Raw genomic sequence first — 72,089 nt, forward strand, 5'->3', positions numbered from 1 at the left:
TTGATCACAATCTTCTTACCCCAACTGAGATCGAAGCTTTCAAGATGATTGAGTTAGCTCATATACAAAACAAGTATCTCACACATGAAAATATTTTGTTGAAGGAGCATATCATCGCACTCAAGGGAATTATCCGCAAATTGGAGGACCTCCTACGCTCGATGTGCGACTATCCATCATCACCTCCATCTCCATCACCGGCAAGGGAGACATAGTCACATGGGTATGGCCACTCCCCTTGGCAACTGCCAAGCTTGGGGGAGGTGCCCCGGTATCGTATCACCACCACACCCCTATCTTTACCATTTTTCTTAGTTCAATCCTTTTAGTAATATCTTGATCTAGTAGAATAAAGTTTTAGTATGATTTAGTTTTGAGTTTTGCCTTATGATCCTTCTATGTAATCGAGTCAGTGAGCTATATATAATAAAAATTAGTGTTGAGTCAAGGGCTTGATTACTTTGCTTTGATCTTGAGGGAATAAAAAGAAAAGGGGGGAAAGAATAAATAGAAATAAAGAGATCATATTGATCTTATGGAGAGTAATGACTTCACATATAAAGAGTATGATGATTAAAAGTTGTCGAGAGTTGATAAACTTAGTTTTGGTCATCGTTGCAATTAGTAGGAAGTAATAAAGAAAGAGAGGTTTTCACACATAAATATGATTGTGAGCACTCATTAAAATATGACATGCTAAAGAGTTGATGTTGGACAAGGAAGACAACGTAATGGGTTATGTTTTCTTATATCTGAAATAAAGTATATTGTCATGGATCATCCAACATGTTGAGCTTGCCTTCCCCCCTCATGCTAGCCAAATTCTTTGCACCAAGTAGAGATACTACTTGTGCCTCCAAATACCCTTAAAACCAGTTTTGCCATGAGAGTACACCATATCTACCTATGGACTGAGTAAGATCCTTCAAGTAAGTTGTCATCGTTGCATGCAATAAAAATTGCTCTCTAAATATGTATGACTTATTAGTGTGGAGAAAATAAGTTTTATACGATCTTGTGATGTGGAAGAAATAAAAGCGACGGACTGCATAATAAAGGTCCACATCACAAGTGGCAATATAAAGTGACGTTATTTTGCATTAAGATTTCGTGCATCCAACCATAAAAGCACATGACAACCTCTGCTTCCCTCTGCGAAGGGCCTATCTTTTACTTTTGTCTTATTCCTTATGCAAGAGTCATGGTGATCTTCACCTCTCCTTTTTATATTTTATCGTTTGGCAAGCACATTGTGTTGGAAAGACCCTGATATATATATCCAATTGGATGTAAGTTAGCATGAATTATTATTGTTGACATTACCCTTGAGGTAAAAAGTTGGGAGGCAACACTATAAGCCCCTATCTTTCTCTGTGTCCGATTAAAACTCCTTACCCATAAGTATTGCGTGAGTGTTAGCAATTGTGAAAGACTAAATGATAGTTGAGTATGTGGACTTGCTGAAAAGCTCTTATATTGACTCTTTCCGATGCTATGATAAATTGCAATTGCTTCAATGACTGAGATTATAGTTTGTTGGTTCTCAATGAAGTTTCTGATTCATACTTGACATTGTGAATAGATTATCACTTGAGCATAAGAAATAATATGACAATATCCATATATGTTGTTGTTATAAGTATGATCATGATGCCCTCATGTCCGTATTTTATTTTATCGACACCTCTATCTCTAAACATGTGGACATATTTATCGTTATCGGCTTCCGCTTGAGGACAAGCGAGGTCTAAGCTTGGGGGAGTTGATACGTCCATTTTGCATCATGCTTTTATATCGATATTTATTGCATTATGGGCTGTTATTACACGTTATGCCACAATACTTATGCCTATTATCTCTTATTTTACAAGGTTTACATGAAGAGGGAGAATACCGGCAGCTGGAATTCTGGGCTGGAAAAGGAGCAAATATTAGAGACTTATTCCGCACAGCTCCAAAAGTCCCAAAACTTCACGGAAGTTATTTTTGGAATTAATAAAAAATACTAGCGAAAGAATCCACCAGAGGGGGCCCACACCCTGGCCACGAGGGTGGGGGCGCGCCCTACCCCCCTTGGCGCGCCCCTGCCTCATGGGCCCCTGGCAGGCCTCCGGTGCCATCTTCTGCTATATGAAGTCTTTCGTCCGAGGAAAAATCATAAGCAAGCTTTCGGGAAGAAACTCCGCCACCACGAGGCGGAACTTTGGCGGAACCAATCTAGGGCTCCGACAGAGCTGTACTGCCGGGGAAACTTCCCTCCGGGAGGGGGAAATCATCACCATCGTCATCACCAACGATTCTCTCGTCGGGAGGGGGTCAATCTCCATCAACATCTTCACCAGCACCATCTCCTCTCAACCCCTAGTTCATCTCTTGTATCCAATCTTTGTCCCAAAGCCTCAGATTGGTACCTGTGGGTTGCTAGTAGTGTTGATTACTCCTTGTAGTTGATGCTAGTTGGTTTATTTGGTGGAAGATCATTTGTTCAGATCCATTATGCATATTAATACCCCTCTGATTATTTGTGAGTAGTTACGTTTGTTCCTGAGGACATGGGAGAAGTCTTGCTATAAGTAGTCATGTGAATTTGGTATTCGTTTGATATTTTGATGAGATGTATGTTGTCTTTCCTCTAGTGGTGTTATATGAACATCGACTACATGACACTTCACCATTGTTTGGGCCTATAGGAAGGCATTGGGAAGTAATAAGTAGATGATGGGTTGCTAGAGTGACAGAAGCTTAAACCCTAGTTTATGAGTTGCTTCGTAAGGGGCTGATTTGATCCATATGTTTCATGCTATGGTTAGGTTTACCTTAATACTTCTTTTGTAGTTGCGGATGCTTGCAATAGGGGTTAATCATAAGTGGGATTCTTGTCCAAGAAAGGGCAGCACCCAAGCACCGGTCCACCCACATACCAAATTATCAAAGTAACGAACGCGAGTCATATGAACGTAATGAAAACTAGCTTGACGATAATTCCCATGTGTCCTCGGGAGCGCTTTTCTCTATATAAGAGTTTGTCCAGGCTTGTCCTTTGCTACAAAAAGGATTGGGCATCTTGCTGCACCTTGTTTACTTTCATTACTTGTTACCCGTTACAAATTACCTTATCATAAAACTATCTGTTACCGATAATTTCAGTGCTTGCAGAGAATACCTTACTGAAAACCGCTTGTCATTTCCTTCTGCTCCTCGTTGGGTTTGACACTCTTACTTATCGAAAGGACTACAATAGATCCCATACACTTGTGGGTCATCAGCTGTCACATACCAATTCCATGAACACATTTCTGGAACATAGAATTTGGTAGAGACCGGGTGAACAAATCAGTCGCATGATTTGACTTGCAAGATATGCAATAGAGTGATATTGCTTATTATGTAACCTGTTTGCATCCGGGCAACACAAGAAACATTATTTTGAGATAATGGTTGGTGGATGTAGCCATGAGGTCAGTTTAGAAAACTCTTCATGAGAGGGCTACCACACCTAGTAGGAAGACTAAGCTTGTCTACGATCTGACATAGTGGGGATCTGATCGATGTATTCAATGATATGGGTGTTCACATTTTTGTGAAACTAAAAAACCAGGACAAGATGTTTAATGCCTTGGAGATATCGAAAGATATTCTTGAGTACCAACCAGTTGTGTTTGGTGGATCCAATGGCATTATGGAACTTGAGTCCCAATATCTCATTTCCATCATCTCATGGTCTATATAGATCTTTCTCTATGTCTAGAGAATGAACTACCATGAGAGTTATGCATGGATAAGATTTGTCCACAATGAATTTCTCAGTATATTTTGGATATAGACAACGTAGTATACCATAATGTACGAATGAAGGTGCTCAAGTTGTAGTAACGAGCGGTATTTTGGTTTACCCAAATCCTTCATTTTAAACTCCGTCATTTAGATGATTACATGTGTCGTCATTGCAGACACGCAAACATGGATAATCATCATTGTAGGAGTAATCCTTGTGTATAAGGAACTCACTACGTCGGTTATACCAAATGTACCGACAACAATAAGGCATATGGTGACTTATTGATTTTACACAATGTATGTTGCATTATGTACTTCGATTCAGAATTGAGATTACATCGAAAATCAATCATATATGTATGAATCTAGTGAGCCACATGTGTATGTGATTACTACATCTATCAACTATAGAGATAGATGATTTTGTACTGCCAATGATATAAGTTATCGAAAAGAGATTCCACCTCTGGAGAATAGTTGGGTATCTACGTGAACCCTTGTGCTACAATACTTGCTCTATGTTTCACCACCTCATTGTTCTCAATTCTGTTTCAAGAAGACAACTGGTGTAGGTATTGCTTATGAATACCTTCCCATTATTGAACAAGATTATTTCTACCTAGATTATACCCTTTGCTTGAGTCCAGTCCGAGTGTTGTTCACACTTTGCCATGGCCATGGTCTTTGGATCTGAATCACTTGAAAGGTTTTGCAATCTAGTTGAGAAATGTATGTCGACAATTGTAGACTTTTGGTTATATGTTTCTCCAGAATCTATATATCAATATAGAGTTGATGGAAATATTGTTACCCATGGTGACTGCTCGCGATTTCCCAATGCGGCTTAGTCGGGTATTCCGATGTCCCGGTCATTGTGTGCACTATGACCTGGGTTGGTGGAGGTTTCCCATCCACTGGGTATACTACCCATCAGGTGTCTGTCAACGTGAAGTTGACCTGCATTTACTAATTCAGAGGCCTTGATATCCTTGCTTGCAAGAAGCTGAATCCTGATGTACTATTGTGGTACTTCTCCCCCTGTTGCTTTGAACGAGGAGTTGAGTGGTTTTAGTTGGTACCTCCACTATTTCCGACATATTTTTGCAGGATTGTAGGATTGCGTAACACCTTTATAGTTAGTAAATGAATCTGGCAGGTTATTTGCAATGTCTTGCAAATCTTCTAAGCGCATGGTTCAGATCTTTGAGTATGTGGATTTGAGGCAGAAATGTGTTGAACATTCCACTAATTTCCTGGCATTCTCTATGGTACTTGAAATCTCCCTCTAATGCCTGGAAATATTCCTCATTGAATTAGCATACTGGCCTTAAATAACTCCCCATGTGAGGGGCTTGAAGTATTGACGGTAATACAGTTATTCCTCACATAGATCCCAACTATATGTTGAGGGGCCAATGATGTATGCCGGGTGGTGATATCGGTATGCAACCGAATTACCGTAGATAGGAAATACTTGGTAGATATCCACATATCAAAGATAGAGGGGAATAATATTATGCAGTTCTGTCATGAGCGTGTAAAACTGCATGACTCCAACCTAAAGTTGGTAAGTTGCAATTCCAAAGTAAAGATAATGCAATGAGCTTAACTCTTTGGAGGATTCTACCAAACCATTTTGAGTCTAGACATTAGGACAAATTGCTAAACTTCAATCCAAAGGCCATAGAGAAGGCACTCAAGGAGAATTCTGCAATGTTATCCATTCGATTTGCTTGAAATCGATGTCAGGATAATGAGCCAATGGTTTTGTGCGAATAAAGCACAGACTTAAGACCATCATGTAGATATGTCTTTTAGAACCATGGAATACCTAAATAGTCTAGTCAATGGATGGGAAGAGCCACTTACCTCGACTTGATGCATTCAAGGCGTCTGAGTGGTTCAGCGTAGACTTTAAGGTGTGTGGGCCTTAAAATTAGCTTCCCTGTGTCACTTGTAGTGCACATAAAATCCAAATGTTGTTAGAATTTAGCATCATAATAATCATAAAATATTGGAATTGCTGATAGTTTCGGTTTCAACCCAATGTCTTGATGACCAAGGAGAGTATGCCAAGTTTGTCATGTACAAGACACCCTGGAAAACTATCTTGTACGCAACATGTGCTACAGGTTGTGTCGTATGTGTAGTACAATCCAGATGATACACAGAGAATGTGCTTCCCATATCCGTTGCATATGGTAAAGAGAAGTTATTTCTCTTTGTTGTCATCACAAGTTTCTCTATGGAAACTATTTTAACAGATACCTCCATAGTTTAGTAGGGTACGAGTTAAACCTGGGAAGCAATAAAGCATCCCAATGTTACTCGAGTACCCACATGGATAGTAAATATGACTCGAGTTGAGCCAGCAAATACCTCATCGCGTCTAGCAATTTTAAAATATCTCCTTTCTCTCAATGAGAGTGGAAACATTGGACTTCCCTGAGTATAGAGTTTGTGGTGCATATCTCCACAAGGCACATATCATTTTTCATCGGATTGCTCCCTTAGAAATCTATATATAGACATGAAGATTCTCAATATGAAAATCACTGTCAGATATATAGAATACATACAAATGTATTTGTATCAAAGTGCTGATACAATATACTGTCATATACAATATATAATGACAACAATACTCATGTTATTGTTACAACATCGTAAATGGACATTAATTATATTGACCACTCAGGAGATTGAAAGACTATTCATAGTCTCCAAACATGTCGGTTGAGGCATATTCAACCATCACATTCTCCATGCCCATAGGGTCCCATCACAGCTGGTGATGTCGGATTAAAGGTTGAAGTAAGATTCAAACCTTTCCCTTGAGGTTCATTGTATCCCAGGAATTGTTGATACAGAATAACTAGATGCTGAGATCTGAATCTAATGCCTTATGATATATAAGACACCATTTTTCTGTTACGGTGTGATCCTGACCAGAGGTGAATCCAGGATTCCACACATTATCCCACGGGACACAAGACCGATCATGATGTCCATGGCCCAGATAGGGCAGTGGTGGCCATTGAGGGCAAATGCCTCAAACTCTATAGCCATATGTTACCTCGATGGTTAAACCAGAGATAATTAATTTACAACCAGTAAATTAAAGACCATCATGGTTGATGTTGTAATGAACTTAGCAAAATCAATGGGTATTTCAAGAAGTTATCTTGAAACCATTAGTGTGAATCTCAAATTGCTAAATATGACACCTTGAAGATAATCTCCAAAATGGAGTAGATCTCGCAGCACTAGAGAGTATAATATGATGAAATCAGTACATACTCACTCGTAATGCCTTATGTCATGACTTAGTAAAATGTGTGGGGTAGCACTTTGTAAAGCAATTATAACGTCAAAATGACAAACTATAGGTTTTAACAGTAGTCATTGATAATCTGCGAAGGCAGTAGATCCATATGACTATGTGCCACACCACTGAAACCGCACATGGATCCCTGACTATCTTGCACGTGGTCCGAGCACCTAGCGTGGTTGCACACCTGTCCTAGAGAGAGAAATTAAGGAGATGCAACCACAAACTTCATCATAAAATTTGTTTCATCTTCACCACCAATGAGATCATCATGCTCGTAATTTCTTGTTCACACTCAAGAAGGTCTTGTTCACAACATTAATTTGTTGGATTATTGGCATCATAATTTTTAAAGAAAGAAATTGTCTATCCAAAAAAATATCATTCCCATTGCAATGTTATTCATTAAAAAATACGATCGTCAAGCTTTGGAGGGCTAATGGTACCTTTGCGTCTACCAATAACGAGCTACGGGGCATGGCGCGCACGTTCTACAGTGAGCTATACTCGGCGGAACAAATATGGAAGCAATTTTGCAACATCTTCAGGCCGCGGTGACACCAGAGATGAACGCAAGACTTATGGCTAGATGGACAAACGAAGAGATCGAGCATGCCCTCTTTCAGATGGGCCCGACAAAGGCGCCGGGTCCGGACGGCCTGTCGGCATTATTCTACCAAAGACACTGGTCTTTGGTGAAAGATGAAGTGTGCGCTGCAGTTATAGGATTCTTGGACGGAAAGGATTTACCAGACGACTTCAACAACACTGTATTGGTCCTGATCCCCAAGGTTACAGCACCGGAGCTGCTCTCACAATTTAGGCCCATCGGCCTATGCAATGTACTCTATAAGATAGCTGCAAAAGTTTTGGCAAACAGGCTGAAGACCATTCTACCGGTGTTGATTTCTGAGGAACAGAGTGCCTTTGTCCCCGGTCGGTTAATCACAGATAGTGTCCTTATAGCTTACGAGTGCACACACGCCATTCGAAAGAGGAAACGGGAAAAGGCATTTTGTGGAGTCAAGCTAGACATGATGAAGGCGTACGACAGGGTTGAATTGGTCTTCCTTGAGAAGATGATGGAGCGGATGGGCTTTTCTCTAAATTGGATTCACACTATTCCGCGTTGTGTTAAATCAATTAAATTCTCAGTCCGTCTTAATGGTGACACTTCTGAGTTGTTCTCGCCATCACGAGGTTTGCGGCAGGGGGATCCTCTATCCCCCTACCTCTTTCTCTTTTGTGTGGAAGGCTTCTCCACACTGTTGAAGAAAGCCCAAGAGGAACAATGGATTAAGGGGGTCGAGTTTGGGAGGGACGGTTCTCACATTACTCACCTTCTATTTGCGAATGACAATATTGTTTTTCTTGAGGCGACTGAGGATAGTTTGCTTGACCTCCACAGTATACTGAATGTTTATGAGTCCGCTGTCGGTGTCAAAACCAGCGGATCTCGGCTAGGGGGTCCCGAACTGTGCGTCTAGGATCGATGGTAACAGGAGATGGGGGACACGATGTTTACCCAGGTTCGGGCCCTCTCTATGGAGGTAATACCCTACTTCCTGCTTGATTGATCTTGATGAATACGAGTGTTACAAGAGTTGATCTACCACGAGATCGTAATGGCTAAACCCTAGAAGTCTAGCCTATGTGAATATGGTAATGAGTATCTCTCTATCCGGACTACGCTCTCCGGTTTATATAGACACCGAAGATATCTAGGGTTACATGGAGTCGGTTACATCAGAGGGAATCTACATAGTCGGTTGCCAAGCTTGCCTTCCACGCCAAGTCCAATCCGGACACGGGTACAGTTTTCGGCCTTCATATCTTCACAGCCCATCAGTCCGGCCCACTGATAATAGGCCAGATGCCCGAGGACCCCTTAGTCCAGGACTCCATCAGTAGCCCCCGAACCAGTCTTCAATAACGAAGTGTTTGGCACACAGATTGTCTTCGGCATTGCAAGGTGGGTTCCTCCTCCGATGACTTCCAAGTAATATATTCAGTTGTTGATTCAATGTCGCTCCCCTCGGCTTCTGTGTGTTAATAACTTTGTCTTCCACGTGTCAAGCAAATGCGGAAGGTCAGGGTCTTTTTGCAAATAACACCTTGTCCATGCAAGGCCGGGTGCCTATTTAAAGGGACTAGATCTTAGATCCATTTGACGCTACGCCGAGAAAATCCCCGGAGACTGCTAGGCGAGACCATTCCAAGATGGCTAGCATTCCCAGCTCCTCCTCCCGTTCCGACCCAGAGGAAGGCGGGTGGGTTAAGTGCTCTGTGTCCCACAATCAACCGACGAAGTTGCAAACGCAGGGATTTCTTCCTCCCGCGGATCTGGTCCCTGTCCGAGCAGGACTGGCCTCTTCTAATAGCAAGACTCAGGCGGAGGATTTCCCCAACCCATCTGGGGGAGAGCGAGTGTGTTTCGTCCCCTTCCTGCTAAGAGGCGTCGGATTTCCAATCCATCCGTTCCTCCGAGGGCTTTTGGAATATTATGGCCTCCAACTGCACAACTTCACCCCTGCCTCCCTTCTGCACATTGCGGGTTATGTCGCTTTATGCGAATTATTTCTGGGCGTCGAGACCCATTTTGAGCTATGGAGGAAGCTGCTCTGCCTTGTCCCGCGTAATCACGAGGGGTTAATATTTGAAGTAGGTGGAGCCGAAGTTTGGCGTGTTGCCGATACCGGATATCTGTCCGGTACACCAAGGAAGGCGTCTGACGAATGGCCTTCCGAATGGTTCTATATTGAGGACGTCGCACTTCCTGACCCAGTTCGAAAGGGTCTTCCCGAGTTTGCGAGCGTTCCGCTGAAGAAACGCCATAGTTGGCGTCCCCGGAGTCGCGAAGAGGATGACAGTGCGGAATTTCGTCAGCTCATGAGCAAGATAAAGATGCTCGCTCAGTCCGGACTCACAATAATCGAGGTAATGGCGACCTCCATAGTGCGAGGGGTTCGGCCGCTACAATACAGAGGGCTGCCAATGTGGCACTACAATGGGGAGGATGACGCCTCCCGCTGTGGCCGGAAAGGTCCGGATACTCCCACCGCTCTGGCTAAGATATTGGTCGGGCTATTTAAAGGGGAGGAAGAGGAATTTCTTCGCATTAAGCGCAGAGATGGGTATTCTATGTATGATCCTCCCAGTTGGGTAAGCTTCCATCCCTCTGTTTCATTCCTTCCCTTGCCGGATTCCTTTTGATAAATTTCAAATATGTTTGTTATGACAGCACTGGCGAAAGGCCACCGAAGGACTTCATAGTCCCGCCCCACAGCCGGAAAACCACAACCGGGAGCTTGATCCTGGGTTTGAGGAGGATCCGGATATATTCGTGGTGCTTGCCGAGGGAGTGTTTTACCAGGCGAGCTATGATGGCACAGAAGTGGCCATCATTGCCGACTATCATGGCCTTCTTCCTGCTTCACAGGTAAGTAATCAAGAGACACTTTCTAAAAGAGTGCTTTTATTCTGCCTCACCCACCGCACTGTCTCGCGCTCCATAGGGGAGGCGTTCAACGATTCCGAAGAGATCGGTTCCTGCGCCGGGCAGGCCTTCGAAGAGGAAGGCCGGTGAAGACGCAACCAGGCCTTCATCGAGGAGGTATGGGTAAATATGCTTTGTCAGCGGCCGCATCCAACTATGACCTGTGCGTTTGTTTGATTACAGGAAAAAGGTTCGCCGAACTGTGTCCGGGGGCCCGGCCGGTCGTGCTCCCGACAACCAGGATTTAGATCTAGTCGGAGAGACAGGGGCCACTGTGGGAACAATGCCGAACTGTCCATCGGCCGAGGGTTTCGGAAAATATGTCTGTTACCAACTCGGAGGTAGAGAGCGCCATGAATCATCGGCGCTGTAGGGCGGTCTTACGGGACCCCAAGTTCTCGGAGGAGGCATTTGATGCCTTTAGCTCGGGCGACGCATACATCCGAGCTGCTCGAGATGGGCTTAGAAGAGCCACGAAGCAATATTTGGCGGATGTGCGGGTAAGTTTTATTTGTCCAAAAAGGGATGATCATATGCCCGTAGCCCCCGAGACTGAAAGCAGTTGGCACAACTGATTTAAGGATCGTTGTACGACCAGGTCCTTACAGAGAAGAATGGCCTGCTAGCTCAAGAGCTGGAGCAGTGTCGGGCGCAGCTAAATGCTGCTACCGCTGAACTGGAAAACTTCAAGAAGCTGTCTTCTGGTAACCTTCCCCTCCATCGAGGAACAATAATTGTATACCAACTGTGCTAATACTGCCGCTAACCGCATAATAGGGTCGCCTGATCAACTTGAAATGAAGTTGAAGATCGCCCAAGAGGGAGAAAGAGAGGCAAAGAGGCAACACGCCGCAGGCGAGCGTGTGCTGACCTGCGTCAGGGACGAGAAAAACAAGCTGCAGGATTCCAACACTACGTTGGGTGAAGAGTTGAAAGATGTGCAGGCCCAGCTAGCCGACTTCGTGAAGGATAACAGGAAGCTGCGGGGCGGCATATTCAGTATGTTTTCGAACTTTTTTTTAAGTAGTTCAGAGATAAACGAAACTGATACAGCTATGTTTGTAGGTATATTGACGGGCCGTCCTGAAGAGGAGGTGTCCGGATCAGCAAGTGATCTGCTGCAAAGACCGTCGCAAGTGCACGAGCATGCTCGGCTGGCCATGCGGAGTGTTGCCAAGGCCTTATGGCCATCCGCCTCCCCTCCAGGAAGTATGGAGGAGCTTGTAGAGTTGTTCAAGAGAGCGCGGCGGCGTATCTGATTATGGAAGATATCGGCCTGCCGAGAGGGTGCGCGAGAGGCCTGGGCCATGGTGAAAACGCGATATACCAAGCTGAATCCTAATCACATGGCCCGGGTTGGACCGTTAGGGCCAAATGGGGAAGAAATTCCCGTTAGTTTAGTATATGACCAAGTAGAGGTGGCCGCCAAATATTCCCAACAGGATTGTAAGTTAGACTGCCTATTAGATGGTATAGAGGAGGAAGTGTTTGAGTCCAAGTGACTATGTACTTTCCTCACCATGTGGAATTCTAGCTGGATTGTATATCATTTGTCATAGCAGACCTTTTCGCTTCAACCTCCGGACCCGAAGGTGCGAAGTGTTTCTGAATACCGTCGCGGCCGAATAGGCCGGGGTATGCGTGGAAAACTAAGCGTAGGGGTCATAGTTGCTTGAACAGACAAGTTGTATCCAGCTAGTTATGTTATATTACATTGAGATTGTAAGAAACATCTTCCAGGGAGAATAGTTCTGTTAAGGGTTCCTTTTCCTGGGTGTGCATGCATTAGTAGACATGTCCGAATTGTGATGTGAAATCACAGTGTGTATAGCTTCTGGGGGTTCACAATAGAGTGAGTGCAAAAAACATTTTTCATCCACCGACCGAATATTCCATTAAGAACGCTAGCTTTCGGCTTCACCCAGTCTGAGGTACACATCCGGATGACCCGGCAGTAACAATCGCAGAGGTGCTCCCTTTACCACCTAGCCGAACAATTGGGAACGTAGGGGTAAGCACAGGAGCCAGGCAACCCAACTTGGCCAAAACTTAAGTCATATCGATGCATATAATGGTGAAGAAAAGACATACGGGGAAAAATGCGTATGTGTGATGAGCTTGACGCTCGGAAAATAATATTAACAAGCTTCTGTTAAAGAAGCCCCCAGGTATAATGGACATACATATGTAAAGATGTGTACGTCAGCGGTGTTCGGTCGAGCCGTATGAGAGCTTTAAAGCGAAAAAAAATAAAGGTGGAAAAGAGAGAAAAAGTAATGGAAACTACAGGGGAGAAGGGGACGAACAAAGAATTCGGCGCTAGGCATAAAACCTTCGTAGTCTGGCCGCGTTCCAGGGGTTCGGCTCTAGGCGATTGTCTGATGCATCACGAAGACGGTACGCTCCGCCGGTAAGAACTTCGTCGATTATGAAGGGACCCTCCCATTTGGGCTTGAGTTTGTCCTTTTTCTTCTCCGGCAAGCGTAGAACAAGTTCGCCAACGTTGTATGTCTTGGCCCATACTTCTCTGCTTTGATATCTTCGAGCCTGCTGTTGATAAAATGTTGAACGGGCTTTGGCGACGTCGCGCTCCTCCTCCAAGGCATCTAGGCTGTCCTGCCGATCCAACTCGGCCTCTTTCTCTTCGTACATACGCACTCGAGGTGAGTCATGTATAATATCGCAGGGCAACACAGCCTCTACACCATACACCATGAAGAAAGGTGTGTATCCGGTAGTACGGTTGGGCGTGGTCCGCAGCTCCCAGAGTACGGAGTCGAGCTCCTCAACCCAGTGCTTGTCTGATTCCTTCAAAGACCGCACTAGCCTGGGTTTGATGCCGCTCACAATAAGACCATTGGCTCGTTCGACTTAACGGTTTGTTTGCGGGTGGTAGATAGAGGCGTAATCGAGCTTAATGCCCAGATTAGCACACCAGGTTTTTACCTCATCGGCTGTGAAATTGGAACCGTTGTCGGTGATGATGCTGTGCGGGACACCATAACGGTGCACCACGTCGGATATAAATGCGATCACCGGTCCGGACTCGACCGTTTTAACTGGTCTAGCCTCTATCCACTTGGTGAATTTATCCACCATGACCAGCAGATATTTTTTCTTATGGCTTCCCCCTTTAAGGGGTCCCACCATGTCCAAGCCCCAGACCGCAAAGGGCCATGTAATGGGGATTGTTCGTAGGGCGGTTGGGGGCATATGGCTTTGGTTGGTGAAGAGTTGGCATCCCACGCAGCGCTGGACGAGGTCCTGCACGTCTGCTCGGGCCGTATGCCAATAAAATCATGTCCGGAAGGCCTTGCTGACAAGTGCCCTGGCTGCGGCGTGGTGCCCACCGAGACCGGCGTGAATTTCTGCCAAGAGTTGCCGCCCCTCCTCCTCGGAGATACACCATTGAAGGACTCCGGTAGTGCTTTTCTTGTAGAGCTCTCCTTCGTGAACTTTATAGGCCTTCGAACGCCGGACAATGCGGCGAGCCTCGTTCTGATCTTCTGGGAGCTCCTTCCTATCAAGGTAGGCCAAGAATGGTTCGGTCCATAGGGCAATGACTGCCATAATGAGGTGGGCCGATGGTGTTATTTCGGTGGCTGAGCCTCCGATGATATCAGCGTGTTCGCTATCTATATTTGTGTTCGGAACAGGACTGTCATTGCTGTCTCCCCCTTGCCACACCACGAATGGCTTAAAGAGCCTTTCGAGGAAGATGTTAGGTGGGACGGGGTCGCGCTTAGCGCCGATGCAAGCAAGGACGTCTGCCGCCTAATTACTTTCGCGGGCGACGTGATGAAATTCGAGCCCCTCGAACCGAGCCGACATTTTTAAGATGGTGTTGCGATAAGCTGCCATCTTTGGATCTTTGGCATCAAAGTCTCCATTAATTTGGGATATTGCGAGGTTTGAGTCCCCGCGCACCTCCAGGCGTTGTATGCCCATTGATACGGCCATCCGAAGGCCATGTAACAAGGCCTCGTATTCGGCTGCGTTGTTGGAGTCTATGAATAATATTTGGAGTACGTACTGGACGATATCTCCCGTGGGGGACGTTAATACGACGCCCGCTCCTAGCCCCGCCAACATTTTGGAGCCATCGAAATGCATAACCCAGTTGGAATACGCGCCGTACTCTTTAGGGAGTTCGGCCTCTGTCCATTCGGCGACGAAGTCAGCCGGTACTTGGGATTTGATGGCTCGACGTGGTTTGTACGTGATGTCGAATGGAAGTAGCTCATGGCCCATTTAGCAATCCGGCCCATGGCATTCCGGTTGTTTATTATATCATTGAGGGGCACTTCGGAAGCCACCGTGATCGAACACTCCTGAAAGTAGTGTCGTAACTTTCGAGATGCCATCAAGACTGCATATGCTATCTTTTGATAGTGAGGGTACCGGGATTTGCATGGTGTGAGGATGGTCGATACGTGGTATACCGGCTTTTGGAGCGGAAATTTGTGTCCGTCCTGTTCTCGCTCGACGACGAGTACGGCGCTCACCACCTGGTGTGTTGCCGATATATACACGAGCATTGGTTCACCGACTTTGGCGCGGCCAGGATTGGGTTGCTTGCCAGAAGGGCTTTTATTTCTTCCAGTCCGGCCGTCGCCGCGTCTGTCCACTTGAAGTTATCGGAGTGCCGTAGAAGGCGATACAGTGGCAGCGCCTTTTCCCCCAACCTGGAGATAAAGCGGCTCAAAGCTGCCACGCACCCAGCGAGTTTTTGGACTTGTTTAAGTTCGGTTGGCATAGCCAATTGTGACAGAGCTCGGATTTTGGTGGGATTTGCTTCAATCCCTCTGTTGGAAACGATGAAGCCCAGCAGTTTTCTGGCGGGGACGCCGAAGACGCACTTTTCCGGGTTAAGCTTGATGCCGTATGTGCGGAGGTTGTCGAATGTGAGACGCAAATTATCTATTAGTGTTTCAACGTGTCTGGTTTTGATGACGGCGTCGTCCACGTAAGCCTCCACTGTCTTGCTGATCTGCTTCTCGAGGCATGTTTGGATCATGCGCTGGTAGGTGGCGCCGGCGTTCTTGAGCCCAAAAGGCATGGTATTGAAGAAAAACGGTCCGTATGGCGTAATGAATGTTGTTGCGGCTTGATTGGACTCCTTCATTTTGATTTGATGGTATCCGGAATATGCATCAAGGAAGCACAGCGAGTCGTGTCCTGCTATAGCGTCAATGATTTGATCAATGCGAGGGAGGGGAAGGGATCCTTAGGGCAAGCCTTGTTAAGGTCTTTGAAATCGACGCACAGGCGCCAGGATTTATCCTTCTTTGGTACCATTACCAGGTTTACCAGCCAGTCCGGGTGTTTAATATCTCTAATGAATCCGGCCTCGATGAGTTTGGCCAGCTCCTCCCCCATAGCTTGTCGTTTGGGTTCGGAAAAGCGCTGCAGTGTTTGTTTGACCGGCTTGTATCCCTTCAGTATGTTGAGGTTGTGTTCGCCCAACTCGCGCGGGATTCCTGGCATATCTGAGGGGTGCCAGGCGAATATATCCCAGTTTTCGCGCAAGAATTCTCATAGTGAGGCGTCGACTGTGGGGCTGAGCTGTGCTCCGATAGATGCTGTCTTCTTCGGGTCTGTTGGATGGACCTGAAATTTGACTATTTCTTCTGCTGGCTTGAAGGAAGTGGATTTGGGTCGTTTGTCTAGGATCACATTGTCCGTGTCCACCGTGGAGCGTAGTGCGGTTAATTCTTCGGCCGTGAGGGCCTCAGATAATGCCTCGAGGGCTAGGGATGCGGTTTTGTTTTCGGCACGGAGTGCTATGTCCGGATCACTGGCGAGAGTGATTATGCCATTGGGCGCGGGCATCTTGAGTTTCATGTACCCGTAATGAGGTATAGCTTGGAAGCGTGTAAATGCATCTCGCCCTAAGAGGGCGTGATATCCGCTATTGAAAGGGGCCTCTTGGAAGGCTATCTCTTCGGACCGATAATTCTCCGGCGTGCCGAATACTACGTCAAGTGTGATTTTTCCCGCACACCACGCCTCCCGACTGGGAATGATTCCTCGGAAGGTCGTACTGCTTTTCTCGATGCGGCTCCTGTCTATTTCTATTTTGTGGAGAGTATCTTCATAGATGAGGTTTAGTCCGCTGCCGCCGTCCCTGAGAACCTTTGTGAGCCGAAAGCCGTCCACGATTGGGTTGAGGACCAAGGCGGCTGGTGCTCGGACTGTCCTGTATTTTGGTTCGTCACCAGCGTTGAAAGTTATGGCCGTGCCGTTCCAAGGGTTTATTGCTGCGATTTGGCAGACTTCGGCGAGTTCGCGGAGTGCCCTTTTGTGCCTATTGTTTGAGGCGAATGTCTCGAAGACCGTCAGTACTTCGGGGTTGTCGTTTTCTGGGGGGTGTTGTTCTAGTGTATTCTTGGTGAGGATATCCTCGCCGCTCTTGGCCACTTGCCGGAGTATCCAACATGCTCTAAGGCTGTGGGTTGGAGCGTTATCCGGTGTTGTGTGTATTTTGCATGGCCCATCGAGCCATCCTTCCAGAACGGTTCCGCGCCCCATAATGGGTTTTGATTTCTTTGCTGTTGGGTCAGACGTCCCGAGAGGGTGTGTCCTTTTTGTTCGGACGAGGGGCCGGGTAGCGGCCGGTGGTTCCCAATGAGCTGCCTGAGTTTTCTAGGCGCTTTCCATTGCACAGTACCTTTGTACGATGGTTGCTAAGTCGGCAAATTTCAGTATGCGGCGGCGATTGATGGCGTTAAGGATTCCTTCGTCCGCGCAATTTTTGCAGAACGCTGATATTGCGTCCTCGTCACGGCAATCTTTTACCTTGTCCTTGACAAGGAGGAATCTGGCCCAGAAGTGGTGGACCGTTTCCTGAGACTGCTGCTTTATGCTTATGAGAGCGTCTATGTCCGGGTGGGTGGGTGGAATTAAATTCGAACCCTGACCTGACCGATTATCCGGAGTCTGGAGAGCCTCCAGACTTGTCAGTTCGGGCCCCGGAGTATCTTCTGATTGTTTAGGACTGCCGTCCGATTCTATGTTCGGAAGGCTGACCACATCCTTTCGCTGGTGGGTATCCGGTTCTTCCTGATCGGTGATCCGGATATAGTCTATCTTCGACATAGAAGAAGACTCGCCGTCCTGCTCCTCGACTACTGCTATCTGATGGGTGACCGGTGGAGTTCTGATTTCTCCTTGGTCGGTTTTAGGCCCGATCCTATCGTAATCTGTGGTGATTCCCAAAGCGCCGACGCGATCCAGGAGCTCTTTTAAGGACGAAAACTCTGTCGGATCCATCCGCTTGGAGTGTTCGGAGTTGATGCGAAGGGGGTTTTCGATGGCCCGAGAGGTCATCGTCGGCTCGACGGCCGAACGGGCGATCATGGTGAAGCCACCCAGCCGGAGGATCTGGCCTGGGGTCAGGACTCCCCCAGAGGTGATGTCGTCTTTAAAGACAAGGCGAGCCATCGAACCTTTTGTCGACGGCACAGTGGAACTCTCAATGAAAGCACCAATGTCGGTGTCAAAACCGGCGGATCTCGGGTAGGGGGTCCCCAACTGTGCGTCTAGGATCGATAGTAACAGGAGACAGGGGACAGGATGTTTACCCAGGTTCGGGCCCTCTCTATGGAGGTAATACCCTACTTCCTGCTTGATTGATCTTGATGAATACGAGTGTTATAAGAGTTGATCTACCACGAGATCGTAATGGCTAAACCCTAGAAGTCTAGCCTATGTGAATATAGTAATGAGTATCTCTCTATCCGGACTACGCTCTCCGGTTTATATAGACACCGGAGAGATCTAGGGTTACATGGAGTCGGTTACATCAGAGGGAATCTACATAGTCGGTTGCCAAGCTTGCCTTCCACGCCAAGTAGAGTCCAATCCGGACACGGGTACAGTCTTCGGCCTTCATATCTTCACAACCCATCAGTCTGGCCCACTGATAATAGGCCGGATGCCCGAGGACCCCTTAGTCCAGGACTCCCTCATCTGCCTCAGGGCAGAAAGTTAATTTTGATAAATCTTCCATCTTCTTTGGGAAGGGGTGCGATGATACGAGGAAAGCTATGTTAAGAAGTGTGATTGGTATTGCAAATGAAGCTCTCAATGAGAGATACCTAGGGCTACCAACACTGGTTGACCGCTCGAAAGATGGTTGCTTTGAATACGTGACAAATCAGTCAGCTGCCAAAACTCATGGTTGGAAAGGACAAGGCCTCTCCAAAGCTGGCAGAAAAGTGCTTGTGAAATCAGTTCTACAAGCGACTCCCACGTTTTCCATGAGCTACTTCCAGTTTGCCAAAAAAACGTGCCGGAACCTGACATCTATTTCTTCAAAATTTTGATGGGGAGCGGAGCATGAATAACGTAAGATTCATTGGATCGGATGGGATAAAATGTGTCGTAGCAAGAGGACGGGGTATGGGTTTTCGGGATTTTGAGGCTTTTAACCAGGCCCTACTCGCCAAGCAAGCATGGAGGTTACTCATCACTCTGGAATCACTTTGTGCTCAAGTACCAAAGGTGCGCTATTTTCAGAATACTGAGTTTCTTCACGCAGGCTGCCCCAAAAATAGCTCTTTCACTTGGAAAAGCATTATGTTTGGCCGGGAACTGCTACAGTGCGGGCTGATGTGACGCATTGGGGACGGCAGATCAGTCGACGCGTGGATGCATGGATCCCCAAGGCCAGGTCTCGTCGGCCGCTGGGCGCACTTGACAAAACGAACATAGTTACAGTGGCGGATCTGCTTGATTACTCTGGAAGGGCGTGGGATGTGCAGACACTTGAATGGGCGTTGTTGCCAGCTGATATAAGCGACGTCCTAAAGGTCCTAGCAGGTGGTAAGGGCAACTCTAGCAGATCCCGCATCTGGCCGGCCCGCAAAACACGTTTCTAGTTCGCTGAAAAATGGCTTTGCGGACCGGCGCGGACGGCTGCAGATGCAGACTTCACATAATGGATCCGTAAAAAGGATATTCGCGGAATATGCTCTTTTACGGGTCGGCTTTGCTGGGTTTGATCTGGCGCAGCTCCTCCCGGCCCGAAAAACCTAAATTTGCATCTTAATTTGATCCAACATAATCCATTTTTTTGCTTTTTCAACAACATTGGATACATAAGACATCACCAAATCTTTGTTAGAATAGTAAGACCAAAGAAAACAAGAACAACAAGTATGCATTTTAGAAGATTTCCAACTTCCATAACTGCTCCCACTAGTTGGACTAATATCTTCTCCATGCATTCCTTGTTGATCTGTGGATTCTTGATTTCACATTCTTTTTTCTTTGGTTCGAAAGAAGTAGACGTTGCTTCCCCTCTAGTTGCACATGCAGCCGCATCATTGCCTTTGATTCTTCTAAGGAGTGCGTCAACGTCTATTAAGTTTCTTCCTATCAACAAATCTATGTATTCGCCTTCCCAAAACCAAAATGAGCATCCATCTTCCTACACACATGATGATGTTCGACATGAGCTACCGCAATCGAACCAAAGAATGAGCTATCAAAATGAGCCGAACGAAAACAGCACGTACCCCATCGTTTTCGCACTTGAAGAACACCCATCCGGGGTGCTTCGGCGTGCCCGAAGTTAGCCGTAGGACTGTCCGCGTGCAGTCGTCGCACTGTATGAGCGGCATCGGCGAGCCACAGAGCCGCTGCGCGAGTGTCGATCCCGGTGGACGGCCGGACTAATCCATGCCCGCAAACCGTCGGCGGTGGCAGGAGGACGAACACGTACCTGCATGCGGTGATGCGACCTTGCCGGGGCTGCGGGAGATGCTCCCTGACCATTCCATCGCTTGGTGCAGCCACCGGCGGCCGGAAAAGCCAAATCCGGCGGCTCGTGATGAAGGGCCGCGGATCCGGAACTTTCCGGCCCGCCGACGCAGGAGGGGGGAGAGGGGAGGCCTCGTGCGTGTGGCGGCCTTTCGGCGTGCTCCCGCCGGCTGCTTTCGCCAGAATCTTGGGTGGCGGCCTGGCGGCGGGGCGAGGGGGAGAGGGAGGTGGTTGGTGGGGAAAGCGCGGGCTGAAATGTCCCCCCCACCCCCACCAACCGCTTCCGCTTATATGCAGAGCACCGCAGCGGCGAGGGGGAAACCCGCATTTTTGCGGGTTAGGGCCGAGATTTTGCCGCGTCCCTCAAAATTTTTTGCGGGCCGGCCGCCTTCGTGGCGTCTGTTCGGGCGGGATTTTCCGTGCCGACCCGCATTTTGACGATTATTTTACGGGTCGGGGCTTTTTGCGGGGTCTGCTAGAGTTGCTCTATTGAGCGTGCTGACTACCCACCATGGAATAACACTGAAAATGGGGTATTGCTATGGAAATTAAACGCTTGCGTTCAGGTTCGCCGGAGTCCTCATTACAGCGCACCAGGGATGGATTGAGCTATGGGAGACCAACGTCCCAGGCAAAGTTAAAATACACGCCTAGAGATTGGCCCGGAATGGTCTGGCCGTAGGGGCCGAGCTGCAGCGACGTCATATTAAACAAGGAGCCACGTGCCCGGTTTGGGGAAGGGAAGAGACATCCATCCATCGGTTTTGGGAAATGTCCCCATGCTCGGCACGTGTGGTCAGTTGTTAATGCAGATAGAGGAGATGACATGTTCTCAGTGCCAGAGACAATACATTTTCGAAAAAGAACACTTTGTTACTTAAAAGATTTAAGCATTACATTTGGTCTCTGCATAACTAAGATGCACACAGACAATGCCAGAGGCAATACATACACAACATCAGCTAGGCGGTGACTGCTGGACTGGTTTGACAAAGCGTTTGAAGCGAATAAGGCCGTCTTTATGATGGTGCTTTATCACATGTGGTTAGCAAGAAATGCGACAAGAGACGGAAAGCTCATTGAGGATTCTAGATCCCTGGTTGATCGTGTCTGGGCACTGCTGGATGAATGGGCTAATGTCCATGCTTCACCGGTTACCACACAAGGAGGAACGCCAACGTAGGAGTAGCACCCCCCGGACCAAGGATGGCTGAAACTTAATGTTGATGGAGCGACAACGAAGGTGGATGGCTCAGGAGGCGGTGGAGCGGTCGTACGCGATCATCATGGTGTGTTCGTGGGAGGTTCATGCCATTTTTTTCCATCCGTGAAGAACCCAGAACATGCAGAGCTGTTGGTTTGTCGGCACGGTGTCCAGCTCGCCATTGAGGTGGGCGCTCGGAGGATTGTCTTGGAGACAGACAATCTGGGAGTCAAACAAACATTATGTTCGATGAAGCTAGCTAGATCCCGGTACGGCCCCTTCATAGAAGAGATTAAGGAGCTTCTTGACTCTCGGGATGAATTCCGTGTGTGTTGGGCTAGGCGTTCCGCGAATCGCGCGGCACATAATCTAGCTAGGGATGGTTGCCTTAATAAGTTGTGCAAGACTTGGTTTTCGATTCCTCCTCCTTGTATTCATGACATTGTTGTGGCTGAGGCCACTTAGTTAACTAGAAGATACCTCGTGTGTTGCTGCGGAAATCATGATAAAACCAAGCAAAAAGTAGCCTTATAGAAATATCTTTTCAAAGAAAAAGAGGAGTTACGAAACTTGTAATATAGATACATGAAGCAATTTAGTAACCCTCCTCAACAGTAACAAAAGAAGTCATATTCTCATAAACCATCTCGGCGACGAGGGAATATCTACAAACTAATGGGTCGAAGCATAAAATGAATCAATTGTTGTATGTACCTTGTATATATCGATACATTTGATGAACTTGATACATTTGATGAACTTTGCAATGAACGGTGACAAACCAGAGATATAGGTTGTATCAGTACAACCATTAACTTATAACATGTTCCTTTTTATCCCCAATTAAAGAAATCACTTGTATGTAAGAGGATCCATAGATATGATCCCTATAATGAAAATAGTGACAATTAAATTTATGCAAATGGTGGACCAAAATGTTACTTTTGTGAAGTCAATTAACGTATTTTTTCTCACAAAAAGAAAATAAGTTTTTTTTAGAAAATTAACCCAATCGGTAAGAAGGTTTGTATGGCGCAACAATATTATCCGATAGGTTAGTAACACATGTAAGAAATCAAATGATTTTGCTATCTAAGACATCCAGAATCAAATGCAAAGTGCATGATAGTGCAAATAAAAAATTAAAATAAATGGTAAAAGATGGGGCTCGTATGTACCAAACCTGCCAGATGGTTATGTATGAATTTCAGAATTAGGATTAGGTTGCAGATCAAGAAGCTTCAATTCATTGTTAGACCCTTACCTATCCAAAGAACAACATAGAATTGGTTTGCACATAGGTTGCAGCATGTACATCTGCAGAAAAAAATACAGTTCAAGAACAACACGAGGACTTGACCTTAAACTGCAGAAGCGTTCTTGCTGTAGTCTGTAGGCCTCCGTCTTCGCCCAGTTGAAGCTAGCAAGCACCTCGGAACTACCAGCAAGTGCCAAGAAACATGCAAACACCATATGACAACACAAAATCAAGCCAATCAGAAGAAAGCAAGCAAACCAGGACAGATTGGAGGCTCGAGCTCACCATTGATACCGATCTTGATCAGAGTTGTGCAAACCATGAAATCAGAAAAGCAGAAGATTAATCATCATCCAAAGCACCACCAGAAATCAAAAACTGCAACAACTAATAAGTGCATGAAGTGGTAGACTGGTCTTGGAGCTGTGCAGACCACGAAAATCCATAAAATAGACACAAGATCAATCATCCAAAGCAGCACCAGTAATCCGAAACTACAACAACTAATAAGTGCATGAAGTGGCGGACTGGCTGGCCAATCATGAGGAGAAGAGACGCTCACGCTCTTCTTCAGTTGGGCTTGCGGGCTTTCATATAGACGTCGAGAAGGCAGGAGGATGCCAGCGAACTTCTCCTTCCTGAACTCATCCGCTGGGACCGGGGCCATGACGGGGATGGTCGTGGTACGTCTGAGGCCATCGACGCGAGAAGGGCATGTAGCAGAGCAACGCGTGCGCACATGTTTACTGGGCATCACGGGGCTGGCCGCGTCAGGGGCGGCCGAAGCCACCGATCGTCAGGAGGCATGGAGCAGAGCATCCCACTGGAATCAGAACCACCACAGTGATGGCCGGGTCTGGTGCGCCCGAAGAAGCCAGTGCGAGAAAGGCCCGAAGCAGAGCGATGCGTCCGAGGTTGCTGGTGCGAGGAGGGACGGGAGCAGACCAACGGCCTGCGCACATGTTGATTCAGCTGTGCGGGGATGTTCGCATCCTGTAGGATAGCTAGAGCTCCGATGCGCCTACAATCAGAGGGCATCAGCGTCGAATTGCAACAATCGTGGTACTGGAGGGACAGCAAGATTGGGCATAGCAAAGTGGTGGGGAAGGGGAAGAATAAACAGCGGCAAGGAGGGGAAGCCTAGAAGGCCAGCCCACTCATTTGGGCTTCATAACTGTATTGATTGGAAGTCGGAAGTAGAACATGCGCTGATGTGCGGCATGTGCTGGTGAATTGTGTAGAGGTGAACAGAGAGGAGGTTGCCTTGAATCCGATGGCTACCTATAATGCATGCCTTGATCTATGGCTAGAATTAATTAGGGTGACGTGGCTTAAGAAGAAGTAAGAGAATTCCTTATAATGGGAGCTCCTATTTATATATAGTACTCCCTCCATTCCCTTATATAAGACCACTATCAAAAATACATTTTGCATCAATACAAGGCCACCAACAGTAATCGAGGCAAAAATTAATGATATTTCCTCGTACTAGCAACTTTTTAATACTTACATGCATATAGTCATAATGACACTTAACCACTTCTTTCCCATTCATTCGTTGCATGCTTGTGGTGTATTAATGATCCCGATTAACGAAAAGAAAAGTTGACTTCCAAACGAGTCATTAAATTTTATCTTGGTACATGTAATATGAGTTTGGCCTTGTATAAGGGAATGGAGGGAGTAGATAAATTGGCAGCGACGGTCCCCTAAAAAAGACAATGGTCATAACCATTAATAAATAATAATAATAATTTCAGATATCCTTATTTAGTACTCGGGCTCACGTAGCTGGCGCCTCCTCTCCCAAGTTTAGGTTTTCTCCGCCTCCCCCCGACGCCGCCGCCGGTCCGCCTCGTCTCTGGTGGCTTTAGGGCCATGGAAGCGCGGTGGATCCCGGCCCTCGTCGATTTATATGGTATTTTAAGTTTTGTTAGGGTTTGTGCCCTGCTTAGGAAGGCAAGATAGCGGCGGCTCCTGAAGATGGAATAAGGTTCTCCCCATCTAGCCCCCGTTCTGGTGGTGCGTATAGCATCGTTAGTGAGCATATGGAGATGTGTCTCCGACGGATCTATCTTTGGTGGATCTGCTCGAATTTGTTCGTCATTCGTCTACGTTTGCGTGTCTTTAGATTGGATCCTTCCGGTCTATACTACTCTTTATCGGCGACGGTAGTTATGGTGCGCTGGTCCTGCGGGCCTTAGCACAACGACTTTCCGACTGTCTAGTACAATAAATTTTGCTAGATTCCGATGAGGGAGGGACGATGACGGCATCGCGCTTTTCTTGTAGTCGTCGCTAGATAGTTTATGAATCTGGATGTAATTTTTATTATTTCTGATGTTCGTTGTACTGCCGCGATTGATTTTGTTTTTTGAAACGAAGCTACACGCACGGAGGACGGAGCGTCTTTGGCTTTTTGGGTGCATCAGCTTGGTTCCTAGCATAGGTTCTTAACTGATGCCATGTACTTCCTTCCGGCCCCCTCCCCTCTGTTTTCTACTTCCTTTAGGCAACTTTATGGCCTCTGCACCACAGTGCGTAACATAAGTTTCTTATAAGTGAACTTTGATCACCGGGCTGTGGCCTGTTTTGAAATGCATAAGTAGAGTGAGATATACTTTTTATTTCAAAAGAAAAAAAACATAATTAAACATGAATAAATCGAAAGTTTTCTCAAAAAAAATCAGATATCCTTGAATCTCCCAACATCACTCAAGCAACATTAAAATCTTCTCGCCTCATGCACTCAAATCTTCTCGTATAGATCCTGCAAAAAAAGTCTTCTTGTATAGCCGTATCCCGGTTTTTTTCTTTTTTAAACACGGGAAGGGGACTAGAAAGTCCCCGAAGCTGCTTCACATAACAAAAGTGACAGTACACCATAAAGAGGACCCTGGGAGAACTGCAGTTAGAGACACGTCCTCTCTATTTGCAAACAGGACCCTAAGGTAAAAATAAAACGGTTTTGCTATTTTTCATCCGGCTGAATTCAATTGGGCTTTCATCCGGTTTTTTAGCCATGCGATCTATGTGCCGTGATTCGTGTTTTTTTTTGTCCCGCTGTTGCCATTTTTTCTTACGGTTTTGCTATTTTTCATCCGGCTGAATTCAATTGGCTTTCATCCGTTTTTTTAGCCGTGCGATCTATGTGCCGTGATTCGTGTTTTTTTTCCCCACTGTTGCCATTTTTTCTTATCGGGCCCTTTCCTGGAGACCCGATACGCTTCCTTTGCTATCGCCCGCAATCGCCCGCATAGTTGGGTTGGCCCGTTCCCCTCCTCCTCGTTTCCCCTTCTCATTTCACAGACGCAACTAGAACAGAGCGAGGGAGAGACAGTCATGGCGATTTGGAGCTCTCCTCGACGCCCGATTCAGTACAGTGGTGGCCCGGCGTCTGGCTGCCCCGCCCCCTCCGTCTGCCGCGCTTATTTCCCACCGGGTCTGCAGCATCCCCCCCCCCCCCCCCCCCCCCCCCCCCCCCACACACACACACACCACCACCACCACCGCGCCTCCTATTTTTTCCTGCCGGCGCTTCCGTTCCTCTGATTCGGTATTCTCGTCGATTTGTGCCATTCCCAGATCTGTTTGTTAGCTGCGTGTAGAGTTTTCTCGGCCAGATCTTGTTGTTTGTGGTAGTTGCATGTGTTACCCGCAGATATTTTTTGTAGATGTATGTGGTTTGTGTTGTTCCTTGAGTAGATCACTGATATTCATGTTAAAATTAGACTAGAAGTACACTTATCCCTTCGGCGTCTGCTAGTTTGGTAGGTTGTTGTTCGTCTGGTCTGTGTTTTGATGTAGATGGCTGGGATTGGTGGGTTAAGTTTCGTGATGTGTAATTGGTGTACTCAATTTATTCAGTTTAGTAGCAATGATTTTGGACTGTAATTTTTAGTGGTTTTGGTTAGTGATTTGGACTGTAACTGTGAATGAATTGGACAGTGATGTGTCCTGAATTTTTCCAGTTAAGTAACATTGATTTGGACTTCAATTTTCAGTGTTTTGGGTAGTGATTTGGACTGTAACTTGTGAATTGGACAGTGATGTGATTTAATTTTTTCAGTTAAGTAACAATGATTTGGACTGTAATTTATAGTGTTTTGGTTAGTGATTTGGACTGTAACTTTGAGTTAATTGGACAGTGATGTGGACTGAATATTTCAGATAAGTAACGGTGATTTGGCCTGTAGTTTCAGTCTTTTATTAGTCTACCTTACACTGCAATTTTTGAGTGTTTTGTTCCATTGGCTTGTAACTTCAGGAATGTGTAAGTTACAGTGGTCTACTCTGAATTTTCCACTTTTTCCAGCACACTACATTAAACTTAATATCAGTGTACTTATAGTCTAATTTTAATGTGAATTTAACCTTGTAACTTACTATATGTTATAAAATTTCCATTGATCTACTGTTTAGGAGTGAATTTTCCATCTAAATTCCGTCTGCCATGTGAGAGTCAGATTAGGGTTTTTCTGTACAATTTTTTTATTTGTTTGTGTTTAGGTTGGGTGAGCGCAGATGGTCATTTTGATCTGTTTTGATTGTTCTAGGTGTGTGAGTTGGGCAGGTTTTGTGCTCTTGTACTTCTGAATGTGTCATGTCTGGCCATTTTGGGATCTGAACATCACAATTTTGGGACTAAGTGTGATGTCTGTCCTAACTTGGGCATTTATGTTGCTACTGGAACTGCAAATCACAATTAACAAGGAGATTAGGACTGTGATATTGCACTGAATGTCCTCATTATCTGGTGCCCCTGTAACTAACGGCATATCCGTTATGTGATCTGAAATCTTTTTGATTGTAGTCTGGTAATTCTTAGTGGATTTCGTAGTGTAATTACTTTATCTTTTTAGTGTAATTACTATAGTGTAACTACAGTGATTGCATCTAATCTTTTTGAATGTAATCTAGTAATCCTAGTGGATTCACACTGTAATTCTCAACGGATTTTCACTCTAATCCCCAATGGATTTACACTGTAATTCTCACTGGATTTTACAGTGTAATTCCTAGTAGATTCTATAGTGTAATTCCTAGGGGGTTTACAGTGTAATTCTTAGTGAATTTACACTGTAATTCTTAGTGGATTTGGTATGTAATTCCCATTTTTAGCATGTAAGTGTTCATGCTTTTCCCCTTTTTTAGCTACATGCGCTAGTTCGGCGTTGGATTTTGCATCCTTCAGTTGTAGCTTGATGTAAGATCGCTCTGCCCTGTATGTTTGCTTTGATTTTCTCAAGTTTGGATATGTCATTTTAGGAACTAGAGATTCAGTTGCTTTGTGTTTTCATTGTCCCCGTTGGTGCGGATAGTACATTGTCCTGAGCATGTCGTAGTGTCATGATTTTCTCCACCATTTCTTAGTTTCTTGTAATGTTTATTTTTATTGTGGCTTGTATATGAATTCACAGTGGATTCGTTGGTGTAATTTTAGCTGTATTTTAGTGTAATTTAGAGCAAATTAGTTTTTACCAGTTATGTATGTATTCTTGCTTGATGCTAATGTTAGTTTCTGTTTGTTTTTTTCCAGCGTGTTTTGGATAGTTTTTTATTTGTTAGGCTCTTTAGTTAATCTTCTGTAATACAATTCTAATTGAAGTAGGTTTAAATGTTACAGCTATATTTTACTGTGATTTTTATTATATGCCCCTGCGCCCACTTCAAATGTAATTATATCATTTTTGTGCCTGCAAGCAACACAATATAATTGCTTTATTTTGTGTACCTACAGTTGCTAGGTTCGAGTTTTATTGTATGCTTTGTATGCTTACCGTTTTTCTCTTCCCCGCTGGTGTTAGGAGGTGTTTCTGCATATTTGAATTCATTGTTCTGGTCAGTACTATGCCATTCCATGTAGTTTGTCATGTCAGGCTCAGGCTCCACGTATTGTTGCTGCACAAAGTAAATCAATGTTATATCATTAGTCGATGAATAGTGTCGGTAGATTTTCTCTATTTTAGTTTTCTATGTATTTTTGCAATGCAGCTACGCTTTGTACATCATTTGTGCCTGAAGTAGCTCAGTAAAAGAGTATGATCCACTTTGTTATTTGTCAGGAAACTAGTTAGAGAAAGCATGTTTTTGATAATGTTTTTTGTTTTCAGAATTGTTTTCTGCTACTAGTGTGACGCCCGGATAATAAAGCTACAGTAACCCTCTACTAATGATGCCACGTCACCTCGGTTATTGTTGTTAATCTCATGTTAGTTCGAGACCGATTCTAATTCAAATCCAAAATCAAGCAAACAATAAAAGTTTTCAAATATTAAAATTAAATTGTTCGGAGTGAACCAAATATTGCATAGATAATTATGGTGGAGAAACCACACCTTTATAAAATGTTTAAATAATATGAGATGAATAAAACAGCAGCAAAATAATTATTTAAAAAACCTTTTGTAATTAATAAAATGTCAAACTAATTTATTGAGGACTGGACTTTTGAGTATGGACTAATTTGAAATAGTAATTTATAAACAAAGTATATATTTTACTAAAACTAAAATAATAGGAGCAAAACTATAACAGAAAAGGAAAATAAATAAAAGGGTAAAAGATTAAAAAGAAAAAAGAAAAAGCAAAGAGAGAGAGAGAGAGCAACCCCCCTCCCTGGACCGAACCCACCTGGGCCGGCCCACCTAACCCACCCGAGCCAGACCAGTGCCCCTTCGCAGCGGTCTCTCCCCCCCCCCCCCCCCCCCCCCCCGCCCTGTTCCTCGGTCTCAGACCGCAACAGGGGCGTCGCCGCCGAACCATCTCGCCAGCCACGCTGCTACAGGCGCCGCGGGGAGGATAAGGACGCCAGCGACGGCCCCCCCTGCCTCCTCCGAGAGATCTTTTCCCCCCTTCCCCACGAGCTGCTGCTTGCCCTCTCCGCCTCTCCCATTCCCCACCGCATCCGAGCGCTGCCGTGGCCTTGCCGGCGTAACACACGCGGTCCCCGACACCGCCTCGCCTCTCCTCCGCGCCAAGAAGGATCGCCTCGACCTCCTCTTCCTCCCCGACGAATCACCCGAGCAGGAGCGCCTCTGCATCATCCCCTACGTTGCCGTCTTCCTCCTCTTCTCCGACGAGCTTCGCCGTCGATTCCGCCGCACCGAGCCCTCCTTGAGCATGCTTGAGCACATCTGCAGGAGCACTGTGAGCCTGCGCTTCTTTCCCCTCTCTCTCCTGAGCTTTCCGACGCCCGTAGCCCCGTTCCTGTAGCTCGCCCGAAGAACCTCGCCGCCGACGAGCTCGCGCCGTGGCCATGGTCGCCTTCACATGCGGCCGAGCGCCGCATCGTGCTCCTGGGGTTCCTAGTGGCCCAACGCGCGCGTCTGCTGCTCTCGCCGTGCCCCGTAGCCCCTTGTTCGCCGCTCACCGAAAACCCACCACCACCTGCCTCGCCGCCGGCGACGTTCCCGGCCGTCCCCAGCCACGCCACCACCTCCATTCGACGCGGTGTGGACTGGCCGTTCGAATGGGCCAAACCACAGCCCCGGGGATGCCCTGTGGGCGAAACCCGAAGCTCACCCGCGCCTCGCCGCTGCATTGGAGCTCGCCGGAGCCCCTCTCCGGTGCCCTGCCGACGTGGCCGGCCGGGCCCCACCCCTGGCTCACTGCCAGTGGGCCCCACGGCCCCCAGTTGACTGGGTTGACCCAGTCAACTGCTGACTGGGCAGCCCAGTGCCACTGACATGCAGGCCCCGCCGCTTAATTAAACTAATTAAAATGTTTTATAATTAAAAATAATTAGTTAAGCTAAAACAGTCACTGACATGTGGGGCCCAGCTGCTAATTAGCCATGTTTAATTAAAATAACCCACTGTCAGTCCACTGTCGATGACAGGTGGGACCCACTGGTCAGTTTGACCTGGTCAGCGAGTCTGTTGACTGCTGACGTCATATTCCTTTTCTGTTAATATAAATAATTCCAGAATATTGTTAAATCTTTCAAAAATCATATAAAATAATCCGTAGCTCGGATGAAAATGTTTTCTATATGAAAGTTGCTCAGAAAAATCCAACGAATCCGAATACGCGGTCCGTTCATTTGTCACATGCCTCTAGCATGCTGAACATGGAACTTTCCCCCTCTGGTCATCTGTCTGACACAGGTCCGGAACCGGGAACCCCTTCCCGGTTGAATTCCCCCTTCACCTATATCGTGTAGCCATACGTTAGGTCACACCTGGCACATCATATTGCCACGTTATGCTTTGTGAAGCTATGTTTGCTTTATATTTACTGTTTCTTCCCCCTCTTCTCTCCGATAGACCCCGAGACCGATGTTGCCCCTATGATCGACTACGTCGACGACGACCCCCTCCTTGCCAGAGCAACCAGGCAAGCCCCCCCCCTTGATCACCAGATATAGCCTATTCTCTATACTGCTTGCATTAGAGTAGTGTAGCATGTTACTGCTTTCCGTTAATCCTATCCTGATGCATAGCCTGTCATTGTTGCTACAGTTGTTACCCTTACCTGCTATCCTACTGCTTAGTATAGGATGCTAGTGTTCCATCAGTGGCTCTACACTCTTGTCCGTCTGCCATGCTATACTACCGGGCCGTGATCACTTCAGGAGGTGATCACGGGTATATACTATATACATTATATACATGACACATGTGGTGACTAAAGTCGGGTCGGCTCGTTGAGTACCTGCAAGTGATTCTGATGAGGGGGCTGAAAGGACAGGTGGCTCCACCCCGGTAGAGGTGGGCCTGGGTTCCTGACGGCCCCCGACTGTTACTTTGTGGCAGAGCGACAGGGCAGGTTGAGACCACCTAGGAGAGAGGTGGGCCTGGCCCTGGTCGGCGTTCGCAGATACTTAACACGCTTAACGAGATCTTGGTATTTGATCTCAGTCTGGCCATTTGGTCTATACGCACTAACCATCTACGCGGGAGTAGTAATGGGTATCCCGGCGTCGTGGTATCAGCCGAAGCCTTCGTGACGTCAGCGACTGAGTGGCGCGCGCCGTGTTGGACCGCTTTGACGTAACCGCCGTGATCGTGTGGGTTGCTAGGTCTGCTCGCGGCCGCGTTCGCAACGTGCAGGTGTGCATAGGGCGATGGGCCCAGACCCCTGTGCGCTTAGGATTAGGCCGGCGTGCTGACCGCTCTGTTGTGCTTAGGTAGGGCTGCGACGCGTTGATCTTACGAGGCCGGGCATGACCCAGAAAAGTGTGTCCGGCCAAATGGGATCGAGCGTGTTGGGTTATGTGGTGCACCCCTGCAGGGAAGTTTATCTATTCGAATAGCCGTGTCCCTCGGTAAAAGGACGACCCGGAGTTGTACCTTGACCTTATGACAACTAGAACCGGATACTGAATAAAATACACCCATCCAAGTGCCAGATACAACCCGGTGATCGCTCTCTAACAGGGCGACGAGGAGGGGATCGCCAGGTAGGATTATGCTATGCGATGCTACTTGGTGAACTTACCATCTACTCTCTTCTACATGCTGCAAGATGGAGGCTGCCAGAAGCGTAGTCTTCGACAGGATTAGCTATCCCCCTCTTATTCTAGCATTCTGCAGTTCAGTCCACCGATATGGTCCTTTACACATATACCCATGCATATGTAGTGTAGCTCCTTGCTTGCGAGTACTTTGGATGAGTACTCACGGTTTCTTTTTTCCCTCTTTTCCCTTGTCTATACCTGATTGGCGCAACCAGATACTGGAGTACAGGAGCTAGAGATCCCGAGGATGATTCTACATGGAGTTCGGCTTCGAGGAGTAGTTAGGAGGTCCCAGGCAGGAGGCCTTGCCTTTTCGATCGTCGCTACTTTTGTGCTAGCCTTCTTAAGGCAAACTTGTTTAACTTATGTCTGTACTCAGATATTGTTGCTTCCGCTGACTCGTCTATGATCGAGCACTTGTATTCGAGCCCTCGAGGCCCCTAGCTTGTATTATGATGCTTGTATGACTTATTTATGTTTTAGAGTTGTGTTGTGATATCTTCCCGTGAGTCCCTGATCTTGATCGTACACATTTGCGTGCATGATTAGTGTACGGTCAAATCGGGGGCGTCACAAGTTGGTATCAGAGCCGACTGCCTGTAGGAACCCTCTCTCCACACTCCTTGGCCGAAGTCGAGTCTAGTCAGTGAAAACTGTTTTACTAACATGGCTGTGTGGCTTACGGGCCCACGTCGCCATTGGGTGGTATTAGGATCTTTTACTCCTTGCCTATACTCTGGGACTCTGATCTCTCTTCTATTCGGGTTAAGTGAATTTTACTAAATCTAACATTAGGATCTCGTTATCACTTTCACCCGGAGAGCCCCTTATTACTGATGATCGTCTGCTGCACGTGAAGACCCTGAAGATACTCTCTGCTGATAACCCGAGGACTTGTGTTCATCGCTTTTGCAATTCCCTTTCATCGATAAACTCCTATAGATAACCATGTATACTCGCCATTCATACAATGTTTCCCAGTTGATCTTGTTATTACAAGATACCCCGAAATTCTCTCTGTTGTTTCGAGAATCCTTTGAGCTTACTGCCTTGCTGTTCTTTGTCACCTGAATACCCCTACGGATAATTCTCGCACTTACCGAGTATCCGGTCATCCCCAGTTGGTTCAAGTATTCCACAATAGTCTTCAAAATACTATTCGATCTTTCAAAAATCCTCAGGAGCCTGTTGCTCTTGAAATTCTTGTTTGCTTGCATTATGGTTAATCCCATAAGTCTCGTAATCTTATTGGCATCTCTTGTCATTATCATTTTGAGTCCGTTGATTCAATTTGTTGCGAATGCTCGCAATCCTCAATCATATCCTAGAATTCATTCTTCCGGCTCAGACGTCATTTTAAACGTGAGCTGGATCTCGACCTATCAAATTGCCATCGATTGTACCCCTAAGCCTACTCAACTTATCCATCCTTGATCAGAGCGTTGCTTCTGACCCCCTGATTTGGAAATCATAATTCTTTTGCATTTGAACTTTGAGTTACTCAGTTGTTTCTATAATCAGATCTCCTTGCGTTCTTCTTCCTCTGGTTGAGTACCGATGCTCACATCAGATCCCTTGTGGACCATCGGTTCCTTTGTTGGATTTTATCCGACAGTGTCCTCCATATTAAATAAGCCGGTGAGCTTTTCCTCGGCTACATAATGCCTTTAGTAAATTGTATCCTCTGCTTTGTCAACCATGCTCTACTTTTGAGCTTGTGTTATTTACTCCTGAAGTTTGTAGTATATCTTTCTACGATGCCCCGATGGGTTGAACCTATGCCTTCCGTAATCTGTGCGAACCCGAAAGATTTCACGGGACATACTTATCTGGTATTGCACCAGGTAAAACTTTCGACAACTAATGTCATTATCGAAATAAGAGAGGCGAATGGAAGGTTATGCATTGAAGAAGTGGGAGTCGACCTGGAACCTTTGTGTTCATGCCCATGGACACGATGTAGATCCTATCATGGAAGCTTCTCTTATAATAATTACCCCCTTGTAATAAGTTCATCTGGTATCCGTGGACGTGGTTCCGACCATGTTTCTCCTTGATTCCGTTTCTCGTGCAAGTTTGAGCACTTGTCTTCTGCAGAGCAATACCCTAGTCCAACCTCTACCTTGATCTGTCGTCAAGTATTACCCCCTGGTATCTCGAGATTATCATGGAACTGCATAACTTCTTATGAGTTCTTCATCAAGTGCTACATTCTCACTGATTCCAATTTTCCACGGGCTCTGAGTTATTAGTCACTCGAGAACACCGATAAGTGAATCGATTCCGCACTTCGATTCAATAACTCTAAGTAATTCTTGTTGCTTACGAGTTTAATAAACCTTCAAGTCATTCCTAGCCTTATCGGCTATATCATTATCGTGCTAAATTATAACTGTGCTACATGGTCCTTCTTCCCGAAGCACAATTTTTGACGATGAGCTAAGCTTACATCGATCTTCCTCATCATATTAGTTCGCCTTGAACAACAAGCTTGATTTCAAGTTTGTGTCGTACCCCTGGTTCCATTAACTTTTCGCTTCATCATTCCCTTGACTTGATGTCATCACCGATCGATTACCTCTTCATAAATTCTCGCTACAAATGTGTCGTGAACATCATCAACATTCTGAGCTCTTCCAAGATATCTATCGAATTCTGGATGAGAAATACCATCCTTGCCCTCGATGATTTGTTTTATCATCGACCATTTTATTGCCTTCCATTCAACACAAACTTGTTCGTGTTTTGTGTTGTATCTTGATTTCCTTGCTATCTAACTTATGATATGTTCTACCTTGGAGTATTACCATCCTTCAATCACAGGTACGGAGTAGTTTTTAAGAACAAGTAGAAAGTGTCTAAAACTAGCAGATCAAAGTCTCTTAACAGTGTTTGGTCTTTCAGTTTCCAAAGTCTGTGAAAATAGCCATATTTTCTCTCAACTGGAGCAATCCTCCCCCTTGCATGTTTTTAACTAGTTTTCCCAAAATGGAATTGCTAGCTTCCTGAGCATGTTTTGATCCCTGTTGTGTGTTTATTTCTGCAAATTCAAAAATCTATGATCTGGGCATCTAGTTTTCAGTTTTCCTGTGATCATAGACTACTAGTTCATGCGACCATATCCTAGTTCTTCCTAGGGTTTCTCTTGGTTCATGCTTTTGCGTGATTTGTTCCTATTTTCGATCTGTGTAGATTTTGGCTTAACTTAGCCTATGTTGATGATCCACTACAGGTCTGTTCTTTCTTCCAGATTTGTTCCGGCAAGAGAGAGACGACAGGAGGTGATGAATGCACAGGAGGGGTGGTGTTTACCTGTGTTTTTTTTTTTTGCTTCTCCAGCCATGTTTGTGTTCTAGATCATGGATGAATCGCTCTCTCTGGTGGCGCTTCTCCAGGGATAAATTTGGTACTTTCTCAGTGGAGTTGTAATGTAATTCTTTTGTGTGTTTTTAGTGGAATTACAGTGTATTTTTAGTGGAATTACCGTGCATTTTCAGTGGTTTTTACATTGTAATTGTTAGTGGAATTACAGTGGAATTTACACTGTAAATCTTAGTGGGTTTACAGTGTATTTTTAGTTGATTTTTGCTCTGTATTTGCAAGTGGCATTTTTAGTGGAATTACAGTGTATTTTTAGTGGAATTACTGTGCATTTGCAGTGGTTTTTACACTGTAATTATTAGTGGAATTTACACTGTAAATCTTAGTGGGTTTACTTTGTATTTTTAGTGGATTTTTGCTCTGTATGTGCAAGTGGCATTTTTAGTGGAATCGCAATGGATTTTTAGTGGATTACTGTGCATTTTCCGTGGTTTTTACACTATAATTATTAGTGGTATTTTAGCCCTTTGTATAGTTGATTCACAGCATCAGCAACTGTAATTTCTCAGTATTTTAGTGCTCAGAGTGTTATTCGGCGCTGTGTGGTTAGATGTCATCAGTTTTGATCCTTTTCATCCTCCTGTAGTTAGCTTAGTCCACCTTTTGTTAGCTTTTAGCTGCTTTCTGTACGGGTTTGGGGCGTGGACCCGTTTATAGTTTGGTGGGCAGAAAGAATAGGGGAATAGAGGAGACGAGACATGTGACACTTGTCATCCATTAGTTGACTGAAAAATATGAATGAAAGCGAATTAAATTTCATCCGGATGTAGAATAGACAGTCCCAAATAAAAAAGCAATCCAACGGTGTATCCCGTCAAGCTGTGTATCCAACTCCACCCTCACGCCGTGTGCCATGGTTTCCTACAACAAGCACCTGCCGAGCACAAGCAACTCGGCGGGAACGCCGCCACGCTCGCTCCGCAGAGTGCGGCCTCCCCTGTGTCCGCTATCGTGGCCGTGCCGCCGCCAGGCGCCAACGCATCAGCGAGGACGTCGCGTTCGAGTCAGGAACGTGATCGCTACGCGTGCGCTAGCGCTTTGCTGGGCTTCTCTTGGATCGCAAGGTTCGGTTTTATGGGATTTTACGCTTTAGTTCGTATTAGGAAAGAGTGATGTATGTCGAGGCATTTTATCTTTTACGTATAGGAAAGAGTAGGAAAGAGGGTCGAGGAATTTTAGGCTTTACGTTCCAGGAAAGAGGGTTAGAACTTTACGTTCCAACTTTCGAGGTGGTTTTGGTCGAGGAATTTTAGGATGGCAGTTTGGGCTACAGAGCCTCCAACCTGATCAGGTGCACAATCCTTCCATCGGAAGAGGTTTCACTCTCATTTCAACTCTCTATCACAAACCTACAGCTCCCAATGAATGGCTCCCAGCAGCTCTGCCTCAAAGGAAGGAATGCTCCATCAATATCCTTCTGTCCAATTCCAAGCTATTCTTATTGCGAGATTACTCTGCACACGACAATGTGCAAGATGATCTGCAGACGACCTTGTGATCAATGGCTGCAGACCACGTGAACTGAGGTGATCGATGGCTGCTATATCTTAGTCATCCAGAAATCTTGCACAGCCCATCGTTTGTGTATCAGTTCTCTATTCTTATTGACTCTATTCACTTGCCACTCCCCTTAAGCTGCCAATTTTGTTCGAATTCTAATTCTAATTTATAGATTTTCTTATTTGGGGTTTATACAATTCATAAACGGACCATAGACGTAGTCAAAGCACACACAAATAGTTCTTTAAAGTTGAGATAATTAAGGTTTACAATTCATAGAGTGACCATAAGACATAGTGCATATTTGACTACTTACAAGCAATCAAAACAAAGCTGAAAAAGCTCACATGAATAGTTGGATAAGGTTGAGATAATTAAGGTTTACAATTCATACACTGACCATAGGACATGGTGCATATTTGACTACTTGCAAGCAATCATAAGTAAGAAAGCTAACAAAGCACACATGAATAGTTGGATAAGGCTGAGATAATTAAGGTTTACAATTCACACACTGACCATAGGACGTGGTGCATATCTGACTACTTGCAAGTAATCAAAACAAAGCTGAAAAAGCTCACATGAATAGTTGGATAAGGTTGAGATAATTAAGGTTTACAATTCATACACTGACCATAGGACATGGTGCATATCTGACTACTTGCAAGTAATCAAAACCAAAGCTGACAAAGCTCATACGAATATATAGTTGGATGAAGCGGAGACAATAAGTCTGACTAGCCCTAGCCCTAGCCCTCTGCAATAAATTCATCATTAAGCGCCGGGTCCTCAGCAATAAATTCCTCATTAAGCTTCAGGCCCAAAGCAATAAATTCCTCATTAAACCTAGCACCATATACTCCAGTAAGAAGTCCTTGCAGAAAATGCCTGAGATCATCATCAAGAAGAGGCCGCTGTCACACCGAAAAAAAAGCAAGTTAAGCATACAACCACCCAAAAGAATACTACTACGTATAACAATTTGTGATTGGTAAATTTACCCTATTAATATCATACTGGTGATAATGAGCTATGACTACTTTGGCAAAGTGCAAGGCTCCAAAAACTGTTTGAGCAAACCCCACCCCCCGGGTAACTTCAATTTGATGGTCCAGAATCGCTGTAAGAGACGGGTCTCCAACATTGCGTTGCCACCCCTGTAAGAAGATATGTTTCTCCAACCAATCTATTTGGTCATCGGTAAAAAAAATTCCTTTTTCATATAATCTTTTATACTTGCTCTCCCTAACGTGGGGGACTGTGACTAGGAATGGATGATCGAGGACATCTTGTTTCCTGCCATATTAATAACAGTAGGGTTAACTTTCTGCCATATTAATAACAATAGAGTTAACTAAAGATGATGGAGATGATGGTTAATGTTAGAAGAGTTGGCTAGTGCATACCTTATGTTTATATTTGGGTTAATGAGGAATGCATTGAAGTGCGCTAGTTCAATATCATCTGGCCAATGTTGCAAAATATTGGTCTGTATCAGTAGTTGCAAACCCTGCCTAGGTGTCATCACATCATCAGGAGTCCTTCCACGAACTCGGAATGGCATAATTTGGATCATATTCTCATTAATAGCGTAAGTTCCAATATCTTCCACATTATCTACTGTCCACTGTTTGTCCCAAATCAAAAAGACTACTAATATATGGGGCAAATACAAGTGTACGAGGCAATGTAAAGTGACATGGAGATAAAAGGATTGATAAGCAAATGTAATCTCTAGAGAATAAAGAGGGGAGAAGGATGGCCATACCTAATACTATTTCTTAACTGATCACGAACGAACATACTGTTATCTGGATTTGCTATCCAGGAGAGCACACTTTGTTGAGAGCGAGCAAAGGCAATGATTGTTTTTCCAATTAGGGTATTATAGGCCACGCCGTAGGTCTTAACAATCCCTACATCAATGGATGGATTTAGCCCCAATGGGTTTAGCTGACCAAAAGGCACTTCATTCAGAACCCAGAAGGTGGCAGCTCGTTTCTGCAGTTCCTCTTAGTCAAATCCTTGTTCTATATCCGCAGCAAACTTTATTGCCTTGCTTGAATAATAGATATAACCATCTTTAAATCCAAGTTCTGCAGTTTGTGGACAGCTAAATTCGTAGGGCTGAATAAGAGTGCCACACCTCCTAGCATTAGTACGAAAGTTTCTGGCTTCTCTGCATCTCTCAAAGATGGTTTTCTCGTTCCTCTACAATTAGACGAGGTGGGGATGGTTATGAGGTTGAAACAAGAAGGAAAAGGAAGAATTGGATGGAAAGAAAGGTATGCTCTGTTTATACTTACATGGGGTGGTGGTTCTTGCACTTCCATTGGATCTGGATTCATGCTGAGAAATGAACAAAACCAAACAAACAAAAATGAGAAACCAAAAAGAAACAAAAACAAGGAACGGGGGAGGAGGAAGAAACATACCTCGGCTCTCTTTTCTCCACTTCGTCTTCTCCCAGAGCGAGCCAAGGAGCAGCAGCAGAGCAGCGCGAGCCAAGGAGGGCGGCGGCGAGATCTAGGGTTTCGGCTGTGGGAATAGGGAGAAGGTGACTGTTTATATGGCGGAGCGAGCGGCCACCATAACCTTAACAATTTCGGTGTGGGCTACTTAGTCTGCATGGGCCACATTGCCTAGGCCTGCGCGATTATTTCTGCCTTTTTGCATTTTTTACCTGGGCCTGGATAATAAATGATGCACAAGCTGGATTTCAAAAGAAGTACTAAAAAAAGTGCGGCGTGACACAAAAATAAAGAAAGAAAGAGAATGTATTTATATTATAAGACTATAAAATTATTTTAACCATTGATCTCGATTATAATGATTGAGATGTAAAGTCTAAAAGTTAAATAAAATATCTGTGAGGTGCAAATATTGTCATGTATTAACTTGGTAGTCAGAAAAAAAAGGTGACGTAACTAAGCCTAAATAATAGCCAATCGGACATTAGGTTTAGATGTTTAGTGGGACCCACTAGTCAGGTTTGACCATTCAGCAATCAACTGTAGACTACTGACTCAGCGTCACTGGGCCCTTCTGTCAGCCTCTTAATGCACTTTATTGGGTACACTTCTGTGTACTCGTAGCAATTTAACCATTTAATTACGAATTAATAATAATTTTAGAAAATATTTAAAACTCTGAATAATCATATAAAATAATCCGTAACTCGGATGTAAATAATTTATATATGAAAAATGATCAGAAAAATAAGACAAATACAAATACGCCATTCACATACCTGCTACATGCCTTCAACACAGCAAACATGGAACCTTTCCCTCCGGATCATCTGACTGATAAATGCCGGGAGCCGGGAAAATATTCTCGGATATTTTTCCGCTCTGTCTATGTCAACAAAATAAAAGAAAATAAGATTCCCATGTGATATGTGGTCTAGTTGTTAGCAAAATTTACAAACATGAATTTTCGACTTTTTTGCAAAATCTCTCGAGAATTTGTAAAATAGGCATAACTTTTGCATACGAACTCCGATGAAAAAGTTTTTTATATAAAAAATCATCTACTCGAAAAGTTATATCTGAATTCAACGGGGGAACCCCGTTGATTATTTTTAGAATCCTCAAAAACCTAACGAAAAAAGTTACGGGGCTTTCAAGATCAGGAGAGGCAAAAAAATTAAAAAAAATCAAACTCAGTAATGACGCACCTGCCCATGGTGCGCCATTACTATCTTCCCGCCTTCAAAATTCAAACTATATAAAAAATAAAATAAAAATAGTAATGACGCGCCTGCCCAAGGTGCGCTATTACTATCTTCCCACCTTCAAAATTCAAAATAAATAAATAAAAGTTAGTAATGGCGCACCTGCCCACGGTGCGCCATTACTATGCCATATATATGGCTGGGCGGGGTCCTCTCCTCCTTACCTCTTCATTTTTCTTCTCCACTCCACCTCTCCTCCACTCCATCTCCTCCTCTCCTCCACTCCATCTCCCCCTCTCCTCCACCATACTCCCCTCCTCCTCTCCGGCAACCTCCTCCTTCTCCTCTCCGGCGACCTCCTCCTCCCTCCTCTCCACCCCTCCCCTCACGGTTTCTCCTCCCTCCTCTTCGGTGAGCTCCTCCTCCCTCCTCTCCGGTGATCTCGTCCTCCCTCCTCTCCGGTGATCTCGTCCTCCCTCCTCTCCGGTGACCTCCTCCTCCTCCTCTCCAACGATGTAGGCGAGCTCCTCTCCGGTGACCTCCTCCTCCTCCCTCCTCTCCTCCTCACGGTCTCTCCTCGGCCCTCCTCTCCGGCAAAAGAACGTACAAGATCCAAAAATGAGAACAGAATTTGAAAAAATATCGTGCAAAAAATGAGCAAAAAAACGAGCAAAAAAAGGGCAAAAAAATCGCGATCCAGATCCAAATTCAAAATTCAAAAATAGCAATGGCGCACGATGGGGGTTAGACGGTGCGCCACTACTATTTTCCCACCTTCAAAATTCAGAAAAAAATCAATTTTTTTTAAAAGTTACCAGTGGCGCACCTGTAGCAATAGTAATGGCGCACCTATAGTGCGCCATTAATGGCAAAAATAGGTGCGCCACTAACAGGCCTTTTCCTAGTAGTGCGGGACCGACGCCGACGCCACTGAGTACAACTATGCTGCAGACTTCAGCCACTTGCCGCAGAGCTTCCACGCAAGCAAAACCCCCTTGATCATTCATATATCGCCCATTCTTTCTCTCCCATGCTTGCATTAGATTTTGCTACTGTATTCCTCACTCACCACTCCCGATGATGACTCTATCGTGCAACACCTCAAATGTGAACCCTTCGAGGGTGATTCCTCCAAGGTCACCTTGACAATTACATCGAGTAGGAATCCATCGAGGGTGATTCCGCAGATTCCCCCTTGATGTTATGGACACACGGATACCTTGACCTTCACCTCAGTCCTTTGTTGAAGTCGGGTCGACCCAAGGGGTACCCGCGAGAGTTACTAAAGTCGCGTTGACCATGAGGGTACCCGCGAGATAATGACGCGGCACGACCGGGCAGGCAGGCCGCCCTAGAGAGGGATGGGCCTGACCCTTGTCGTAAGTCCGCGAGACAGGGCGATAGGAGCACTGATCGTCATCGCGAGCTCCCAACACACGAACGGGTTTGGATATATGATTTGAGTAGGCCTCTGCCTTTTCGCACTAACCACCACACGGAAATAAGTATGGGCACTCGACGTCATACGATTCTCCCGAAAGCTCTTCGGACAGTTCAGAGATGTGGGCTGATTGTTGGGGTGGACGGTAACCGCCTACGCTTGTATAAGGAGGTGGGTTTGGTCCCTGACCAGTCGTGCAACGCTAGGATGATTGGCCCATGACCCCTTCGCACTTAAGATGTAGACCGGCGTGCTGACCTCTCTGTTGAGTCTAGGTAGGACTACGGCGTGTCGATCAGCCAAGGCTGGGCATGACCGGGAAGTGTGTTCGGCCGGAGTTAATCGAGCGTGTTGGGTAAGTTGGTGCACCCTTGTAGGGAAGTAATCTATTCGAATAGTCGTGTCCACGGTAACGGATGCTCGGAGTTGTATCCCGATCTACTACAACTAGAACTAGATACTTGTGATACTAAACTGATATGGTAGCTCCGGGGTCATTTTCTCGCAGGGAGTCAAGGAAGGATCTCTAGGCATTGCTAATATATACTTGTTACTATATTTTAAGTTACTCTACTCTCTTATGTTGTTGTAAGATGCTAGTCTTTGATAGGCTAGGCCTTACCCCTCTACTCTGGCATTCTGCAATATAATCCACAGATACAACACCTTCCCATTGACACTGATGCATATTTAGCTTAGATCTGATGTAAGTCTTGCGGGTACTATGGATGAGTACTCACAGTTGCCTTGGCACCTTCTTCCCCTTTACCCGAATGTTGCGATCAGATGACGGAGCCTAGGAGCCAGCTGATCCCGCTGATGACTACTACTACCACCCTGATGGAGCCTACTACTACGTGGAGACTGATGGCCGGGAGTAGTTAGGAGGCCCCAGGCAGGAGGCATGTGCCTTTTCAATCGAGATGTTGTTGTTTTGCTAGCCTTCTTAAGGCAAACTTGTCTATTTATGTCTGCACTCAGATATTGTTGTTTTCGCTGACTCATGTATTTGGGTCCTCGTTGAGGGAGTCCTGGACTAGGGGGTTCTCGGGTACCGGCCTATCTCTTATGGGCCAGACAGGTGGGCAGCTCTTCGACTACCACAAGGCCGAGCTATAAGGCGACTTCCTGTCCGGATAGGAAACCGTCGAAACCTTGTTGTGTACTCCAAGTCAAGATAGAAGATTCGGCATGTTTATTCCCTCCTTGTAACCGACTATGTGTAATGATAACCCACAAGTATAGGGGATCGCAATAGTTTTCGAGGGTAGAGTATTCAACCCAAATTTATAGATTCAACACAAGGGGAGCCAAAGAATATTTGAAGGTATTAGCAGCTGAGTTGTCAATTCAACCACACCTGGAGATTAATTATCTGCCGCAAAGTGATCAGTAGCAAAGTAGTTTGATAGTTTTGATAGTAGTGACAGCAGCAACGGTAACAGTGACAGTGGTAGCAGTAACTTGTAGCAAGTGTAACAATGATGATAGCAATAGTAACGCAGCAAGAACAATATAAGATAAATGCGTAGGCATTGGATCGGTGACTTGTTGGATGATATTCATCATGTGACAGTTATAACCTAGGGCGATACAGCACTAGCTCCAGTTCATCGATATAATGTAGGCATGTATTCCGTAAATAGTCATACGTGCTTTATTAAAAGAACTTGCATGACATCTTTTGTCCTACCCTCCCGTGGTAGCGGGGTCCATATTGGAAACTAAGGGATATTAAGGCCTCCTTTTAATAGAGAACCGGAACAAAGCATTAACACATAGTGAATACATGAACTCCTCAAACTACGGTCATCACTGGGAGTCACTACAAAAAAATACACTTCTGTGATGATACGTGTTTGTCACAGTAGGTCACGTTTTCTGTCATGCATGTACATCCATGAAAAATTTATGACAGAATCAAGATAGCCATACCTGTGCTATCGTAGAAGTGTTCCATGACATTACCAAAATTATCATCACGGAAGTGTCCACTTCCATGACGATAAATCGCGCGTCACATAAGTGCTTTCGTCAAGGGTGACCGACACGTGGCATCCACCGTAACGGAACGCCGTTAAGCTATCGGGTCCGGTTTTGGATCCGATAACCCGTTAACAGCCTCGACCAATGGGGATTTTCCACGTAAATCATCATTGGCTGGAGGGAACACGTGTCGGCTCGCCGTTGGGACAGATGGCATCCACTCATTGGACCCAAAGCGCCTATGATACGTCAACACGTGGCACGGCCCAACAGAGGCCCATTCCTGTGAAAAGGCTGGCCCATTTGACTTGGTCAAAAGGTGGCAGGCCGGCCCACGACAAGTCTGTTAACGGCATGTTCGCATATAGCCCATTTACAGCCTGCTAACCCAGGGCCCGTTTACGGCCTATCCGAATTAGGCCCAGTAGCGTCATCTGGGCCATCCAATATAATTCCAGCCCGTTTTAACTTCCGGCCCATGTATGGCCCATGACGTCTTTCGGCCCATATGAGGCCCTTAGTAACCCTCGGCCCATTAACGACCCGTGGTAAAACTGGCCCATAATGAACAGTGTATCACTTCATACCCATTAACGGCCCATTATTCCGTTGGGCCGTTTCCAGCCCATGTTACCTTTCGGCCTTCTCAGGGCCCATTTATTCTTGGGCTCATTTCCAGCATTCGTTTACTTTCGGCCCGTTACTGTCATTTTCTGCTTGTGGGCCAAATTCAGCCCATGGTTACAGTGGGCCCGTTTGTGGCCCGTTAATACGTTGGGCCGTTTTCATAGCGTCAGCAAATACGGCCGATTAACGATGGCCCGTTATGGTCGGCCCATGAACGGACGATTTCAACTCTAGCCCATTTACGACCATAATGTGGTCTGTTATTGGCCCATGTTTGGCCAACCGATCATACGGCCCGTAGAAGGCCCATTTGATGATACGGCCCGTAGAAAGCCCATCGTGTTTACGGCCTGTATAAGGCCCATTGTTTCTACGCCCCATAGAAGGCCCATTGTTTCTAGGGCCCTTAGAAGGCCCATTGTTTCTACGACCCGTAGGAGGCCCATGTTAACTACAGTAAATATGTAGCCCATGGTTAATGTGGCCTAGTTTTTTAAAAAATAGGCTATTGCGGCCACTAGCAAACCGCGGAAAAAGAACTGCACTGACAGAAAGAAAACAAATAAACAAGACAATAAGGAAATAAATAAGCAAGCAACTTACGCTAGGCTATCACGGCTATTACACATATTACATCCATTGGGCATCAAAGTTCGCCACAAGTGCAAATATAGGGAACAAAGCAGCATATAAACGCCGCAGCAAAACAAGTCCAGAACTGAAACCACTTCAGAAGAGCTCAAGAAACAATATCCTAGGTACCCATAATGCTGGCAAGATGCTTAGCAAGCTTATTAACTTTCTCTTGTTTGGCGCTTAAATCCTCCAGCACTTGCTGTTGCACCAGAAAGTATGCATCTGAATTATGCAGGGACTTCCTCAGTCCTTCGGCTTCCTGTCGCATAACATCTGATTGATGTATTTCAACTTGAAGTTGAGACTCAAGAAACCGAACTGATTCAGGCAGCGAGTTCGAAGAGCTGGTGTCAGCAGTAGTAGCCAGTAACTCGAACACTACATCAAGACAGGACTTTCGGGTTGTCTCAGTGTCTTCAATATAGTTTTTATCAGCTTTCTTGGAGAACAACAGGGATGTCTCACTATCTTGAACCTTATCTACATTACTTCCTTTACCATTGCATAATGGGGTACTCTTCTCCAATATTTTATCCGCGTTCTAAAAGAGAAACAAACAAACACATCACAGGTTTACAATGTAGTATATGAAACTCATTTTGGTAAACCAGTTCATTAGTAAGGTGGACAAGATAACAACATGAAACAAACATATATCTATGTAGTATGGTCACTGTATGGTCTATATCATTCTGGTTTATGTTGCCAAATCAAGATAGATACAGTTCGAATCATATCTATTTAAGACAAAGCAGCATAGACAGAATATAAGTGTGGGAAACTACACAGCAATAACAACACTTGTAATGTGCATGGCATGAGAACATAACTGTTTTCAATTGAAACTGAAATCAACATAGAGCAAGTTACAACAGCAAACACGTTAAAGAAACAGGTTTAAAACATACTTGTTGCGCCATTGGAGTTTCAATTGCATCCTTCAAATTTGAAATTAGTTGGTATGAGTAAATACAGTGATGCAAGAGCAAAGTAGTATGAACCATAGCTACGGAACCTGACCTGAGAACAATTCTTCTTCTGCTTTAAGCGTTGACTTCGGGTTCGGAGTGGTGGTCCTCGTGCTTTGGGCACTGCAGTTGCCTTACTAACTGCTCATGTTTGGGTGCTCTGTGGTGGAGACGGTGTTGTGTCAACGGGAACTGGGTTACTATCTGCTGGGGTTGGGGTCAGAAGGGGTGTAGCTGGTTCTCTGTCCAACTGGGTAGGGGTACAATCTGCGTGAGTCTGGGTTATGTGTGGTGGGGCTGGTTCTTGGGCAAGTACAACCGTGGTTCTATCTCCATCGTCAGGTAGCACGATCTTTTCTGAAGACCGTGTTTTTCTCCCACAGATACTTCCATCACCCCCTCCAATTGAAATGGCTGATAAACAAGAAAAGTAATTGAATGTACAGACATTGTAAGATAGACAGGTGCAATGGATAGTAGGGAAGAAAACAGGGCATAAAATAATTCACATTTATGTTGTCTAACCAAACAGAATAGCAGGACATAATTTCACATATATGATGGCTAATTAAACAGGATAGCATGACAAATTTCACATGTATGATGCCTAACTAAACAGGATAGAATGACATACTTCAAAATATGATGACTATGTAAACAAGATGACATGATATAACTATACGATGTGTCTATTAAAGTGGTTGACATGCCAAAAATCACAAACATGCCGTCGATGGAAACATGATGGCATGATATAATTCACGGATAGAACGACATAATTCAAAATATGATGACTATATGAGATGATATAACTATATTATGTCTTTAGAAAATGGGTTGGCATGCCATAATTCAGATACATGTTGTCTATGTAAACATCATGGCATGATATAATTCAAATAGATGATTTATATACTAAGGAAGTGAGCAGAGGGCAATCGCATATATGATGTGTCAACTAAGGAGATGGCATTCAATATCGTGTATATGATGTAAAAACTAAGCATTGCAATACAACATATGCATGATATGAGTAATATAACCCTGCCAAGTTTGAGCATACACCTCAGGGGGATAGTAGGACTGGTCATCTGCCTTTGAATCCTCCTCTGAAGAGCTATCTGTAACCAGCAAGATATCTGCTTCACCAGGTAGCATTGTCTGGTCTGAAGACCTTGTTTTCACTCCAGATTTCTCCATCACCAATTCAAATGGCCGATGCACAGGAAGAGCAGTTGAATATACAAACACTGTCGACAAAAGCAATGAGAAATACAAAAAAAGGACGACATGATATAATTCACATATATGACGCTTGGCTAAACAACATGGCATTGCATAATTCACATATATAATGCCTTGCAACAAGATAGCATTGCATAATTCACATATATAATGTCTTGCAACAAGATGGCATTGCATAATTCACAAATATGGTAATTAGACACTAAACAGGTGGCATTCACACAAAGCATGTATAAACTAAGCAAATGACATAGCAATGCAAGATACCATACGCACGATATGAGCATCATAACCCTGCCAAGTTAGAGCATGCACCTCGGGGGGGGGGGGGGGAAATAGGACTGGTCATCTGTCTCTGAATCCTCCTCTGAGGAGCTATCTATAACCAGCAAGACATGCGCTTCGTCAGATAGCATTGTCTGCTCTGAAGACCTTGTTTCCACTCCAGATTTTTTCATGACCGTGCCGAATGGCTGATGCACAGGAAGAGTAATTGAATGTACTAAAATTGTTGACAAATTTAACACGTAATAAAAAATGATGTCATGATATAATTCACATATAAGATGACTGGCTAACCAGGGTGGCATTGCAAAATTCACATATATGATGCCTGGCTAAACAAGATGGCATTGCATGATTCACATATACGATAAAGAAACTAAACAGATGGCATTGACACAAAGCATGTCTAAACTAAGCAGATGACATCTTTAATGTATACAGTAAGCAATGCAAGGCACCATATGCATGATATTACCAACATCAGCATGCCAAGTTAGAGCGAAGACCTCATGGGGTAAATGGGAGTGGTCTTCTGCTTCTGAATCCCCCTCAGAACAGTTATCTTCCTCTTGATTATGATCCGAAATGCGTGGAGGGGGGCTGCCTTTGCGCCCACCATGGAGCGACGTCTGCATGAAATTTTATTGCCACGCAAGGCTCGTCTCTTTTGCTCTACATGTTCAGTTCCATTGTGTACAATAACTGACATGCATAGGAATAAAACATAGTGAAATTATGTAAGGAGTGCGTGCACAAATCCAGAGTGATGGTAGCAAACTGTGGATAGACCCAAAACAAATGATAGCAGGCAAATAATAACTTTAGTTAAAAAATACAAATAATGGCTCCTTTAATGTTTGTTTGCACCCAACATGAAACTCATAGATGACACCCGAGATTAACCAGATAGTAGACAGATAGTACTGATTGCTGCCCCAATATGTACCCCACAACCATTTAAAAACTCAAGTTTCAGCATAAGTTTGGACTTGAGTCGGAGTCTAATAGGTGAACACGATGATAAAGTAGCATGTCATTATATTAAGCGATGCATAACGTAAGCAGACACGGAAGAGTGCGACCTCTCTTGCGGACCCGTGTAGTCCTCAAGGTCATCTGCTCAGTTGATGATGGTAATGCAGTTGTCGTGGCTGCTGGCGGCGGGGAAGAAGATCTGAGGCGGCAAAAGACAGTCTGGAGAGCGGATCCCTGCTGTGGTGAACCCTTCCGTCGTTGGAGCAGCTGAGCTGGGGTGGAACACAACACCGCAGGAGTAGGACAAACCACACAAGGTTTTCTTTGACACATATCTGTAACAGAAGTAATTGTGTAAGGGCTTGTTTGAATTTGAGGATTCTAACAATGCAGGGATAGGAAATAGACAGGAATAGGATAGGAATGCATGTGCAAAACAGAGAATTTAAAAACACATGATTTCTGCCAATCTGGGTGTTTGGTTCACAAGAATTGGAAGATCACAGGATGCAAAGAAGCATGGTGAGATTAAGTCAAACCACAAGAAAATGTACGGTTATAATGCTATTATGCTACTATCTCTTAGTCTTGTGCTTCATGAATAGGAATTCGAAAAGGAGGACAAGTGGAAATTAAAATTCCTACGGTTTTTCTTTCAAGGAGACACTAAAGGAACACATCCTATAGTTTTCCTTTGCTTCATTCCTTTGCACCAAATTCATGAAAAGTAGTACCATATGAAACTTTCCAATTCCTATGTTTTTCATTCACTTTTCGTTTCAAGCACTGGCGATTCCAGTAGGCAGGCTTGAGCAAGGAAAAGCCTACACTAAAAAATGTTTTTGTGCTACTTCTATTACTTTGGACCCAGGACACTGCCCTACTAGCTCAACTCCCAGGGCCATCGACAAATGCACATCTCAAACGCGCAGAGATAAATAATGATGGCGTTCAAGAGAGTCCATCACGGATAGCTAAGTTGCCTGGTGCCTCACTGCTTGTCATATAGTAGCATAAAATAATCGTATTTCCCGTTACTACGTGTGCTCAGTGGACAATATATATAACATGTAGAGTAAAAAAGATATGCAACAAGTGTACAACCTCTTTGGCGAAGCCATGTCGATCTCAGCGTGATTGGGTTGGCCGGTGAGGATGCTCCGGCTGACTTGGCTGTCGAAGGAGGGGAAGAAGATCTTAGGCGTCTGGAGATGGAGCCCGAGGTACTGCTCCGCTGTGATGGAGGGTTTCGTCGTTGGAGCAGCTCCGGTGAGTTGTACGACGCCGAGGCTGAAGCAGGACAAGAGAGACAACGTTAACCTGAGTGGAATTCTAATAGCATATCCAATAGATGACATAAAATACATAACCACAAAGTGCTAGATGTATACATCAGTCGCTCATCTCTGAACTTAACTGTCGAAACTGAATTTAACTATCGAAACTGAATTTAACTGTCGAAACTGAACTTAACTGTCGAAACTGAATTTTGCTGTCGAAACTGAATTTTACTGTCAAAACTGAACGCACTAGAGGTGAGGCTACACGTTAGTCAACTGACTTTTTAATCTTTGGTCAGTTGATTTTGCAGCCGTTGGATACGAAATCAAGGGCCTGCAGTTCATCTTCAACCTCCACCCCCTGAGCCGCCAGCCACCACCGGCCAAACAGCCGCCCCCACCGCCCGCGGCCGGCGGTGCGCCGCCCCGCCCGCCCCGAAAACACTCCCCACCGCTGGTCCGCCGCCGCCCCGGCCATCCCTGTAGGCCCCCCCGTGCCGAGCGTTTTCTCCGGCGATCCCCACGCCACCGCCGGCGACCACCGCCCCCACCCCGAACCCTAAGATAGACAGTTGGGTACCTCTCCGGCGAGCCCCCCTCCCTGCTGCGGCTGGTTCTTCCTTAACTACGGAGAGCCCCCACCCCCTGAAAATCGACTGACCCAAAAGTCGATTCAGTTGACTGAAGTGTAGCTCAATCGGAGCAGCATCGCAAGCAAGAGCAAGAGCGAGAGCAGCAGCGCGAGCAAGAGCAAGAGCAGACCAGGCAGGGGACCGAGAGCAAGAGCAGAGCAGCAGCGCGAGCGAGAGCTAAAGCAGCAGCATCTCCTACTGATGTGGACGTCGCCGCCGAGGGAGCGACGCCGTGGAGGAAGTGGCCGGCGACGCCGTCGTGGATGGAGCCGCGCCGTGTCGGCTCGGGACCGAGCGCCAGCAGCACCGTGAGATCGAATCAAGAAGAAAATGCGGTGATTAATGTACAACCTCTTTGGTGGCGCCGATTAGGCCGCAGCTTCATCCGAGGAAACGGTGATGATGATGCTCTTTCGGTGGTGCAGGTGAAGACGGCGGTGTGGGAATGGAGGTGGCGCGAAAGACGAGGGGAACATCGGGGCAGCTCCTTGGAGGTGGAGGACGGGGTGGCTGAACCGGCGGGACGACCAGATCGACGATGGATCCTCATCCGGTACGGTGGATCAGGGACGTCAAGGTGTTGCTGTGGACGACGTCGTCGGGGAAGAGGCTCCGGCTGGGTGGCGGACGGAGGAGGGTGTGGGGCTTCGCGGGTTTTGCCGGCCTCGGTGTATGAATGGGTGGGTGGATGGGATGGGAGTGGGGAACCATGGCTTAGGGACGCACTTGTCCGAAATGTGGGGTAAGTTACGAAAGTACCCCCACCGATTTGAGGCGGTTCTTTCAGTTCAGGGGTATCACGGGCATTTCGCGTGTCGGGATTTCACAGGAGGTGGGAGTTTTCGCGCGCGTTGTAACTTTGGAATAGCAAGGCGCGGGTTGAGATGGAGGGAGTTTTCGGAGCACAACGAGACAAAGATATATCTTAAATCTTTCGGGCTAACAAGGCGCGGGTTGAAGAGGCGGGAGTTTCGTAGCACGATAGACAGAGACGCTAGCTTGAAATTTCGACATAACAAGGCGCGGCTTGCAATTTCGGGAGAACAAGCTTAACGTGTACCAAAAAAAGACAATTTAGACTAGTATGATATACTACGTACAATGTGTTTAACATGCACAACACACACACAGACACCATTTAGACTAGTAAGGTACACGTGCATTGCACGCATGAGATTTGGCAACCAAATTATGAATAAATACCACATTATAGCATGTAAGCTTCGAGTCATATATGCATGATGTAGATGTTCGTTTAATTCTTATAGTTCATTTCATTCAAAATCATCTAGTTTTTATAAGAAAGCTAATCTATTTTAAGATTCATGGAATTGTGCGTTGTAAGGCATAAAGTAAAAACAAATCATGTAGAAAAACATTTGGGTAATTTTGATACGGAAGATTCTAGAACAAAGAAGAAGTGCTTGTGTTTTGAGGTTTGTGCATTATGCTTAGGTTCAACCATAGAGTCTTCTAGATTGTACATGTGGCAAAATCTGGTGGAATCTAGATGATATCAAACGGCCAGTAGTGCTCAAATTTGCCAGCTCTGCACCATCGGATTGACCTCATCCAACGACCATCTTTCAAAGTTAAAGTTATCCGCACACTATATAAAAAATATAATATATATAGGGGTATAGATATAGATATGTGATGCGAAAGCCACCCATCATCTCCAATTAGAATAGTGTGTCCATGCACGGATGCAATGTGGCCAAACGATGTCTGCCATCGGTATCTCAAATTCAAACCAATCTGACCTTGTTCAATGTGTATACATTGCAACATGCTCGTTTCCAAACCACACGTCGCAGATCTCCGTTATATTCATGCATGCATGGGTTTCAAACATCATGATCTCTTATTCAAATATTTGAATTCAACTTTACATTGATTATGACCTCACCTAGTCTACCCACACATTGGTCTTCTCTTTATAATTGTACCACTAACTTCCTCTCGTGCATGCATGCACACACACACTGCCAGTCGGCATTATCCATCGCACACATGCAATCTATTTCTTCAGGTCGGTCTCCCATGAAGGCACACACACATCCCCCTCACCATCATATCAGGCATTCTTTATCTCTCACGTGCATGTGCAACGATCGATGTTGCTCTATGTGTGTGTGTGTGTGTATAGCTAGGTCTTTCATAGTTTTCCACATAAACCGATCAATCTATATATCTAGTGAGGTTTCACCCTCTTTCCCACGTCCACATCAATCAATCTATACCTCTCTATATAGGATTACATATATAGCTAATACACCCACATTAATTATATACCCAACGCCCCCCTCATCATCCATGCCTTCCGCTTCATCTCTCAGACGCGCGCACAATGGCGAAGACAAGGGGCAGCAAGGGCCCTGCCCCCCCTAACATCACTATATATCGAGGCTAATATGAATGTGATCATTAGACAATTGCTGGTAAAAATGGTTTAAGTTGATGAATTGGCCCTCCTCGTAAAGGATTAGCAATGCTTGGCCCCCTAGCTCATGTGACATTTTTCATGGCTCCGCCACTGCGCGCAACAGTGCACGTTCTCGCCCCCTCTCTCTAAATATCGATCTCGTAGTTGTGCACTCCTTCATAGTCTCCCTCCACTCGGCCCCTCGCACCATCTTCTAGCCCCCACCGGATTTTGCCACATGTACAATCTAGCAGACTCCATGGTTGAACTTAAGCATAAAGCACAAATCTCAAAACAACAGTGGTTCTCCTTTGTTCTAGAATCTTCCGTATCATAACTGCCCAAACTTTTTTTCTAGTTGAATTGCCATTATTTGTTTTTACTTTATGCTTTACAACGCACAATTCCATGAATCATAAAATAGATTAAGGGCTTCTTTGATTCAAAGGATTCTCGAAGGAATTTTGGAGGATTCTAATCCTTAGGAATTTTTCCTATCTTGGTTGTTTGATTCGTAGGATTGTAAACCATAGGAATTTTTCCATATGATTCATTTGCAATAGATTTCATAGGAAACATCCCATCCACTCAAACCTCTTTGAAAGAATTCTGCGTTTTTTCTATGCACAATCAAACACTCGTACCATCTTGTAGGATTCAAGACGACATTCCACTCTAATCCCATGTTCTTCCTATTCCCGCGTTTTGGAAATCCTACGAATCAAAGAGGCCCTAGGTTTTTTATAAAAACTAATTGATTTTGAATGAGATGAACTATAAGAATTAAACGAAGGTCTACATCAGGCATATATGACTCAGAGCTTACATGCTACAGTGTGGTATTTATTCGTAATTTGGTTGCAAAATCTGACGCGTGCAATGCATGTGTACCTTACTAGTACTTCGAGTATGTGCAAAACACAATGGCACGCTACACAGTGTCTCTCTTACAGTTCATGAAGCCACGTGGCACATGTGGAGGCGTTGTCACGACATCCTTGTGTGGATTGATCACAGTGATGTGTTGCTGGTTCCAGAAGAATGTACTCGTCCTCCCTGAGCCGCACTTGCGGTACATGCACGAAGCAAAGATGTGCACGCATGCCACGCACGCACTCATTCCCTCCACGCACACGCGGGTACACGGGCGGACGCAATTTTGTACCAAGATCCACCCCATGTGATAATTTGACGCGTGTAAAGTCCTTCACTTCATTGATGGTCAATTAATACAGCGCATGCAAATTGAGTGGACGTGAGGGCGGAGGAAAGACATTACTACTCCACTGCGCGCATGCGAGTAGTTAAATCATGGGTTGCTAGTAGTACTTCCATTGGTCTCCTTCGTATTTTGTGCCAATTTTTGATATTAACATAATATTTACGCATCTGAGCAGTGTAGTCTACTTGAAATTTATGTTCCACTAAACTCATCGGGAGCCGTTTCGGGCCTCGAAAGCAAAAACCATCAATTAATCTTTACCTTGTTCCCATCACATTCGAAAGTACTAGTGCTACAATTAAGTGCAAGCCTGCTCACACCTACCAGTACTAGTACTAGTCGAACCCGGTGCCGGACAAAAATTCGAAATGTAATAATACATTCATGGATATGACACTAGTCATTCATAGATAAACAAAGGCAGTCCCCGAGTACTGTTCGGGGGGGCTGTTGGTTTGTACTTAATACAAAAAGGGGAGCGTTATACATACTGCTTTTCAGCTGAAAAATCGTCTTAGGAGGTTTGCGTTCCATGGTCGCTCCGACTCCTTGCCGGAGTCGTCTCTCTTGCGTGCTCTTGGTTTTTGCGCGTCGATCAAGTAGTAGGAGTCGTTGCCGAGTGCCTTGCTGACGACGAAGGGGCCTTCCCAAGGGGCCGAGAGCTTGTGCTGGCCGGCTGTTCGCTGGATCAGCCGGAGCACAAGGTCGCCCTCTTGGAAGGATCTTGGCTTGACCTTGCGGTTGTAGTAGCGGCGCAACCCTTGCTGGTAGATGGCGGACCGGCTGAGGGCTAACAGCCGGCCTTCTTCCAGTAGGTCGACGCCGTCTTCTCTTGCTTCTTTGGCTTCCTCCTCCGTGTACATGGTGACCCGAGGCGAGTCGAACTCGATGTCTGTTGGGATGACAGCCTCGGCACCGTACACAAGGAAGAATGGAGTGAAGCCGGTTGACTTGTTGGGTGTAGTGCGCAGACTCCAGAGGACAGCCGGCAGCTCTTCGAGCCAGCAGCCGGCCGATCACTCCAGTGGTACAACCAGTCGGGGCTTGATGCTGGAGAGGATGAGTCCATTTGCTCGCTCGACCTGGCCGTTTGACTGCGGGTGGGCAACGGACGCTAAGTCCAGTCGGATGCCCTGCGTCGCGCAGAAACGTGCCAGTGCTCCTTTGGCGAAGTTCGTGCCGTTGTCGGTGATGATGCTGTGCGGCACGCCGTACCGAGTAGTGATGTCGGTGATGAATGTCACGGCAGTCGGCCCGTTCAGCTTCTTAATCGGCTTGGCTTCGATCCACTTTGTGAACTTGTCCACAGCAACGAGTAGATGTGTCAAGCCGCCGCGGGCTGTCTTGAAAGGGCCCACCATGTCCAGTCCCCAGACGGCAAAAGGCCAGGTGAGGGGAATGGTCTTGAGTGCAGAAGCCGGCAGGTGTTGCTTGGAACTAAAAACTTGGCATCCTCTGTAGCTCTTGACTATTTCTTTAGCATCCTCCAAGGCAGTCGGCCAGAAGAAACCATGGCGGAAAGCCTTGGCCACAAGGGATCTTGAGGCTGCGTGGTGGCCGCATTCGCCTTGGTGGATGTCTTTGAGGATTGCCACTCCTTTTTCTGGCTCGACGCAACGCTGGAAGACTCCAGTGACGCTGCGCTTCACAAGCTCCCTGTTGATTATTGTGTATGCTGCGGCTCGTCGTTGCACTAGTCTTGCTGAGATCTCATCAGCCGACAGCTCTGTGCTGACTAGGAACTTGAGGATGGGCTGGGCCCATGAGGGAGCTGTGACTTCTTCTTCTGTTAATGTGGCCACCATGACTCGGGTGGGTGGGTTGGGTGTTGAATTGGAGTCGGCCACCGCTTCTTGTGTCGTTGCAGTCCCCGGGCCGACTGCTGCAGTCCCCGGGCCGGGTTCTGAAGTCCCCGTGCCGGGTGCGACTACGGCAGTCCCCAGGCCAGTCGTCGAGGTCCCCGTGCCGCCTGCGGGATTTCTCGAGTCGGATCCGGCTATTTCTGGCGCAGGCGGTACGAAGATGGAATCCGACTCTGGAGACGGCTTGATGGACGGCTTGAGGAGGCGCTGGAGGGAGACGCCAGTCGGTATGGCTTGTCGGGTGGAGCCGATCCGTGCTAGGGCATCTGCTTGGTCGTTGTCGGCCCTTGGCACATGAAGGAACTCGCACCCTTCGAAGTATCCGCTTATCTGCTGGACGAGGAAACGGTAGCTCGCCATGTTCGCGTCCTTGGCGTCCCAGTCGCCAGACGACTGCTGGACCACCAAGTCGGAGTCGCCGTAGCACATGATCCGGCGTATGCCAAGTTCTTTGGCTAGCCGGAGCCCATGTACGAGCGCCTCGTACTCAGCCACGTTGTTGGAGGCGGCGAAATGGAACTGCAGCGTGTACTTGAGCTTGTCGCCCTTGGGAGAGGTGAGGATGATGCCGGCTCCCAAGCCGGTGCGCATCTTGGACCCGTCAAAGTGCATCCGCCAATGGGTAGAGTCGGGAGCTGGCGGTAAGTACTGGGTCTCGGCCCAGTCGACGAGGAAGTCGGCCAATGCTTGCGACTTGATGGCGGTGCGGGGTTGATAGAAGATCGTGTAGGGCGCCAAGGCAATGGCCCATTTGGCCACCCGGCCGGATGCATCCCGGCTGCCTATGATCTCGGCGAGCGGGGCAGTGCACACGACCGTGATGGGGTGCTCTTGGAAGTAGGGCTTCAATTTCTTGGCAGCGAAGTACACCCCATAGCACATCTTCTGGTAGTGCGGGTAGTTTTACTTTGAGCTGGATAGTACTTCGCTGAGATAGTAGACCGGCCTCTGGACCAGCTGGGCTCGGCCTTCCTCCGGGCGCTGGACCACAACAACAGTGCTGACGACTCGGCTAGTCGCGGCGATGTAGAGGAGCATGGGCTCCTTCTCAGTCGGCGCTGCCAGGATAGGCGGAGTGGTCAACATTTTCTTCAACTCATGGAAGGCTTGGTCGGCTTGATCATTCCACTCAAAGTGAGTGGACTTCTTCATGAGTCGGTACAGGGGGTGGGCCTTCTCTCCTAGTCGGCTGATAAAACGATTCAGGGAGGCTAAGCAGCCAGTGAACTTCTGCACATCTCGCAGCTTGGTGGGAATCTCCATCCTCTCGATGGCCTTGATCTTGACGGGGTTGCACTCAATGCCGCGTTCGGAGACCAGGAAGCCTAGCAGCTGGCCGGCTGGCACTCCGAACACGCACTTCTCGGGATTGAGCTTGATCTGGAATCGGCGCAAGTTGGCGAATGTTTCTTTCAAGTCTTCCAGCAAGGTACCGCGCTTCTCTGTCTTCACCACAATGTCGTCTACATAGACGTGGGCATTTCTGCCGAGTTGTTTCAAGAGACATTTCTGCATGCAACGCTGAAAAGTGGCACCGGCATTTCTGAAGCCGAATGTCATTGTCAGGTAGCAGAAAGCTCCAAAGGGTGTGATGAAAGCAGTCTTCAGGCGGTCAGCCGGGTCCAACTTGATCTGATGATACCCTGAGTATGCATCCAAAAAACTTAACAGCTCGCATCCGGCTGTGGAGTCTATCACTTGGTCAATCCGTGGCAGAGCAAACGGATCTTTTGGGCAGGCCTTGTTCAAACTCGTGTAGTCTATACACATACGCCACTTGTTATTCTTCTTCAGAACCAGAACTGGGTTGGCAAGCCACTCTGGAAAGAACACTTCCATGATAAAGCCGGCTGCAAGGAGCCGGGCTATCTCTTCTCCCACAATTCTTCGCTTCTCTTCTGACAGTCGGCGGAGGGGTTGCTTGAACGGCTTCGCGTCAGCTCGGACATGTAATTTGTGCTCGGCGAAATCCTTCGGGACACCCGACATGTCCTTTGGGGACCATGCAAAGATGTCTCGATTCTCACGGAGGAAGTCGACGAGCTCGCCTTCCTATTTACTGTCCAAGTTCGCCCCAATCACGGCGAACCTCTCCGGGTTCTCCGGGTCCAGAGGTATCTTCTTCGTCTCTTTGGCAGGCTGGAAGGAGCCATGCGCATCACAATCCTTGGGGTTGGGGGACAAGGCCGGCTGCTTGCCGGCCATGGCCACAACCCGTTCCAACATCTTCTTCTCTTCTGCCACCACGAGGGACTCGGCCAGCCGGCTACTGGCCATGGCACACTCGATGGACTTCTTGTAGTCGCCGGCTACCGTGATGATCCCCTTCGAGCTCGGCATCTTCATCTTCAGGTAGGCGTAGTGGGGGCACAGCCATGAACTTGGCCAAAGCAGGTCGGCCAAGCAGTGCATGATAGGGGCTCTCCAAATCCACCACCTGGAACCATATTGCTTCCCGGCGAAAATGATCTTTGTCTCCGAAGAGAACATCCATTTTGATCTTGCCGATTGGAGAGCAAGACAGGCCGGGTACGATACCATGGAAGACGGTGCGGCTCGGCATGAGCTGCTTCGCTTTGATGTTCAGCTTCTCCATGGTATCGCGGTACAGTATGTTGATACTGCTTTCGCCGTCTATCAGGACGCGGGAAAATCTGGCAGCTCGCCTCTCCGTCGCAAGGGTGACGTCCAAGACCATAGCATAGGAGCCAGGCGAAGGCATCACCTCTGGGTGGTCGGCCTGGCTCCAGCTGATTGGCTTTTCCGACCAGTGCATGAACTCGACGGTGCTAGAGGCGATTGCGTTCACTTCTTGGTGCTGCCGGCGTCGGCTGCGCTTGTCGTCGGCTTGACTTGTGAAGACGACGTAGGCGGCGTGCTCTTCGGGGAATTCGTCTTGGATGGCGCCGACCGCCGGCCGAGCCGCCGGCTGCTGGGGGGCTGGAGGCGGCGGGCCAGGAGGCGGAGGCGGCAACATTCCTTCGCCCTTGGTGATGCGGGTGAGCCAGTGGCATTTCCGGGTTGTGTGGTTGGACGGCTTCGCGCCGTTGTGGAACTTGCAAGGGGCGTCGAGTGCTTGCTCGTAGGAGAAAGACGGCTGCCAAGGCGGCCGGCCACCCTTTTTCTTGGGAGCGGGCCGCTCTTCGGGCTGCTCGTCTTCAACTGTGGCCACCTGCCGACTGGAGGAAGTCGGCATGGGGCCCTTACGCTTGTGGTCGTGCTGGTAGGGGCGCCGGTTAGGGTCGCCAGCCGGCGTCTTGGGAGCCGGAGCAATTACTTTCCCCGAGGTGTCTACTCGCAGCTCGGTCTTCATCGAGGAGTCGGCGGTGGCGTATTTGTCGGTGATGACCAGCAACTCATCGAGGGTAGCCGGCTCGTCGCAGAGGAGTCGGTGCTTGAGGAGGGTGCCCTCTCGGCACCCGGCGGTGAAGTACTCGATGGCCTGGACCTCGTGCACTCTCTCGCAGGAGTTGCGGAGCTTGGCCCATCGCGTGAGGTAGTCGCGGGTCGACTCGTTGGGCCCTTGGACGCAGAGGGGGAGCTGGCGAGGCTTGGGAGGCCGCTTGTATGTGCTGGTGAAGTTGCGGACGAAAACTTCGGTGAAGTCCAGCCAACTGTTGATGCTGTAGGGCTTGAGGCTGTTGAGCCATGTGCGCGCCGTGCCTTGCAGCATTAGGGGGGACGTACTTCACGGCGACGCGCCGGTTGCCGTTGGCAATGCTGACGGCCGTGGAGTAGTCAATGAGCCAATCTTCCGGCTTCACTGAGCCGTTGTACTTGGGTGTGTCTCTGGGGAGCGAGAACCCTTTGGGGAAGGGCTCGTCGCGGATGCGGGGGCCAAAGCATGGCGGGCCGACATCGTCTTCTTCTTCTAACGCCAAGGATTGAGAGAGGCGGTCGATCCTGTGGCGGGCGTCGTTCTCGCCGACTCCTTCTCGGCGGCCGAGTCGGTCGCCAAGAGTCGGATGTGTGACAGGCGGTGGAGTGAGGCGTCTTTCTCTTCGAGGCGGGGGAGGAGGCAGGTTTCCCTGCTGCTCTACAGCTCGAGGGCGGCCATCCGCGTCGCGCTCGATGGTAATGCGAGTCCGGCTGCGGCCGGCAGCCGGCTCCTTGTCTTTCTTCTGGCGCGCGCCGCTCGCAGTCGGCGAGCGGGACGTCGCGGCGTGTTCCCGGCGCGGGGGATGACTATCAGCATGGGCGCCGGCTTCGTGCCGTTCTGCAGCCGCGTCGATCAGCTGCTGGATCCGTCTTGTCATGTAGGGGAGCTCATCGGCTCCCAGTCCATTGAGCTCCTCTGCAGCCGCCTGAGCGGCTCGCAGATTCTCGAGCGGGGTGGCGTAGACGGGGCGATCTGCGCCCAACATGCTGGCAACGGCTGCGCCGCGCTTCTGGACGAAGCCGGCTCGGCTCGGGCCGCTAGGCGGCGGCATGTCGAAGGCGGCGCGGTCGACTTCGCGCTGGTGGGCCTCGGTGAGGCGTCTCATCGAGGCTATCTTCTTGCCCTCCGCGATGAGGGCAAGGCGGCGTGCCTCCAGGGTCTCGGCGTCGGCGTCGGCCGGGATGGGGACGGAGAGGTCGTGCATCGCCGCTTGCTGAGCGTCGCGGGCATTCTCGCCCGAGTTGGAGACGTGGTTGATGACCAGCACTTCGGTGACAGCGCTGCTGCCGCTGTCAGCTCGAGGGAGAGGGTCGTCGAAGACCACCACGTCGGAAGGGTAGGCGTCGAGCGACGCAGTGTCGGAGTCGATGAGCATCGGGTCGGTGGAGCCGACCGACTCCACATCTGCAGTAGGCTCGCTGGAGACGTGAAGCTGGTCGAGGAGGCTGACGAGGCGGCTCTCGGGGTAGTCGGTGCCTGCGTCGGGGAACGCAGGCTCGTCGGAGATGCGTGTCTCGCCGAGCAGGTCGGCGCGGCAGCTCGCTGCACAGGCGTCGTCGACGCCTTGCAGCGCGTCAAGGCAAACGCCATCGGGCGCAGCAGGCTGGCTGCGCTCGCGGGGGAGGAAGAGGGTTCCCGTCCAGAACAGGTCACCGGACGACGGTGCACCTGGCCCCATGGTGGGCGCCAAATGTCGGGTGGTTGGTGCGACATATGCCAAGGGATGGCTTATCATTGTGGGAGCCAATAAAACGTCGCCGGTGCCTGGAAACGGGATGAGGCGAAGACATGCACGCCGGTGAATCTTACCCAGGTTCGGGGCTCTCCGAGGAGATAACACCCCTAGTCCTGCTCTGCGGGGTCTCCGCATGATCACTAGATCGATAAAAGGTGGCTACAATCACTCCTAGAGCTGTTGAGATCAAGGGAGAAGAAGAACAAGGCTAGCTCTTGCTTCCCTCTATCTATGGTATGTGTGCTATGCTTAGAAGGCAACTCTATGCTCAGAAGCCAACTATGCTTGGGTGCGAACCCTTTGCATGGGTGCTCCGGGGGGTTTATATAGGCCTACCCCCCGGGGGTACAATGGTAATCCGACTGGGAGCTGGCCCCAGCCGTCAGTGTCTACGCTCGCCGGCTTCTCCGCCGGCTGCTGGGTCCCGCCGGCTGCCGGCTACTTGGTCGACAGGCCGGCCCCACCGCCTAGGGTCTTGTCAGCGGCTGCTTACTGTAGCCGCGCCTCTGATGACGAGGGCTTTGCCGAGGTAAGCGTGGCTACAGTGGGCCGCCTCGGGGGCTATCACTGTAGCCTTACCTCGTCTTGTCTCCTTAATGGGGAAAGCATGTCTAAACTAAGCAGATGACATCTTTAATGTATACAGTAAGCAATGCAAGGCACCATATGCATGATATTACCAACATCAGCATGCCAAGTTAGAGCGAAGACCTCATGGGGTAAATGGGAGTGGTCTTCTGCTTCTGAATCCCCCTCAGAACAGTTATCTTCCTCTTGATTATGATCCGAAATGCGTGGAGGGGGGCTGCCTTTGCGCCCACCATGGAGCGACGTCTGCATGAAATTTTATTGCCACGCAAGGCTCGTCTCTTTTGCTCTACATGTTCAGTTCCATTGTGTACAATAACTGACATGCATAGGAATAAAACATAGTGAAATTATGTAAGGAGTGCATGCACAAATCCAGAGTGATGGTAGCAAACTGTGGATAGACCCAAAACAAATGATAGCAGGTAAATAATAACTTTAGTTAAAAAATACAAATAATGGCTCCTTTAATGTTTGTTTGCACCCAACATGAAACTCATAGATGACACCCGAGATTAACCAGATAGTAGACAGATAGTACTGATTGCTGCCCCAATATGTACCCCACAACCATTTAAAAACTCAAGTTTCAGCATAAGTTTGGACTTGAGTCGGAGTCTAATAGGTGAACACGACGATAAAGTAGCATGTCATTATATTAAGCGATGCATAACGTAAGCAGACACGGAAGAGTGCGACCTCTCTTGCGGACCCGTGTAGTCCTCAAGGTCATCTGCTCAGTTGATGATGGTAATGCAGTTGTCGTGGCTGCTGGCGGCGGGGAAGAAGATTTGAGGCGGCAAAAGACAGTCTGGAGAGCGGATCCCTGCTGTGGTGAACCCTTCCGTCGTTGGAGCAGCTGAGCTGGGGTGGAACACAGCACCGCAGGAGTAGGACAAACCACACAAGGTTTTCTTTGACACATATCTGTAACAGAAGTAATTGTGTAAGGGCTTGTTTGAATTTGAGGATTCTAACAATGCAGGGATAGGAAATAGACAGGAATAGGATAGGAATGCATGTGCAAAACAGAGAATTTAAAAACACATGATTTATGCCAATCTGGGTGTTTGGTTCACAAGAATTGGAAGATCACAGGATGCAAAGAAGCATGGTGAGATTAAGTCAAACCACAAGAAAATGTACGGTTATAATGCTATTATGCTACTATCTCTTAGTCTTGTGCTTCATGAATAGGAATTCGAAAAGGAGGACAAGTGGAAATTAAAATTCCTACGGTTTTTCTTTCAAGGAGACACTAAAGGAACACATCCTACAGTTTTCCTTTGCTTCATTCCTTTGCACCAAATTCATGAAAAGTAGTACCATATGAAACTTTCCAATTCCTATGTTTTTCATTCACTTTTCGTTTCAAGCACTGGCGATTCCAGTAGGCAGGCTTGAGCAAGGAAAAGCCTACACTAAAAAAATGTTTTTGTGCTACTTCTATTACTTTGGACCCAGGACACTGCCCTACTAGCTCAACTCCCAGGGCCATCGACAAATGCACATCTCAAACGCGCAGAGATAAATAATGATGGCGTTCAAGAGAGTCCATCACGGATAGCTAAGTTGCCTGGTGCCTCACTGCTTGTCATATAGTAGCATAAAATAATCGTATTTCCCGTTACTACGTGTGCTCAGTGGACAATATATATAACATGTAGAGTAAAAAAGATATGCAACAAGTGTACAACCTCTTTGGCGAAGCCATGTCGATCTCAGCGTGATTGGGTTGGCCGGTGAGGATGCTCCGGCTGACTTGGCTGTCGAAGGAGGGGAAGAAGATCTTAGGCGTCTGGAGATGGAGCCCGAGGTACTGCTCCGCTGTGATGGAGGGTTTCGTCGTTGGAGCAGCTCCGGTGAGTTGTACGACGCCGAGGCTGAAGCAGGACAAGAGAGACAACGTTAACCTGAGTGGAATTCTAATAGCATCTCCAATAGATGACATAAAATACATAACCACAAAGTGCTAGATGTATACATCAGTCGCTCATCTCTGAACTTAACTGTCGAAACTGAATTTAACTATCGAAACTGAATTTAACTGTCGAAACTGAACTTAACTGTCGAAACTGAATTTTGCTGTCGAAACTGAATTTTACTGTCAAAACTGAACGCACTAGAGGTGAGGCTACACGTTAGTCAACTGACTTTTTAATCTCTGGTCAGTTGATTTTGCAGTCGTTGGATACGAAATCAAGGGCCTGCAGTTCATCTTCAACCTCCACCCCCTGAGCCGCCAGCCACCACAGGCCAAACAGCCGCCCCCACCGCCCGCGGCCGGCGGTGCGCCGCCCCGCCCGCCCCGAAAACACTCCCCACCGCTGGTCCGCCGCCGCCCCGGCCATCCCTGTAGGCCCCCCCGTGCCGAGCGTTTTCTCCGGCGATCCCCACGCCACCGCCGGCGACCACCGCCCCCACCCCGAACCCTAAGATAGACAGTTGGGTACCTTTCCGGCGAACCCCCCTCCCTGCTGCGGCAGGTTCTTCCTTAACTCCGGAGAGCCCCACCCCCTGAAAATCGACTGACCCAAAAGTCGATTCAGTTGACTGAAGTGTAGCTCAATCGGAGCAGCATCGCAAGCAAGAGCAAGAGCGAGAGCAGCAGCGCGAGCAAGAGCAAGAGCAGACCAGGCAGGGGACCGAGAGCAAGAGCAGAGCAGCAGCGCGAGCGAGAGCTAAAGCAGCAGCATCTCCTACTGATGTGGACGTCGCCGCCGAGGGAGCGACGCCGTGGAGGAAGTGGCCGGCGACGCCGCCGTGGATGGAGCCGCGCCATGTCGGCTCGGGACCGAGCGCCAGCAGCACCGTGAGATCGAATCAAGAAGAAAATGCGGTGATTAATGTACAACCTCTTTGGTGGCGCCGATTAGGCCGCAGCTTCATCCGAGGAAACGGTGATGATGATGCTCTTCCGGTGGTGCAGGTGAAGACGGCGGTGTGGGAATGGAGGTGGCGCGAAAGACGAGGGGAACATCGGGGCAGCTCCTTGGAGGTGGAGGACGGGGTGGCTGAACCGGCGGGACGACCAGATCGACGATGGATCCTCATCCGGTACGGTGGACCAGGGACGTCAAGGTGTTGCTGTGGACGACGTCGTCGGGGAAGAGGCTCCGGCTGGGTGGTGGACGGAGGAGGGTGTGGGGCTTCACGGGTTTTGCCGGCCTCGGTGTATGAATGGGTGGGTGGATGGGATGGGAGTGGGGAACCATGGCTTAGGGACGCGCTTGTCCGAAATGTGGGGTAAGTTACGAAAGTACCCCCACCGATTTGAGGCGGTTCTTTCAGTTCAGGGGTATCACGGGCATTTCGCGTGTCGGGATTTCACAGGAGGTGGGAGTTTTCGCGCGCGTTGTAACTTTGGAATAGCAAGGCGCGGGTTGAGATGGAGGGAGTTTTCGGAGCACAACGAGACAAAGATATATCTTAAATCTTTCGGGCTAACAAGGCGCGGGTTGAAGAGGCGGGAGTTTCGTAGCATGATAGACAGAGACGCTAGCTTGAAATTTCGACATAACAAGGCGCGACTTGCAATTTCGGGAGAACAAGCTTAACGTGTACCAAAAAAAGACAATTTAGACTAGTATGATATACTACGTACAATGTGTTTAACATGCACAACACACACACAGACACCATTTAGACTAGTAAGGTACACGTGCATTGCACGCATGAGATTTGGCAACCAAATTATGAATAAATACCACATTATAGCATGTAAGCTTCGAGTCATATATGCATGATGTAGATGTTCGTTTAATTCTTATAGTTCATTTCATTCAAAATCATCTAGTTTTTATAAGAAAGCTAATCTATTTTAAGATTCATGGAATTGTGCGTTGTAAGGCATAAAGTAAAAACAAATCATGTAGAAAAACATTTGGGTAATTTTGATACGGAAGATTCTAGAACAAAGAAGAAGTGCTTGTGTTTTGAGGTTTGTGCATTATGCTTAGGTTCAACCATAGAGTCTTCTAGATTGTACATGTGGCAAAATCTGGTGGAATCTAGATGATATCCAACGGCCAGTAGTGCTCAAATTTGCCAGCTCTGCACCATCGGATTGACCTCATCCAACGACCATCTTTCAAAGTTAAAGTTATCCGCACACTATATAAAAAATAAAAAATATAATATATATAGGGGTATAGATATAGATATGCGATGCGAAAGCCACCCATCATCTCCAATTAGAATAGTGTGTCCATGCACGGATGCAATGTGGCCAAACGATGTCTGCCATCGGTATCTCAAATTCAAACCAATCTGACCTTGTTCAATGTGTATACATTGCAACATGCTCGTTTCCAAACCACACGGCGCAGATCTCTGTTATATTCATGCATGCATGGTTTTCAAACATCATGATCTCTTATTCAAATATTTGAATTCAACTTTACATTGATTATGACCTCACCTAGTCTTTTACACCCACACATTGGTCTTCTCTTTATAATTGTACCACTAACTTTCTCTCGTGCATGCATGCACACACACACTGCCAGTCGGCATTATCCATCGCACACATGCAATCTATTTCTTCAGGTCGGAGTCCCATGAAGGCACACACACATCCCCCTCACCATCATATCAGGCATTCTTTATCTCTCACGTGCATGTGCAACGATCGATGTTGCTCTATTTGTGTGTGTGTGTATAGCTAGGTCTTTCATAGTTTTCCACATACACCGATCAATCTATATATCTAGTGAGGTTTCACCCTCTTTCCCACGTCCACATCAATCAATCTATACCTCTCTATATAGGATTACATATATAGCTAATACACCCACATTAATTATGTACCCAACGCCCCCCTCATCATCCATGCCTTCCGCTTCATCTCTCAGACGCGCGCACAATGGCGAAGACAAGGGGCAGCAAGGGCCCTGCCCCCCTAACATCACTATATATCGAGGCTAATATGAATGTGATCATTAGACAATTGCTGGTAAAAATGGTTTATGTTGATGAATTGGCCCTCCTCGTAAAGGATTAGCAATGCTTGGCCCCCTAGCTCATGGGACATTTTTCATGGCTCCGCCACTGCGCGCAATAGTGCACGTTCTCGCCCCCTCTCTCTAAATATCGATCTCGTAGTTGTGCACTCCTTCATAGTCTCCCTCCACTCGGCCCCTCGCACCATCTTCTAGTCCCCACCGGATTTTGCCACATGTACAATCTAGCAGACTCCATGGTTGAACTTAAGCATAAAGCACAAATCTCAAAACAACAGTGGTTCTCCTTTGTTCTAGAATCTTCCGTATCATAACTGCCCAAACTTTTTTCTAGTTGAATTGCCATTATTTGTTTTTACTTTATGCTTTACAACGCACAATTCCATGAATCATAAAATAGATTAAGGGCTTCTTTGATTCAAAGGATTCTCGAAGGAATTTTGGAGGATTCTAATCCTTAGGAATTTTTCCTATCTTGGTTGTTTGATTCGTAGGATTGTAAACCATAGGAATTTTTCCATATGATTCATTTGCAATAGATTTCATAGGAAACATCCCATCCACTCAAACCTCTTTGAAAGAATTCTGCGTTTTTTCTATGCACAATCAAACACTCGTACCATCTTGTAGGATTCAAGATGACATTCCACTCTAATCCCATGTTCTTCCTATTCCCGCGTTTTGGAAATCCTACGAATCAAAGAGGCCCTAGGTTTTTTATAAAAACTAATTGATTTTGAATGAGATGAACTATAAGAATTAAACGAAGGTCTACATCAGGCATATATGACTCAGAGCTTACATGCTACAGTGTGGTATTTATTCGTAATTTGGTTGCAAAATCTGACGCGTGCAATGCACGTGTACCTTACTAGTACTTCGAGTATGTGCAAAACACAATGGCACGCTACACAGTGTCTCTCTTACAGTTCATGAAGCCACGTGGCACATGTGGAGGCGTTGTCGCGACATCCTTGTGTGGATTGATCACAGTGATGTGTTGCTGGTTCCAGAAGAATGTACTCGTCCTCCCTAAGCCGCACTTGCGGTACATGCACGAAGCGAAGATGTGCACGCATGCCACGCACGCACTCATTCCCTCCACGCACACGCGGGTACACGGGCGGACGCAATTTTGTACCAAGATCCACCCCATGTGATAATTTGACGCGTGTAAAGTCCTTCACTTCATTGATGGTCAATTAATACAGCGCATGCAAATTGAGTGGACGTGAGGGCGGAGGAAAGACATTACTACTCCACTGCGCGCATGCTAGTAGTTAAATCATGGGTTGCTAGTAGTACTTTCATTGGTCTCCTTCGTATTTTGTGCCAATTTTTGATAGTAACATAATATTTACGCATCTGAGCAGTGTAGTCTACTTGAAATTTATGTTCCACTAAACTCATCGGGAGCCGTTTCGGGCCTCGAAAGCAAAAACCATCAATTAATCTTTACCTTGTTCCCATCACATTCGAAAGTACTAGTGCTACAATTAAGTGCAAGCCTGCTCACACCTACCAGTACGTACCAAACCTGAACGTGTTCCCACTATGCAGGTTTTAGTACTAGTGCTAGTACTTATGTTATAAAAAGGGGAACTACCTAACCGAAAATTACTCTACCTTCCTCCTCATAAGTCCTCCTTCTTCGTCCGTCCTTACCATGGCCGGTGTGCAGAGCTCTAGGTCGAGAACTACTCGTAACAAGGGAGCGGCAACTAAGGCTGCGGAAAAAAAGAGGGCTCGCCGCCACGCAGAGACCTCGAAAGATCTCTCACGGGCAGGCGATGGCTCCCAGGAGCGCCCTAGACGCAGAGGCGAACATGCCGAGCTGGCGGCACTGGAGTTGTTATCCCTCGACGGCATGCCCGATCAGCTCAATAAGCACCTCAATAAGCAGAAGGAGTTCATCCACGGCTTGGTGGAGCTGCTGAAGGAGAGCCTCGACGACATGCCCGCTGAGCTCAATGAGGAGGGGGAGTTGACCGCCGGCTTGGTGATGCTGCTGAAGAAGAGCATTGCCTCGGAGAAGAAGGCGACCGGCAAAATCCTGCAACTTCAGGAGGACAAGGCGAAGCTCTGCCACGAGCTCGACCTGCTGAAGGAGGAGAACACCAGCTGGAAGAAGCTGCATGAGAATAGTAGTTCCTCGATGAAGATGTTGCAGGCCCTCGTCATGGAACAGAAGGAGGAGTTGGCGAAGCTCCGCATCGAGCGTCCGGCTGCTGTCAAGGTACTTAATGCGGCCGTGGAACAGATGATGAAGGCTCGCATCGAGAAATCCTGCCTCATGGACACAATGATGAAGATGGCAGAGGAGACGCGCAAGGAGATGGAGGTCGTGGAGGCGATGAAGAAGCAGTTACGACTCCGCGGCCAGCAACCCTTCATGTAGTGAGAGCAGCGCCCCAGACTTGTGTGTGCGTCTTCCTTCTTTTTTGGGGTGATAATCCTCCTTCTTTTGCTCCTGTGTTTCTTATTTTGCTTCGGGTGTTTCGCCGCACGTGTCACCTTCTCTACGAGGCATGAATAGAACAATGCTAAAAATGAGATGACTAGCAAATTAGATCATTCTTTATCGCCAATAGAACAATGCCTCTTGCTAGTAATATATAATAAGAGTAGAGAGTAGAGGATATGGCACTGGGCTGCCGTGTTTCGTGCTCCTCCGTCGTACTCCAGTGGAAAACTTGAGTATACCGCACGGTTCTTTGCTCCTCCTTAGGTCGTCGGCACATTTATACGAGCAGTCAAATCACAAGGCCCCGCCTTCCAGCAGTAATGAGCCGTCAAATCACAAAGGCCCTCGCCTCTCGTGAAAAGGACCAAGCTAGACTGCCCCGCCCTCTAGCCTTTTAAAAAATGTATACATTTGTACAGTAGTAGTATCGATGGATTGTGCCATGGAGCAAAACTAACAAGATGTAATTAAAGAAAAAAGGTGGTACATATAGAGAGCGCTCGTCGCCAAATTATGCATATACTATATGGCACTACCCACTATGAAGGTACTAGTAACATAGACTAGTAACTGGTCTGTGTTACTCTCCACTATGACCAGCCAAAGTCGAGGCGCTGATACCAACGACGGCTTGGTTGTGTCTATACTTGGACAACTCACCCGACTGCATGCGCACCAGGCAGACGAAGCTCGTGTCGTGTTGGTGCCGTGTGTGGCCCGCACATTAACCAAAACCTCGCGCCTCCATCTTAGCCTCCGCGTTTAAAACATCTCAATCTCAAGGCCAAGGAGCAACGTGAAACCTATGATAGAGCCAATCGGATGGTTGAGAACAATACAATTCGTAGCTACAGATGCGTGTGTGAGAGAGGATGAGTGCGTGCGTGCACCTCTTCTCAGAGTACAACTGTATGTGGGTGGCATCGACCTAGGGAGCAGTGATGGTGCGTGCGAGAAGTCCCGAGAGATAGGTCTAATGCGTCTGGAAAAAAGACTAGTCTATAGCTCGCCACGAGGCTATTCCTGTCGAACGCCAAGCGTAAGATATGTATCCGACGGTGCCAGTTTTTGCACGTACACAGCAGTAGAAAAAGAACTAGTACCATGGCATATGCTACACCACGGCCAAGAAAACATGCCGACGTTACGCCATCCGGGAATAGTGCCGCACTTCGAAACTAGAACCATCAATAAATTTTGAGCGCGTCTCGTCACATTCCAAATTACTACTACTACCACACTATATTTAATTGCAAACCTGTTCACAACCTAAACGGTTTCCCACTTAGGAGCGTATTAGTAGTACTCGGTTATAAATACTACTATGCTAAGATGACTGCACATTCCTCCTCAACTCCTCATCCACAAAAAACAATCAAGTCAATCAAGCCATAGCCAGCGTGAGTTCTGGGTCGAGAGATTTCCACCAGGGAGAGGTGAGCATGGAAGAGGAAGCATGAGAGATGTCCCGCCTCGCCGCGAAAGCAGCCGACATGTCCAGCCGCACAGCAGTAGCAGCACAGAGGTCCCGCCGTGCCGCCGAAGTAGCACGGAGGTCCCGCCGCGCCGTCGATGTAGCAGACTGGTCCGGTCACGCCACGGAAGCAGCAGAGATGTCCCGCCGCGCCGCTGAAGCAGCACGGAGGTCCCGCCGCGCCGCGGCGGGCTGGGAAAATTTCTCGCGGGCAGGCGAGGACTCTTACAGGCGCATGGATGCGATAGTCCATAGCCAGATGGATCCGATCTCCGGCTGGGCGAGGATGCAGGACAAGGCTACCGGCGTCATCCGGCAACTGGGGGAGGGCAATGCGAAGCTCCAGGGTGAGCGCGACCTGCTGAGGGCGAAGATCGCCGGAAGGGCGAAGCAGGAGAAGGAGACCGCTGCCGTGTTGCAGAGGACGGGTTGTTGGGAATCGTAGCATAATATAAAATTTTCCTACGCTCACCAAGATGCATCTATGGAGTATACTAGCAACGAGGGGGAGGGAGTGCATCTACATACCCTTGTAGATCGCGAGCGGAAGCGTTCCAATGAACGTGGATGACGGAGTCGTACTCGCCGTGATCCAAATCACCGATGACCGAGTGCCGAACGGACGGCACCTCCGCGTTCAACACACGTACGGTGCAGCGACGTCTCCTCCTTCTTGATCCAGCAAGGGGGAAGGAGTGGTTGATGGAGATCCAGCAGCACGACGGCGTGGTGGTGGATGTAGCGGGTCTCGGCAGGGCTTCGCCGAGCTTCTGCGAGACGGAGAGGAGTAGCAGGGGAGGAGGGAGGCGCCCAAGGCTGTTATATTGCTGCCTCCCTACCCCCCTTTATATAGCCCCCCTGGGGGGGGGGCGCCGGCCCTGGAGATGGGATCTCAAGGGGGGGGGGGGCGGCCAAAGGGGGGAAGGGGGTGCCTTGCCCCCCAAGGCAAGTGGGAAGCCCCCCTTCCCTAGGGTTTGCAACCCTAGGCGCATGGGGGGAGGCCCATGGGGGGGCGCCCAGCCCACTAGGGGCTGGTTCCCTTCCCACTTCAGCCCA

General features: G+C 47.2%; 2 long non-coding RNA genes across 3 annotated transcripts; one reads left to right on the forward strand and one right to left on the reverse strand.

Moving 5' to 3' along the window:
* The first annotated feature begins 24,846 nt into the window (after positions 1–24,846).
* Positions 24,847–35,933, forward strand: LOC120973763 (uncharacterized). Its single transcript, XR_005769163.3, has 2 exons — positions 24,847–26,273; positions 35,524–35,933. It is a non-coding gene; the product is annotated as an uncharacterized lncRNA (long non-coding RNA).
* A 1,699-nt stretch (positions 35,934–37,632) lies between these two features.
* On the reverse strand, positions 37,633–39,741 carry LOC109736809 (uncharacterized). Of its 2 annotated transcripts, XR_005769164.2 has the most exons (4): positions 39,608–39,741; positions 39,479–39,521; positions 38,941–39,383; positions 37,633–38,086 (listed from the first exon to the last, which is right to left on the reverse strand). It is a non-coding gene; the product is annotated as an uncharacterized lncRNA (long non-coding RNA). The 2 variants fall into 2 exon arrangements; XR_012203363.1 differs by lacking the exons at positions 38,941–39,383; positions 39,479–39,521; positions 39,608–39,741 and adding exons at positions 38,174–38,468; positions 38,579–38,925.
* Between the last annotated feature and the right edge of the window lie 32,348 nt (positions 39,742–72,089).

Source organism: Aegilops tauschii, chromosome 2, assembly GCF_002575655.3.
Source record: "Aegilops tauschii subsp. strangulata cultivar AL8/78 chromosome 2, Aet v6.0, whole genome shotgun sequence".
In the NCBI taxonomy this organism is placed as follows: Eukaryota; Viridiplantae; Streptophyta; class Magnoliopsida; order Poales; family Poaceae; genus Aegilops; species Aegilops tauschii.